The following is a 69,646-nucleotide window of genomic DNA, read 5'->3' on the forward strand; positions in this document are numbered from 1 at the left end:
TAGACAAGCACTCAAAGCTCTCTGGCAGGGAATGCATCTCTGCAGTCCATGTGCGAGGGTCCCTATTTGTGCCCCGCTCGAGAGCTACCAGAGGTTGGTTCGGCCTGACAAAGAGTTGTAAACCTTGCCTGGATAGGGTTGGGAACTTTGCGCATTCCTTATAGATGTGCTCAAGGAGTCCTGGGTCCAGGATAAAGAGACAACAAATTGCCGGCAGGGATCAGGACAGAGGCGAGAAAGAAAGGATATACAGTGGTTGAAGAACCCCAGATAAAATTGGGCCAGTCTTTTGTCAAGCCGGATCTGATAGTGGTCAATGAGGGAACTCATCGACCGCCGTCATGGTGGCCTGTGCCTGTACATTATGAATAACTGTGTAATCAAATCTACTTCTCCATTTGGCATTTTGGTGGAAGTACTCGTAGTACATGCATTAACTTTGGATTTAACGTTAGAGCTTGAAGGTGGCCTATAAACCATGATCAAAGATTCGTTCCAAAATGGGCTTTTATTCATTGGAGCATACACATTTTGGCAATTCCTTCTCAATCACCTGGTAATGCAAAAAGATGCAATTAAGGGCCCAGGATGCAAATAAATGTTACTTGCGTAAGTTTGAGAACACTAGTAACGACCCTTTTATGGCCCACTTCACGCCATATGATTGGCCAACTCAAGTGGCACATTTCAATCACAACAAACCAGTTGTAGTTTACGCTGTCGAGTTTTTACTGACAAAAAAGTGGTGTGAGGAAGCGTGGTCAGAAGTCCTACTTTCGGTCGTTTTTGGATCATTGGCTGACATCTCTGCCGTCCATGTGAGGGGTCTCTACTTTAGGCCCGCGACATGGAAAACGCGCATAGCAAAAAGTTCGCGAAGTGAAGCAGTCTGCTCAGAATCTTCTCCAATCGTTGTTTACTTTATCAACGGTTCCTGATGGGTGCTGGGGCGGTATTAAAATGGAGAGGGTGTTGGGCAAATAGCTCTCGCCACCTCTTGACTTCCATCCTCAAGATCTCTCCAGCTATCGCGTAGTATTCGACAGTCCCCGTCTTCCCCCTTTTGCGTGAAAGATATGGCTTATTGTTCAATGTCGCGCTGGTTAGGAGGAAATCCTCTTTTGGTGTGGTACTGCATGAAGACGAAGAAGACAACGAGCATTGTCTCATCCCATTCATGGCGCAGTCAGCCTCTGGCGGAATACAATGGGCTATGGGGACGTTTAGGCAAGCTCTGGCAGGTTTGTTTGTTTGCTGGTACCAGTGTCAGTGTGGAAGTTCATGGCTTCAACCACGTTTTTGAGAAGCTGACCCTTCCTTCTCATAGCTATCTGTGGAAATGTCACCTTCGTTAAAACCAGTTTGAAACGCCAATTCTGTATTACTGGCATTGGCAGGCAAGTATGTTTGCTGGTACCAAGGCTTGCCTAAATGTCCGAATGGGCCGCACGGAAAGATAGAGTCTCAAACAGAGTCGCCATACTGGATGGCTGACACCAGTTCCCGAAGGTATATCTCTTTTATAAAAAGGCACTTGTGCCAAAATATGAGCAAGGTATACAATGAAAGCTTCAAAATTTAAACCCGATTTTCCTCTCGTCAACCCAGTGGAAAAATTACGTCGTTACTTGTTTTCAACCCATCAGAAGAAAGACGAAAACTGCTTGTCAAAAACGTTTCATTTAAGTGAAAATAGATTGAAAATAAACCACATTCAATCCTCAAACTCTTGTATCCCTTAACTCTTGTATCCTCGTATATTTGTCGTTTGCTTCACGTCACGTTTACTTAAAATGGTTAGAAATCGCTTAAAACATTTTGTCATTTTGGGCCATCTTTTTTGCAAAAATAACGGTATAGGTTAACTTTTTTCGTAAAAAGTAACGATCACGCATTGTTTCCAAAAAGTAACTTCAAGAGAACTGGGATTCCACTCCTTCACAATTTAAACTCTCTTCAGAGTAGATGACCTTCTGAAAGATAACAATTGATTGATAGTTTTACTAACGGGAGGAATATAGCACGATTTTTTAATTCAATTTGGTGTTGAAATGAGTTGATTTTTGGTTAAAACTCGCGGAACGGCATAAATTTTAGTTATTGGTTAGTAATGATGAATTATGATTATTCATGAGGGAGTTAAAAATGTGATGAAACATGCCACTAAAAGGTGGAAAATGTTGCGGGTGATAAGAATGACACGTGATTTTTTGCGGACTTCCTTACCGCTCCTGGGAATGAATTTCCTACCACTTAAGTCAGAAAATGTATTCATCTTATTTAACTTCATATTTATAAAAAGTGAAAACCCAACCCAAAAAATAATAATAAATGATCCACCAACGTATTAGAGTTGGCAGATCTGGCTAGCCCTTGAATATAAGCTTGATCGGGAATTTTAATCAAAAACTTGTCAGTCTGGCTTAAATCCTGCTACAAGATCAACCCCTACATACGCCCTACGAATGTTTCAGGGAGGCAAATTGAACTATGACTGAGCCCGAGAAAGAATAGAAGTGTCTGCATTGTTCGAACTAGCCTGGATTCTCGAAGGCTTGAAGGTGTTCTCAAAACGCACGTTAAATTTCTGCGGTCATTATAATTGACCCTAAATCCAGGGTTGGGACAAAACTCATGAATGGTTTTGAAAAAGTACAGTATCAAGTAGTTTTAATCAATGCAATGGAAAGCGTAGAAAAAAAGCAAAAAACGAAATGTAGATGTTTCAGCCCCCCCTTTCCTTCTTGTTCTCATCTTTTGGGGATTGCACAATTGGAAAAAGAAAGCCAAGCATAAAATGCTTGTAAGCTCAGTTATTTAAAAAAAAAAACTCTTGAAAAGGGAAAGATATTGCAATTTTATCTGGTTTCAATTTCAACTGGTATGATAACCTAACCTGTTGTGATAGTTTTGCATTGGGCACGTGTCCAAACAAAAAATTAGGGACCCATGGAAACAGGCACTACGTAGTCAAGAAGGGTCTGCTTCATGTTTGAATACGAGATGATGATTAGAGGTCATAAACCCGCCGCACAGGAAATAATGGCACATGACCGGATCAAACTTGACACAATTGCGATAAACTAAATTATATGAATGTGTCTCTATCTCATGTTGGGACCCTTTTTGAGTTCAAGATGCCAAAAGGGGTAAGCTTTTACGGTGACATGCTTACATATAGTTCAAAAGAGTGCAAAATAAAATTCAAGCTACACTCTCAAGGAAGCAAGACAACACTTTTTCTGTTTATGCTCTTTCTTTAAGAGTTTGGGTATATAACACTTTTGCAGTTACCGCTAAAGATTATTTTTGGGCGGCAAATTTTATTATATTTAAGACTTGACTAGTCAATAGGCAACCTACTTGAACTAAAATGAGTGAACTGTTTTTTTTGCCTGAAGCAAGATATCTAGCAAACCAAAAACAAACATTCAAACATTTTCAATAATTAGACAACACGTACTAGATCTCGAGGGGTTCTCCAAAGCAAACTTGAAAGTAGAGAGGCATTAAAGGACCACTCAATTTCAACCCCAACCTCAGTCACGTTTCAGCAGCATTTTTTTTTATTATTTCTTGAATCATTCGTCTAATAATAGATGCAAACTCCCACTTAATTATATCGTGCTGGAATTTCAACACGGAATGTACTTTGTTCTAGCACCAAAGTGGGTTCAACTTTTTCCCCTTGCTCTGTTCAAAGCGCACGCTTTTAGCAGATACGAAATGTCGTCTAAGAGCTTCATTGTCCTGCCCAGTTGATATGATCAAGCTTTGTTTCTTTGGCCAATGACTGGCTTAAGGTGTTCCAGTTTTTCCTCTTGTCGCCTGGCTAGTCAGCAAGTTCTCCTACCTCTCACAGTCACACTATAGGAATGTTTATTGACCAAACAGTCTCTGAACCAGTCTCAAAAGGGAGCCTTTCATACCAAAGTCTGTTAGACCTTTCCCTCCTCCGTCCTTAATCCTAATTGTTCCCTCGACGACAGTAGCTGCCCGGTGATTTCTAAATCCCAGTTTGTTGTAGATCCACATGTTAGAAATGATGCCTCCACACTGCTTTATTGGGTCTAGATAATGATTTTAGCAGACAAAGAAAGACTCAGAGACATCCTGGTACCCGCATCCAAGTCAGACACTTTATTTGTCTCTCTAATGACATGGGGATCTTAGCAATCACGCCAAACTGCTGGTTCAAGGCATCTCGAGCACGACGTATTCAAATCGAGAAATGATTCTGAGAATTTCTTCCCTCTTCAATACCAAGGTCAGGAGGATTTGGAGGCGCATTGCCAAGCGAACAATCGGCCTTCCCCTCATCCTTGAGAGGAGTTCATACCTGGGATCTGACAGTGGTTGTCTTTCCCCCTCTCCCTGGTGACTCTCTCCTTTGCTCCAATTTCTCCATAGCTTCTCTACTCACCAAAGGCCGAAGAGAGAGAGAGAGAGAGAAGAATGAGAGATAGAGGAAGAGGCTTGGAATAATGTTTAAGTGGCACACATATCTGACCAACCATGTGAGAGCATGACATGAATTCGTGTTCTATCCCGGTGCTGTTAGCTTTGCTAATCCATGGTGGAGTTGGAACAACCAGTAAATAGGCGATAACTTTTTGAACAGCCTGTACTAGTGTATACTGCATGTACTTGAGCAGTGGCTCGGCGTTCGGTTCTCTTCAGTGTGCTTCCTTTTACTTCAGTTAAGGCAGGTAAGGAAGAAGGAACGGTTCCAAAAAAGCGAGCGGGGTTGAAGGACCACCTCATTGACAATTGCCTCGGAGCCTTGGAGTAAGAGTGCGAGAGCCAGTGTCAGGGAGCATACACCCGATGGGCCGGAGAGAAAAATGTGTTTGATCAATCGTTTGAAGGTTCTTTATCCTCATGTCTTCATGTCTCCTTGAGGTTTCCCCCCTGACTTGGCCGAGGACCGGTGGTCGGTGGTTCCTCCGCCCCGCGTTATTCCTGATCGCGGTCTTGGAGTTAGTGAAGCGCGGTTTTCGGGTGACTTGCCTCCTTCTCTTGACTAACTGGCTGACTGACTGACTTCCAACTTCCAAGGGGAACAAGGAACTAAAAACCTACAATTACCACACAGCGTACCCTGCTACAGTCAACCACTCTCTCCCTCCCTTTTCGTAGTGGCACACGGGTGGTGGTGGTAGTACACTATGTACTTGTCTGGCCAATTGATAAAGGGAAACTTGGCCACACAGTGCTTGTGTTCCAAGTGCCAAGACAATCAGGTGCTGGTTGGTTGTTGTTCCGTCCTTCCTTCCTTCTTTCCTTCCTTCTTTGAAGGGGCCCAGGATCCAAACGAACGCATTGCGAGCTAGGTGAAGAGGATTCCAAATGGAATGTGCATTGGGCTCCCAAGGGGGTTTGGCTTGGACCATTCGGTGATTGATCACACCTTAACACTTGGAAAACCAAGTCGAGAGAAAAGATCGTAACAACAGAAAGTGACACTGGTGTACTGTGGCAAATGGAACAACGAGCCATTTGAACTGCTGGTTTCTCTTAATGTCATGCATGCAGTCATGGATTTGAGGCCATAATTTCACTTCCACGGAATCACTTCTCCGGCTCCTGTCCGGCATCATGCCGTCATCCGGAGGAGCCAATGCCGACTGTCTGGAACTGTACAAGGAGTCAAAGAAGTTTCTCGTTCAAGTGCAGAAGACCGTCTCCAAACTCGAGTCCGGATTACTCGACCTCATCAATACAAAAAGCCGCCAGGAGGCACTTTTGTCGCCCACCAATGTAGGCAAGCTCAAGGCTCTCCATGACATTGAGCCTTTCATGGAGAGTGTCCAGGGCTCCTTGAGCAAGATCAATGATCTCGAATTGAGCTTCTTTGACATCGCGCGGGATGAGAAGTCCTGCCGGAAGACCTACTTCTTTCGTGTGAGATACATCGTGACTAGCCTGGAGCGACAAAAACTGACGCTTCTGTATCTCCTCCAGCAATACGTGCTCTCTATGCTGAATCTGGTGTCAGCTCGACAAGTCGACATGGCCCAAGCGGGTTCGGATTGGCTCTACGTCCTTCAAAGTGCCGACAACTTCAATAAGTTGTTAGTCGATAACGGAATGGACTTTGGTGAATCCCCCTTGAAGAACACCCTGATTCACTCCCATTTCAATAAAGATGCTCACATCCATGAGAACTTCTTCCCCTCGTATCCAATGCACTTGAAGCAGTTCACCACGAGCAAAATCCTGCAAACAGTGGCCTCCCAAAGGTCTTGGTTTGCGGCCACGGAAGTGACGCGAAGCATTGTGATGGGTTTGGACAAACGTCAACTGGAAATGGCCTCTAATGATGTGAGCTGGTTGAACGTGCCTCAGCAATCTTCGACGACGGAAAAGGCGGATCCGAGCTTAGATATCCCACCCGTTCTACAGATGGCCGTGCATGGGGCCAAGAATAAGGATGGAAATGGGAACAAGCGGAAAAATCGGAATAATAATCTCCTCAATGGGGACTCACCCACCTCAGATTATCATAGCCAAAACGGTGGTCATCAAAACCACTTTCAAATCATTGAAGACTTTGTGTCGCACGAGGAGAACTTCCTCGGCCACTTCTTTCAAACTTTAGCCCAGGTAAGAAATGGACCAGTTCCGTGTTTAGAAACATTTTAAGCTCTCAGTGGTCACGTTTTTTGTGCAAGTTCACTTTGAAGCGGTCAAAATTACTGCAAGCCATAAAGTGTTTTCCTTTGGCTTAAGGATAGAAGAAAATGTAGAAAATTAGCAAAGTTTTCCAATTTAAAAGGTCTGGGGAAGTACGGGCTTACTGATTGATGACTGATGAGTGATTTGCCCAAATTACCAGACATTCATATTGACGGAACTTGTTACTATGCTGTCGATCTTGGCTTTGATTCAGTAACTTCCATTTCAAAAATTTACCGGTCTACGTTCAGCTTTTATAAAAGATCACGACGAACTTCCTGATCCCCTGGCCCCTTTTTTGCTGACTGACGAAAACAAAGTTACTTTCGCCCAATGATTTTGAAGTATTATCTAACTACAACTGGTTAGATCTTAAATCTTAATCATAAATCATAATCAAAAAGTCATAAATCTTCCACAAGGTCATCTTGAAAAATGTTTTGAGACATTTTGTCTAGCCTTCACTTATTTTCCAAGACTGCGGAAGCCCTTATATCATATTTTAGCTCTTCTTTAAGACAGAAAAAGAGTGACAGCCAATTAGCAACAACCATAGCCAATTACAATGATTTACTGGCCAGATTCCGTCGCATTGTTTTTGAAACATGGGTGCCTAAAACAAAAAGGATTATTTCCGCCTTGGCAAAATGACCATATCGCTCATTAGTCCTTCAATAAGGCAAGTAGTACTTTTAACCACCTTTGATAGGTCAATCGTTATTTCTTTTCGTAAAAGCCAACACGGGGATGGCTTGCCATATCTGAACATTTGGGCAATAGGACCAATTAGAGTAAGATATCAGTTCCCAGGTTGAAGCATTGAAGGGTCCAATTGATGTTTGTGTGCATCCATTATTCAATCAACCATTGCCAAATTCAACTCTTTAGTTAGTCCAAGGAGATAGATCTGTTTTCCTCCTATCCCAAAGTATTGAGAATAACCTAAACATAATTCTGAAGCGTCAATTCATGAAGCCGATTTCGTATCAAAAGTAGATAAAATGTTTCACTTTGCTTATCAAAGGAGCCTTTTAAGAAACTACCTTGTTAGTGTCCTTCATTTTGAACCAGAGGCAGAGGCATAGAGTTTCGTCACAGGATCGTCCTATTATTTCGGGGTAAGGCATCCAGAAAATTTTGACCGAAAATTGGGGTAGGGATCAAAACTGTTTGCAGAAGATCGCTTAGGATTCAAACGGTAGAACACAGTTTTAGTCGCATTGCCCTTACATGAGCATGCAAACTCGAGTAATAATAAACCATGGGAAAGCTAGCAACTGAATTGCAACACATAATGAATTGGAACTTTGAGGTCTGAGGAGTCACTTCAGAGGCTACAACCCCCATCTGTTCAAAAAAATGACATAATTCGGAGTCAGGTTTAGAAAAAATAGGTGTACGTTTTATTGCAATTTTCGTTGTTCATTGTCTTGTTGGATATTTCCTTACTTTTTTGTACGTTATTATGAGTATCTACATAGAATACCGAAGTCCATGACCTTATTAAGACAAGAATGAAGAGGAAAAAGCAGGAAAATGGAACACTGTGGTCTAACTTGATCAGTAATCACGCACCGACGTTTATTCATTCACAAAACTTTTCGAGCTCCAAATTTCCTGGGCCTGACACTTTGTCAAAACCAAGGACTTAACCGTTAATTTTGGAAGCTTATTCAAAAAGGAACAATAAGGCTCAACTGATATAGTAGACGCCAGAGGGTTCATTTTTGTTCTTCATTGTGTTTTGGATTATTCTTGTGGATGAAAAAGATGATAGCAAGTATAGTACAAGATTTTTTCTAGTTGAAATTGCCATCCCAGCGATTCTTCCAAGAGAATGACTTAAAACCATTGAATCATGAAATGACCAAACTTGGGAGCAACATTGATATTCATATTTCCTCTTATTTTACATCGATATACAATAAATAACTTTTGTCTCGTGTACTTTTGATAATTGATGGATTGTCAAAATAGACACAATATCCGGATTTTGACACCAAAACTTAACCAGCAATAGTTATATATTGAGCACAGTTTTTTTTTTGATTGGCTGGTGGGAGAAATAGTTAGAGGTCACTTCGTCGTCCGATTTTTTCCTACAGTGAGTTTCATTTCCAGGAATCAGATTGGTTTTTCTGTCTCTAGGTGCGGATTTAGCCTCAAGTTTCCTCGAGAAGGGTCGGGGAGGAGAATCGAACCTGGGACCTCTTTCGTACTAGGAAACTGCGATAAACACAATCTAGCCATTGAGTTCAAACAAATGCATGAAATATAAGTTGTTTACCATTAGAGTCTTGGACTAAGCTTAGCAAATTTTGTTGCCGAGGACAAGCAGTTCGAACAAAAGAGTGAGAAGAAGAGCGAATAAATGGACAACGAGCTATGGAGGCAGAAAATGCAATCGAAAGCCAAAGAGAAACAAGGAAGACGTAGCGAACACAAATGCAATAACAAATGACTTTTCCCTTTTGTCCCCTTTAATAGCGCCGGTTTTCATTGCAACAACATTACTGCCTCTTTTTGACAAAAAGCGACATCATCTCAACTTTTCATATTAGTTGCTCTGGCCGTGTGTTCCACAGGGCCCTCGGGGCTTTTGTACGCTTTATTAATGAAGCTGTCCAGTACAAAATTCCCAATCGTAGCCTGACTGACACCGATTGGGCCAAGAACGTAAAGATAGATTAATTTATACTTGAATGAGCTGATGTTTAGTTTGAAAGAGATCCTGTTCGTTTCCTGCAACATTAAAATATGCCGGTCTCACTTGAAATGTTTCAAGGTTTTAAGTCAGGAATCATACTCATATGTAATTAAGTGAAACAAAGCTTTGGCAACAAATGCTAATCTTGCTTTTGGTTAGTAGGTCATTTCTAATTTAACCCAACTGAGTTGTGTTCTAGGTTCCTGGCCTGCTAGGGAAAAATGTGCTCAAATTTGCCAAAGCGGGTGAGGGAATCATGGGTGAGCGCATCCATCGGACTGCGCGAGTGAAAATGTCAGAATACTATCACGACCTTCTGTGGACCTCAGTTGGGTCCCTGGCTGAAAAGATTCTCCTGTGGTCGGACATTCAAGATATCATCTACGTTCCATTTGGTCTCCAGGATGTCAGAATCTGTCTTGGTCTTTCCAATCTTCTCCAGGATAACCTCTACGCCAAATTTGGAGGTAAAACAAATAAAGAGGCATTGATAGTTTACATTGCATACCAAAAAACAAATAAAGGAGATTAGGGGCTTTAAAAATTGGCTCTAACCTCTACTTTTGAATGTGTGCTATTCCTGCATTTCTAGATGGTTATCCACCCATTGTCTTCCCTTGCATTCACCTTCTGGTAGAGAGCCTTAACCTTCATTGTATATCCGCCTCTTGGGACATGCAATTTATGGGTTGTCTATCGGAGTCCTCCAGAAGCAAGACTGTGGCCTTGACCGTTCCTACGACAAGAAGTGGAACCCTGGTTTCCAAAACTGGGAAACTCTTCTACGATACACTGAAGGTAAGAACCACAAAAAGCTCCATCCAACTTGCTAAAATGCCAATGACTGAATTTACCATAGAAAATGCAAGACGGTTGACTTTCATTTGAAAATACCGTACTTTCATGATCATAGCTTGGTTAGTTACCAAGCAAGCCATTGACTGATGATGATAATGTTCTTTTTTTGTTGTTGTTGTTGATTGGGCTCGATGAAATAGATATTTTCGAGTAGCTCTTAAGCGATTTAACTAAGCTATTGAGACGTACGAAGACTCATTGACGAGGATTATTCTGGTAACTATTGGATGCGATTGAAGTGATTTCTGGAAAAACCTTCATCCCACGCATGGCTTGTATTTGATACAACAACCATTCAATCCATGCGGAAGGGACAGGTCTGTTTGAATGATTTTTTTTCGTGTGTTCTTCAAATGCTCAAAAACATACCTCATTATCTTATTTTGAATGTTATTCCTAAAGGATTATTCAATTTAACTCTGTAAATTTGATCGACAGATTGACAATATCTTACTTGAAAGGCCGTTGCCTAAAAAAATTCAAAGATGAAATACCTAAACATATTTTGGCGTTTGTCTACCTTGGCTCTTGTCAAAGATTTAAAAGAAGTGATTAAGTCACAAATTCTGCCAAAAAAGACGATGAAGACGTCATGAATTATAGCTGTTTTTACTCCAAGTCTGGCCTCCTTGAGCAAAACTAAGGCGAACCTAGTGTTAAACCTAGTGAGTTAAAACAAATCGACAATAACATTTGTTCGTTTCAACTATTTGGAAAAGGCTGAAATGCGTTGATATGTTAGTCTTTGGTTGAAAATTATACACAAAACATGTAATTAAGTCTTTTCATGTTCCTTTTTGTTGCACTTAAATACACTTACCTGTTGTTAATAACAAAGGTTTTTTTGCCATTAATAAATATACTTCATGGTTCAAAGTATCTTTTTTGTCATTGTTAAGGGCCCTAAAAAGTTTCTTCCAAGCCTTTGAATGGTGTTCGTTATTGCACAAAATTGCCAGATGCAAAATTTTAACGCACCCATCTTGAGGACATGCTCAGATATCATTTATCTTCAAATTCGAATGCTTCCAGAAAAAAAGTTTGCACGACAAAGAATTAGATTCATTTGATTTTGTAAACTTTTTTGAGGATTGGTCATAAAGAACAACTTTAACTCTACTTTTTTTCGAGCAATGAATAGAAAATTTCATGGCCTAGAGAATTTTAAAAGCCATGATATTCAAAAAGGTCATAGTTAGTTGGTACTTGAATACAAATTAGGATGTGTAGCGAGATGCTAATTCGAGCTACTGCGTTAGCTCCACTCGCGTATAAATACCGTTGTATGTGAAATACAAAACCAGTACGATGTGAACAACTCTACTCACTCCACCTTGAGTGGCCTTGCGGCTCTCATTGTGTTACAGATGTCATATGTTGACCCGCTAATTAGTTATCCGGAACTCTATATACGCTAGTACTTAACAAATCATACCAGATATTTCATACAGAGTTCCTCGTCATGGGGTTTCGCTTTTTAGGTCTGAAGATTTTTCATCTGAGTTGAGATTCCATAAATCATTCGAACCAAAGCTGTTCCTTATGATTTCGGGAGCCAGAAATATACCAAGATGAGTTTGGGTATTTCTTTCCAAAGAATTATGAATATGCCGAATGAGTTCCTGATAAAAAAAGCAAGAAATGTGAAAATTTTATTTGAAACCTCTGACCAGTATTATACAGAATACTTGTTTGCTAGATGGGGTCCCCGTAAGAGATTTGATAAATCATTGCTTAGCCAATTTAGTTTCGACATTTCAAATGCAAATTTTGCATACATTTTGATCCTCCATTCTTAGCAACCTTTATGTAAATTCATTAGTTGGATCTGGATTTATACTACTCTTCATGACTTGACCTTATTTTTTTCAATATGACTCATTTAAGTAACAGCTGTCTGATGATGCCACCACAAATTTTGGGAGGTCACCGGGGTACTTTTCAATACAATAGAGATTTTAAAAAACGAAAAACAGTGCGCAATATTAGACAAAACACTTTTCTGGGGTGTCAAAAAGTCTTCTGAAAAAGTAGAATATTCAAACGTAGGAAAATGAAGCCCAAACATAGCTTTTTTCGGCTAAAAAATATATTTTAGGCATGTTAATAAGTAAAACTGTGACAGGGTACTTGATTTTAATGCTACATGAGCCATTCCTTTAATGAATCAGAACTCAATTTAAGCCCTTGGCCAAGAACTATTAAGCCTCAAAGGTACGAGTGACGTCTCAAAATTTGATGGTGATGTGATCTTCCTTTTCGGCTTCCATGTCCCAATATTGTTCACATACTTGTCAAAGGGAAAAAAAAATTCCAAATTGGCTGGTAAGTGAATTCTGATTCTTAATCATATTTGAAAACCGAGTGGTTTTGATAAAATGCATTGAAAACCAATGTAATTCTAATCAGTCACGTTTAAAAGACTCTCTAATATAAGCTTGCGAACAATGGATGTCAAGCTAAATATAAAATATAATTGCAATCAACTACATTTCGAAGCTGATTTGCACAAGTCTACGAGCAATGGATCAAGAGCTTCCTAACTGTAATTATTATTTTAAGTTGCCGCGATAAGAATCTTTTTCTTTTCAGTCAATTGTTCGCTTGAACAACCGAACGCACCCTGACATGATTCGAGACTTTGTGGAACATGGTTCATTCGATCCCGAGGAATTCCCGTTCCAAGAAGAGATTAGCGTGTTGAGGAGGCTTTCGGCCACCCTATTTTGTTTGCGGAATTGGGCCAATTCTCGGGCACACTCCACTCTTCACACTTGGCAGGTCCAGGATTTCCTTTTGATCACCCAATGTGATTTACTGAACATGGAAGACTGCTTTGGGATTCTTCAGGTAATTATTCGAGTACATCGCTTGAACAGAAACCTAGGAACATAGCCTATTTTGTTACAGATGGAATCGCATGAGAGAAATGCCCACACGAGGTCGATCAACATCCAGCTCTTTACCCACGTTCAAAAACTTGTTTGCGATGAGATCCACGAGTGCCAAAGCTCTATTCGAGTAACGAGGACATGTAAGTTAGATGTTTGCGAACGGGTTTTATGTATTATTCTATCTCTTAGGCACTTCCAAAGGAGAATCAAGGAAGGTTGTCTGAAGTGTGCAGGACATACTCATTGGCCACCCTGCAAAATATTTTCCCTTCGGAGAGACATTGGCGACAAACTGGACCCTTGGCCAACAAGTCTTCCAACTATGTCAATAATTTCATTGGTATGAGCTTAATGTTAGCTTAGTGTTTTCTTTTTAAACACTCATACCATCAATTCCATTTCAGAACGCGTTCTATCACCAGTCTTTAAATCCTTAGAGTTTATGAAAATTGAGATCCAGCAAACGATTGCTCGACTCACGGTGAAATCCTTTTGCGAAGCTTGGCTAGAACACATCAAATCCAGTCGAATCAAGTTTAGGTGGATTTCAAAATTAGTGCCTGATTTATAGACATGATCACTAAACTTCACGTTGTTCGGTTTCAGTGATTGCGGAGCACATCAAATAAGTCTCGACTTTCAAGGCCTGAGAACTTGGATTGTGGCCAATCCTTACCTGAAAGAGGATTCTCGGCGATATGTGCTTCTCCTCGATTCCATCCGACAATGTGAAGGCGTGGCGAAACTCCTCCAATCGAAACCAGGAGAAGTTGTTGATGTTAAATCGACCAAGAATAGAGTGACTCCCATATCTGGTAAGAATTTATCAAGCTCTACAAAATTCAACTTTGATCTCCCCTCAATCTGAGCTTCTCTCAAAAGTGAGAAGGATGTTTGAAAAAGTATTCAAGTTCAAATGGAAGCCTCCGTTTACTGGTTGCTATAAAAGAATGCGGATAAAAAAGCGAATTGCTATTCCAAATCCTTTCTTTGACCTGATGTTTTTTTTTTGCATGGCAGAAAACGGAACGGTAAACAACAATCATCACGCCAACCACACTCAAAGGCAGTTATCTCCGGTGAACCAAATCCTCGATTCAATCCCAGCAGAGCTCTATGTTCCTAATCAGCAACAATGGGTGAAGCTCAAAACCGGAACGAAACTTTCTCTTCCATTCTGTTGTCGATAGATATCTTGCTTCATTTCTTTTATCATTCGACAATATAGCAAATTATTGCTATCCTGGTGAAAGCAAGCTTTCGCTTATCCAGTACCTGAGGAATATATGCTCAAGAATATATGTGCAATGGGTATAGAAAATATTTGCTTATTTGCTATTGTCAGTTCTTGAACAAATCATTCCTGAAATAAAATCAATCAATAGTATCCTTCACTTCGCCCCTAATACCATATGGATCGTGATGGAATCACAATTCGAAAATAATTGTAAGGAACTGCATTTCAAAATCGTATCATACAAATTGCAATTAATCACATCTGAAACCAATGCCAGTGTAATTATTAGCATTTAAAAGAAAGAGAGAGAATCAAATACGTTCGCTGACAGTGAACAGTCGTATCAAAAAATGCTCTTGAAAGAGTTGGAATTCTTATTTCGAGTTGATAGCTCATCCGCGGGAAGTTAACCTCGCGACAATGGTGATTAGTCTAATCTGAAACCAATGCCAGTGTAATTATTAGCATTTAAAAGAAAGAGAGAGAATCAAATACGTTCGCTGACAGTGAACAGTCGTATCAAAAAATGCTCTTGAAAGAGTTGGAATTCTTATTTCGAGTTGATAGCTCATCCGCGGGAAGTTAACCTCGCGACAATGGTGATTAGTCTATACCTCGGTAAAATAACTTGTCGAGTTGTCGAGCAGCAAAGCTAGACATTACAAGTTAACTTGAATAGTTACTACTGTAAGAGAAACTAGCTCTGAAAACCATCTGAAATTTACCCTCAACGGTGAAACTAGTCATTTTTCCGACCTTCAGTGCATTACAATGGCCCCTCATGATAGGGGTAAACTGCGGCAAGCCTGCTCATGCTCGCCCCACATCACTTCCTCCTACTCACCCGGCCAGCAAAGCTAGCCATCACATCATCCGTACCCGTATAAAGTTCCGATAGACATTCGCTGGATTCTTGGATGCGGTCGTCCCCTCTCCTCTCGTCTCACCCGTCTCATCATGTAAGTAAAATGGCCCTGAACGAAATGAAATTGCGCTCAATGGCCTTCGGGTCAACTCTTTACCTCCATTATCTTTTTTTTTATTTTTTTTGGTATGTTTTTTCACTGGCTTTTTTAAGCGCTACAGGGAATGTAATCTCCAGTATTTTTAAAATGAAAGGTTGTAATTCGTCTATTTATTACCTTTCAATTTGTATATAATATTTGATCCACCAACAAATTTGAGTTGGCAGACTTCTACGTATGATGATACTTGGAGCAGTTACCTATTCATAAACGAATTCAATGCCAAAACATGCTAATTGTGAGTCGAAAATGCTTGAGAAATTATACTGGTTTTAAGAAAGACAGTTGCCTCATTGTAGTAATTAGGAATTCTAGCTTCAAATCCAGTCTACATTTGGTATTGAGGTTTTGTCCAGGCAAGTATTTCAAGAATAAATATTTTGCACTTTATTAAAAGTATTTTAACTAGCAAAATTTAATCACTCAGTCACTGCATTACAGTAAGTGATGCATCAAAAACTGTGTAACAAACAATAAGGTTATTTCTTAGCTAATGATTTGTCCAGAAATCAACGTATGTAGAAGATAACATTACACGGGAAGCCCAGGCCATATCTTGCCAAAAAAGTAATGCCGAGACATATGAGGATACCTTTTGAAATCAGGACATTATGGGGCACAATTTCAATGTTGGTGACGAGTTCCGTGGCTGTTCATAAAAAAAAGTTAAAATTTGAATCGAAGTTTTTGAAAATTTTATTTAGCAAAGCCATGCCCGAATCTTAAACCTTAACAACTATTTCATTCTTGGTGGTCCAGGGCTTGTTTCCCGACCGGTCTAACATGGCCATCCAGCACTTACCCGCTCCAAATCATACTTTAATGTAAAATCAACAAAATCTACATTCAGAGTCGGTTTGTGTTGTAGGGGTCTCTAGGGGCTGGCACGGGGTGGAGTCACTTATATTAATCGGTGCTTGAATGTTTCAGGATACCAATGATGCCAATACAGAAATATCGGGATCCTTACGAAAAACCATTTTAAGACTCGTCTGCAAGTTTCCATTTAGTTCGATATAACCCCGTTTGCATTGGACTATATCAGAGTTCTCGAGTGCTGACTGATGTTTCAGTCATCAATAGACCTCTGTTTCGCCTCTGTGAGATTGAGCCGTGACGACCACACCATTGGGCCATTTGACTACTTCATGAGAATGAGGTCACTATTACGAACCTCTTCTACATGCTTGATCATTAGACCTCGATAAAAACAGCTACAAATTTCCATTTTTTTCTTCACTTTTTTAGCCATTTTTCCCTTTTTTCTTCTCAGTTTTCCTCATTTTAGGACATTGTTTGCTCTTTTTGTCATTTGGGTCCTTATCTGCTTCCTTTTTGACTTGTCTCTCATCCTTGTTTGGCACCTTTTTATTTACTTCTGTGCAGCATGGTCACATGAAGGAATAAATCCTCACCCTGAACCTTGTGGCAGTTTGTTTTGGTTTCGACTTTTACTGACCTTACTAACCGTTGCAAAAAATGTAATGCCCGACATAATCAAAATGAATTATTATGATTTGTCTAGCTGTTACCAATGAAACTTAAAACAATATTTGATCTAACAGCGGATTGAATACATCAAATTCATTTTGGGAAAGCCTACAAAAATCAGTTGAGCTACATTTACCGTCATGAGCTTGATCCGACCCAAAATTATTTGGTGAACAAAAGTACGCTCAGCACCATCAGCACCTCAGCACCAGAAGAAAGTCAATTGCTTACTATGACATTTGTATCAATTGAAAACTTGTCCTAATGTCAAACATTGCAGAAAAATATGTGAATTTCTAGTGATGACACCACGTGATAAGCCTTTCTATTTCAGTTCACTAGTTCTTTCCTAGTTCCCGTCAACCTGCTCGGTTCAGGGTGCCCATCTTCTGATCGTCGCCTTCATGTTTACGCCAAAATACACTTTTTCCCTGAAATGGCATTTTGATGAACTTTTTTTTCAATTACCCCCTAACACCCTTTATCGCCATCTACCATTCAGAATTCAACAAGAACTATGAGTTGTACACGATCGAATTGAAGGTAGCGCAAGTTCAAATTTCGACATTTATTCCTTGACATTCAAGATTCAGTGCAATCCTTGAAAGAAGTCCTCGAAGTAAGAAGCCCAAATTTGAGGGCCCTGGACAAGACATACAATTGAGGATACATTCAGTAACGTTTTCGCCCCCGGGGCTTGGAATAGCCGTCGCTTTTTCGGAATGATTTCTTCCCCAATCCTCGGCCTTGTTTTTTAAGGTGACTCAACTCAATCAGATCTGGATTCACTTTTTGGTCGGCTTCCTTGAGCACCTGGATGAGCTCGTCCACTTGGTTGATGTTGTCGGAGGTCACCAATGTGTATGACACACCACTTCGGTCTCTGCGGCCAGTCCGGCCAATTCTGTGCACATAATCCTCAATGGAGGTCGGAAGATCAAAGTTAAACACGCACTTGACATCATCCACATCCAAACCTCGAGCCGCCACATTGGTGGCGATCAAGGTGGAAATTCGCCCCGACCGAAAGTCTTGAATGGCTCGATCGCGATCCGACTGACTCTTATCGCCGTGAATGGCATGACTGCGAATCCTTTTGTTCTGAAGGATCCGTTGAAGCATATCGACGGCACGTTTGGTGTCTGCAAAGACCAGAATGCGGGCATGAGGATCGTGCTCACGAGCATTGGTCATGAAGTCTATAAAGCTGGGCATCTTGTCTTGACTCGTCACCACATCCACAATTTGGGTGATATTCTTATTCGCATGCAGTTGGGTCGACCCTATGTTGAGGTGAATGTGATCATCGCTCTGAAAGAAATCTGTGGCCAATTCCTGCACCCCTTGGGGCCACGTGGCGGACCACATGAGCATCTGACGTTCAGGTGGCACTTGATCTAGGATCTGGCGGATCTGCGGCTCAAAACCCATATCCAACATACGGTCAGCCTCATCCAATACCACATAAGAGGTGCGGGTTAGGTTGGTCTGATGGCTGGACAGGAAATCAAGAAGACGACCCGGCGTGGCCACGACCAAATGGCACCCGCGGTCTAAATCCCGCAACTGCCGGCTGCGCGAAGCACCGCCAAACAAACACGTGGTTTGCAATTGCAAGCCTTTGCAATAGGCGTGCGCCACTTGGCCTATTTGATTGACCAATTCCCGGGTAGGCGCCATAACTAAGGCAATGGGACCGTCTCGGGCGGCCAAGGGCGATTGATGCTGGATGTGCATGAGTGCGGGTAACAGGTAACCTAATGTTTTACCACTGCCCGTTTGGCCAATGGCTACCAGATCCTGGCCAGCCAAGGCAATTGGCCAACCCTGGGACTGAATGGGCATAGGTGTGCTAAAGTCTTGTCGCGATAAGACGTTCAAAATGCCGGGGGAAAAATTACCCTCATCAAATTGCAGGATGGGTTGAGGCACATGGCTTTGGCCTTGGACCACATGAATGTGATTCTCGCGCCGAAACGACTGGATTTCCTCCGCACTTCGATGGGTCACACTGGCAGCCGGTTGATAGAAATCGAAATTGGGCGGTGGGCGGGCCATATTCCGCCAATCGGGTTCAGTCATACTGTCGCTAAAGCCGCTATACTGGTCGTGCAGGGAGGAACGATCCGAAAATCGGTCGTGGTGCCGTCCATGTCTGTCTGGCTCAAAGTTCAAATCGTGGAATAATCGGTGCCTTCGCTGAGCCCGCTGAGCACCTTCTCCATGGCCCATGGACTCTGAACTGACCGACGGCGACTTCTTGACCGCTTGGGATAAGAAGCTCTGAACCCAATCTTTGTCGCTCAACTGACGTAACGGACTAGTTGAGATGCTGAAGAGGCGTGTGGGCGACCAGGAGGCGGGACAGGTGCAGGGTTGGAGTTCTCGGCCAATCAACTGTGACCACACTTGAGTCACACCCGGCCAGACCGGGCTCCGGGCTGTGAGTCGATGCATGGGGAGGGATGGGCGTGGCCTCTACCTCTCTAATGGATATTAAGGGGAGTGAGGTTTACTACTACTGGGGCGTGATCCTGGAGCTCACGTCTACTCCTCAATGAACAAATTGCCGTACCAAAACAATCGCTCTCCAAGTTCTCAGTGTTGTTGAATCGTGGAAGCCCCAATCAGGGTCATGGGCATAATTCAGAGCTCCCCCAAACTGTTTCATAGCAAGAAAAAAAAATCGTCGTCGAATTAAAGGCTAATCATGATTTAAGCTGATCATAAATGATAGCTATGGGTTTTGCAGGTAATGTTTTTTTGGGGGTTGGCACTAGAGTCGGAGGGTTATGCCTCGGCTGGGCGAGGAAACCGGCCATGAGCGTCAAAATCCGTCCCCGATTGGTTCTTCTATGGTTGGTGGATATGTTTGGCATCTAAAAGTTTGGGGGTTTTGAGCCCACGATACCTGAAGCGAAAATTGTTGCCTAGTTTGAGCTGCCCGAGGGACCGCTCGACTTTCATTAGATTACTTTGAGTTTGATGAAATTCGAGCTAAACCATCAGGCATAAACGGTTCTGAATTTGAATGGTGTTTAGTTTTTTTGGACACCATTTTTGCTTTTACGGACTTCGAAAGAGGCCATAAAATAAGGTGGTTCTTGGCCAGAAAGCGTTCAACTTGTGAAATATTTAACATTTGGTGACACTGCAACCCATGTGGTTTTATTTTGTTTTTCCATAGGGCTGCTGAAATTATTGCTACTTTTATAAACGGGAAGGTCAGAAACAAGAACCAAATAGTTACTCAAATCAAGCCATTAATATCTGGACTATGACTCCATGTGTTGTCGTTAAAAGTTGACTGTTGACCCTGGTTTTCTTCAGTTTGTAATACTCATGGCCAATGAGAAAAACAATGCAGATTCGCCAGGGTTTTCCAGCACGATATAGCTAATGCCTATTTTTTTAGTTTCTCATTCGGACGTTCAACATTATGATCTTTGTGAGAAGATGTTAGTTAACTAGGCCCTTGAAAGCATTAGCACATTTCTACTATAATGCAGTCCGATTTCGAGTCCTCAACTACGCATTACATAAGATATCCGCTTGGCTACACAAACATATCAAACACTACGAAGACTCAAGCATAAGTAATGATGAAGAGACTTTGCGTTTGGTTAGACTTCAGAACTTGAGCCAGTGGAAGGACTTACGAAACGTTTTGAGACGGCGTTGTCGCCGCCATTTGTTCTCAATATTAGAGATAACTTCAAGCACACAAACAGGCTGACATTTCGAGCCTTCTTTTTTTTCTTTTCTCAAGCCTTGTCTTTTCAAAATTACTTTTAATCATTGCAACGGTGCCACTCTCCTGTCAAACGATGAGAATCAGAGGCACATCATGTTGAAATTATCTTTAGTTTTTTTTTTTTTACTGCACTAGAAATTCATGTTTGCGTCAAACCTTTGATTCAAATGAATATTTCATGACACATTCACAAGTTGACGACTATGTGGGACCTAACCGTAAAGCTGTCATCTACAAAAATCCTTCATTTTGAGGTCATTTGCTACTTTTGAATTTTTGAGTAAATCATGATACATGGTGCAGATGGACAATGGTGATGGAATGGCTGGATTCCTCCCATTTGAAAGATGATGGGGACTGTAGAAGAGTAATTGACCTTTCATGACCTCAAGATTAGCTCAGTACAGGTGACTAAACATGTTGAATCTCATTCAAGGAAATAATGAGAAAAAAAATATCAATTTTCCACCTATGATTGAAAAAAGGACCGACAGAGCATAAAAAACAAGCGGCGGGACGTTATCATAGAGCTCTTTTTGAAGGTAAGATTTTAAGTGGTCAACACATTGGCCAGTCTATCTTGTTCTGCCGACTAAGGCCATTTGAAAACTAACTAATTGTTTTTCATTACTTATGCATCCCCATCCATTTCAGGTTCCCAACAATGTTGACTTGTATATTTGGGACTCAGTCATTGCATAGTTCACTAATCAAAGAATGATGATTATGTTAAACACATTTGGGAGAGAAAAAGAAGACCCAACAATTCCCTTCAGCCATAAGGCTGGTTTTCCAGTGTTACTATAGTCAAGGAGTACGGAAGTAGTGGAGAGGAAAGCTCTCTGAAACCTTGCTAGAAGACGTTTTAGTTTTACATTACCTCTTGATTGAGTACTTAAACATGAGGATGAAATTCATCAATGCATCAGATGCATCAGATCAGGAGGTAACGCATAGCTCTATCTACAAAGCCTTGCTAGAAGACGTTCGATCTTCGACCGAGCTTTCCACACCACTGCTGACGTACTCCATGATCTATTTTATCATTATCATAGAAGTCCATTAATCAATTAGCTTGAACGACTTGATCCGAGCTCACCCTATCCCTATTTATCCGCTCGATCTCTCTGAAAGGCCCAGGCTTCCTCGTCCTCGAGGGCCTGACACCAAGGTGACCAAGCCATCCCAACCCAAAACCCGCCTTTCACCCCTTATTCGTCTGTTCTCCCCTTACAATCCTAGCTCTTTTAGGATCAAAACCTCCACTTTCTAAATCATCTACCATTCTCCATCCCCTCAAGCCATATTCATGCCCACCCCAGCCTAGAAATAATGATCCACGGGCTCATGCCATGGTACACTTGACCCTGAGTCACGCGTATGTTCTCCCTGTTCTCAGTCCTGGTTCCCTACGACATTTCGAGCTTCTCACAAAGGCTTGGACTGAGTGAGTGTATTGTGTACGTCGTGTTCGGCGGCGTCGGCGGTGGCGTCGGCGTCTTAGTCGTGTACGTCTTTTTTTCTTTCCGTTCAGAGCGACTCAGGTGAACAATTAGAAGGCACCAATTGTGGAACTCCGAGATATCCGAGCATCTTGCTATTTCCAATCCGTAGCCATAACAACCCAATCTGAGAGAGATCTTCATTCAGAGCCAGAGAGCTTGTGAAATAGACCGTGAACCCGTGAGGCTAGCCAGTCCCCAGGAACGCGGCTAATCGACCCGTGAAGACGTGACTGAAAAATTAGGCTTGGGGCTCGTAGTAACGTACGGCTTGAGTTTGATCGCTGTTCCCATCGGAGTTTGGCGGCCAAGTTTCGAACCTACTGGTTTCGAGCATGAATCGGGGAATGGGTCCGCAGATCGATGTGCCCGTGGGCGTGGCGGGGGGCGGGAGCTTAGATGTACCGGGAATAACGGGGGCCATGCACCAACCCGGATGGAATGGATTGACGATCAAGGAGATTTTGGAGAAGGTGGACTTGTTCAATATCACCGTAGATGATGGCGTGGATACCAAAGGATCCGATAAAGTCCTGGTCACCAAAAATGGGGTCAAGCAAAAGGTGAGAAAAAAAAAAGTAGGAAATAAAGAGACATCGCAATGGTCCATTTTGGCTTGAGCGTAGCGTTCTAATTAATTTTTTATTATGTCTTTAAATAACATAAAAAAGGATAGGTTATATTGATTAATTCTGATTCTGATAAAGAAAATGTGACAATATCCTTGCGGGCCACATCAAGTGGCCAATTGAATTGAAGTTATTCCAATGTTCTCCCTTTGAAAACGTTTTCTTTCCCTCCCTGCGCCTACTGATATTAATTTAGCATATTAATGAATTATGACGAATTGATGAAAATGTCGAGCCAACCCGCTTGATACCTGGTCTCAAATCACACAAATCAAATACATGATAGGACGGACTAAAGCCCATGGTATAAGCCATCATGAAGTGGAACCTAACGTGGTATTGTTCCTTTAGGAGGGCAAGACCGTGGTCAATGTCAATGATCCGGAGGCCGCTTACTTGGGTCCCAAGCTTTGGGACAAGCCCGTGTCTCTACCCCCTTTGGATGACACCGAGTTCTCCATAATGAATATTGACGACTTCCTCAATGAGAACAACATTAGTCTGGACGCGGATCCCATCATGGGCTCGACCCAGTCCCGTGAGAACACGCCCGATAAGATGTCCAGCTCGCCGTTGCGGTCCAAAATGGAAGCCATGGAGATGAACGATTCCAACATGGACGATGAAGATGACGACGACGACGAGGACGACGACGAGGATGATGAAGATCGGAGCGAGGATCGTCACGATTCGCTCTCCGATGAGCCCAGTGAGCACGATCGCAAAAGTCTGAAACGACCCGCCCCCAAGAACCTCCTGCCCAAGGTACACACATCTAGCGACCCTAGACGCATTGGACCGTTCCCGCCTGGGGCTTGAGTTATAAATTCTTTATTATAGTCGGGCGAAAATGGCTTCCTCTATGCTGAAAGCAAGCGTGCCCGCGCCGAGCGAGAAAAGGAAGAGAAGAAGCGCAAATACCAGATGAGCATCGAGTTCGCCCCCGAGGACTTGGCCCTGGCCACCATCCCCGGTGCCGATTTCGACCCGCGAAGACGAGCATTCTCCACCGAAGAACTCCGCCCACAACCGATCATCCGGAAGAGGAGGAAGGTAACGAACGGGTTTAGCGGTTGTCATTTTTCATTGTTATCATTTTATCCTGATATTCCAGCAATACGTGCCCAATGACAGTAAGGATGGCAAGTACTGGGAGAAGCGGCTCAAGAACAATATTGCCGCCCGACGATCCCGTGAGGCTCGGCGACTCAAAGAGAACCAGATCGCACTTCGAGCCGCTTTCTTGGAGAAGGAGAACGCCACGCTGAAGGCGCAAATTGACGAGGTCAATGTCGAAAATGGCCGCCTCCAGAATGAAAAGAAGACCTTGCAAGAGAAGCTCAGACAGTATGAACAGGGACCCCAACACTTTTAGGCTGGTTCCGTTGACAAATGACAAACATGTATTTGATGAAAGTTGAGTGTTCACCCAGCTACAAACAAACACTGTGTGTATGAGACACCTGAAAATATGCCACCATGCCACCAACACCACGATCTCTCCGGTACCCCAACTCAAATGAATGCTCCGGCCTCGTGTGGGACTATGTCTCAGCTAGTAGAGAGGGACAGACACATTACAGGATTGTCAAGTTTCGTTGTGTGGAGAGGTTTCGTATCTGCGAGACCATCTACTCGTACATGTCCAATGCCTCGTATTTCATCCCGTATCGATTTTATGTAATTATCTTATTGAGACACGTTTCAAAACCCCGACCCCCTCCCTCTCCCAACGATCAATGTGCTGGAGAATTGGAGTACTGCCACAATCAAAGGACATTGAATCTCCACGGATTTGGTGAAGATCGGCTTGGTCACAAAGCAACCAAAGTTGCACATTTTTTGTAAGGGCTCTGCTACCTCACAATAACATTGTACATACCGCAATCATAGAATGAACGAAAAAAAAAGCAATGCCACCACCCCCACATAACTAATATGGCCGTCAAAGTTGGAAAATGTTTTGAAAAATGGATACATGCTTGTTGAAATACTGTGATGTAAATGTAACGCAAGAGCAGAAAAAAGAAAAAGCGGCCCCTATTCCAGACTTTGTGTTGTCCTGTAAAATTTTACATTTACTGGGAGCGTTGGCCACGTATATGAGAAGACAAATAAATATATTATATTGGTGTACCCTTGACGTCTGATATCTGATCTTCAAGGCAAGCCTTTGATCATAAAAAGTCGACATTCGAAAGCCCTCTAACACAAAATTCGGGAGTCGCTCCAATGAGGCTAGATCGGACAGTTCTTTCGGCGGTTACTCCTATCCTTGGTAATTAGTTTGCATTCCTCAATTATCCCCCAAATAGAAGGTAGCACAAAGTTAATTGTGGCTTTCCTTGGGCGTATAGCTTTCCTCGGCTGGGTGGAGACGGCGCATATCAACTTTTTCAATTGGTTCAGAGCGGATGGATCGCACGACATTATTGATGCCACGCACTCCGACATTCATCACTACATGAAATACAGCTTTTCTCTTAAATAGGGCGAGGAGGTCAAGCGAATCACCATCTTTCAAAACGGAGCGTAAGCAAGTCAGAAACTAATCCCCGACTATGGATGCACCTGAGCTTGTTCTTCTGTTAACTTGAATATCTTATGGATTTATTAATGGTGGAGAGCGGGAGTGCACAAGGTCGCACTATCTTAATGATAACGCAATCAAATCATCAATACTCGTAGCTGAAAGAAGGTCGATCATTTTTGCGGACATGTATAGTATATACTTACATTTACACTCAAAGGTCCGTTTCAAGCTCACAAAAACAATGATGTTGTTGCATGATCACAAAGACGGGCGTCAATTATTTGAATATTGTTTTGCTTTTTTTTTTGGTTTTGTTTCCGCGGGCTTTTCTATCCGCTAAAGGGAATGTAATCCCCGTACTATTGATATGAAAGGTTACAATTCGTTTATTCATTACCTTTCAATCTTTACTGATATTTTGGTCTACCAAGAATTTGAGTTGGCAGACCGAGCTAGTCCTTGAATGTAAGATTGATCTGGAATGCTACCAAAATTTGTCCAAGTCTGCTACGTATTCCCTACGATTATTAAAGGGAAGCCCGAGAAAGAAGAGAGTTGGACTTCATTGTTTTAACTAGCCTGGATTCTCGAGGGCTTGAAGGTGCTCTCAAAACGCACACGTAAGCTTCTACGGTCACTACAATTGACCCTAAATCCTGGGTTGGGACAAAGCTCATGAATGCTTTTGAAAACATACAATATCAGATACCTTTCGTACCTTCTCTGAGTACTGTACAATCCCAACCGTTCTAACCTCTCCCAATACGAGAGCTCTCTCATATCTTCAATGTTCCTAGTGAAACATCTTTGGACTTGCTCTACCTTTTGCAAACCTGCTGAACTCATTGGAGCCCAAATGGGTGAAGCGGGACAAGCCAAATTGACGATTAATCCAAATTTTCTCTATTAGGTGCATAGCGACGTCAAATACGAAAATAAATCTTAAAATCTAGTGTTTAAACGATACATAACTCAAAAGAGCTGCAATTCTTGAAACTTTTTTTGATTTCCAAATGAAACTGTCAGGGATACTTTGCTTCAATGTCTCAAACAGTTTTTTTACTTCCGTTTGAGGAGGTTTCTGAGCTCTCTAAAATGGCATCTTTGGAAGATCATCTTAGGCTTTTAAATAGCGTCCTTGCTTTGACTGAAAAAAATATTCCCTTGTTTTGGAGGCATATTGAAACTCCGGACAAAGTTGAATTTGGCTTGATTGGAAGCCAAATGAGCAGCAGGGTCATCAGTTTTTCATCCGTGTTCTATTTTTGTTTTCAAGATCGAATTGACACGATCAGTTCATCTTTTTCAATAGTTCAAGTAACAAGCAAATTCACCCGTGGTGTGTAATCATAAATAAAAGTTTTTTTGCATCAAAAAAGTGCATAAAAGTTTGCCTCAAAATGACGATACATCCGGAGGGAGACGACGCTATAAGTAGAGTTAATAACACATAAAGACTTCATGCAAGAATGAACCGGGACTTTGAGCAAACACGATATAACCGAATTGACGTTATAAGCGGAGGACGATATGAGCGGGTTCCACTGTACAAAATGTATAAAATTTAAAAAAAATGAGTGTTGATACTTCAAGGTTTCAGGCATCTTTATGAGAACTAAAAGTGAAACCATCTGAGTTATTTCACAATCTTCCAATAGTTTTTTTAGTTTAGTTTTTTTTTTAACGTAAAAATGAAGACATGAAATGCCCACCTATCCTCAACTTTTCATCAGTCACACTTTCAAACTTTTCAAACTAGCGTTAGAATTATTGCCAACAGCTCAGCATTTTGATGAGAAGCAATAAAATATTTCCTATAACTTTGATGCATTACTTTTTGCAGCCATAACTATCAAAGGTTAATTGTTGCATCCTAAAACAGCGAGCTTCCTGAACGTTTTTCTTAACATTTTTGCCTAAATCTTAGCTTTTAACCATCGGAACCATGGTAGCTGAGTGGTCTCATGTACCCATAGGGCAAGACATGGTTCCCCATAGGGCATAGGTTCGAATCACGCTCTCGGGAAAAAACATCAGAATGACATTTTATGACATTAAATATCATTTTCAAATCCACCCTCTAATGATGATCGTAGGAAAGTTTCAACTCAAATACCTTGACACGGCATATAGCGGTCTTGAAGCAACACATAAACAAATTCGTTTCATGACATGGTTTAGATACAAGTTAGTATCATTTAAGGGTACATTCCCTTAAATTACGGTATATTTATTGTTGCAAATGCTTCAAGAGTCTATACATGAATATCAACGAGTTTTCAAAGTGTGGCTGTTTGCAGGCAGGGCCTCCATCCTGGCCTTAATGCACGCTCTTCCTCCTCGACTGTTGTCTTGAGGAAAACCTTTTTTTAGCGAGAAGTCAAACATTTCTTGCTCTTAATGCCCCTAACAAGGCAAATGAAATCAAGTTGGTTTCTGTATGGAATAATGAGGGCCAGATTGTTGAAGATCGAAACTGGGCCTGGTACGTTTAGGACCAGCTTCCGGTGGGAAAAATATATGTCCAATTCAAATTGTGGCATAATGTTAGCTCCCAAAGTCAATTAATCGATACTTACGAACATTAATTTCCTTAATATATATTCCAGTCCTATTTATGAAACCAATATGCAAACCCTGCAACCCTCAGGTTAGTTCGAATGACATCGCCAATCTGCCCCCTGCTTCCTTTAACCCTCTCACGCCATTATGAATTCAGTTCGAGGAACCCTGCAAAACCGGTTCTTGCGAACGGACACGATTCCGGAAAAGGAAGAGACTATCACGTGTTGGCACCCTGGAGTCGATATGACAGGCACATACGCCCTGAAGTTGGTCACCATGGACTCAATCTCTCGAGAAATCCTCAACACCACCGCCAAAATTGATGGCGGCAATAAGTATGAAAATGTAAATGACAATTGAAGTCCATTCAAAAAAAAAAACTTTCTTCAAACAGGCAACTGCACCTCATCGGAGGGCATTATCTCATGGACCAGAGTGCTTGTGGCTACCAGTTCCAATACAAATGCACAAATCCGGTGTTTCCACCATCGTCAATGGACGTATCTGCCTTCATTACAACTGCGGGGGACCACAAGGCTCTTCTTCGATTCCCGCCCAAGTCATTCGTTGCCAATCCCCTCGAAGATGGACGCTTTGAGTTCAGCTTTGACGAGTTCCTAAACATGAGCCCGGATATTCCGGAGGAGTTTGTGTTCCACTATCACGTCTATCAAAACGGAAGACTCGTGTCTAATATTACAGAAGTGCTAAAGAGGGGAGGTATTTCATCTATTCATGGTCAATGAACGTGATTTTCCCTACATTAATCCGAGTGAGTTTTCAGATGATTGTCAAGGCATGTCAACAGGATCGGAGATGGAACTCATCACCGCCGAACCAAGTCCAGTCACGGTTTTCCAAGCCGCTCCATCGGGACAAGTGCCCAACATGAGTGCAGGAATAACAATTAGAGGCGGACCCCTTGGGATAGATTTTATCACCTTCCCCCCGGAAGAGAAGTACATTCCTCACAATGACGAATTTTATAACGATATCGAGGATTTGCCACAAACTAACCCGCCGGAAGAAACTCAAAATACAAGGGATCGAGCTGATCAATCATCTAGCCATGAGCCTCAAGTTGAGATAAGAACAAGTACTAGAATCGACGTGGAAGCACAAACAAAGGGCCCGGAAAATTCGGTAACTGTTGAGACGTTTGACAAGCAACCAATTAACGAAAACGAAATACCTGAGACACCTATGCCCAAAAATTCCCCAGAGTTACCAGGGTTGACGGATATAACTGAAATTTTTGCTGTGACTTATGGCCCTGCTGATACAATTGCAACCCTTCACACTAATGGCGAAACAGATGAGCCTCATAAGGACGAATTTCAGGTGCCATCGACTACACCCAAAAGTTACATTACAACAACACCTTCGGGCACTCTTTATAGCTCAAACCTAATGCCAATCTCAGAAGCCATCGGACTATCATCACAACCAATCGAGTTCCCCACTCAAAGTCCCGTCTCTGAAATTCAGTCTTCAGACCATGAATCCACAACACCTATGGGGACGTCAACCTTGGCTTCCGAAAATTCAGACACATCAAGGTCTTCCAGCCTAACGAACTCTCAAGCATCTTTGGAATCGACCATTAAACCCAAAATTTTGGAGCTACAGACTGTCATGTCCAATGTTCCGTCCATGGTTCCTAATTTCACGGATGGTCCTTCAGAACAACAAGAAAACTCCACTGACCATCAAATCTTGGATTCCCATAACTCTTCTGTGCCATCAAACCAACTCAATTCCGTTGCTCCTAAATATGCTAGTTCGTCTTCTCCAGCTCTTTCAGTACAACAATCCACGATAGTCGCCGCAACAGAAGTGTCTGGGTCTCCCGAGGATCAGTCCTCGACAGGTCCATTGCCCTCTGGTAAAAATACGTTCTTTTACAGATGAGTACCACAACAAATAATATTTTAATCCCTTTTCAGCCCCATTATCATCTAAAGTACCCACCACCCAACCGCTCCCTGGGTCTCCACCATCCAATCCTGGTCCAGGTTCCAATCCCGGCGGCGGTGGCAATTGGCAGATGGCACAAGTTTGGAGAAGCGGAAAAGCTACCCTTCAACCCCGATGATTCCTCCTTGAGAGGCTATTTGTAGTACATCTGGTCTTTCAGTTTTACAAGAGACATGGGCTCAGGGTCTTGTCGATGTATGTTCAGTACCTTGGAAGAAGCCTTGACAAAGCCTTGCGCCCCTAATTTACAAAGTATTCATGAATAGTTGTTCGTCGACCTCTGCCGCGTCTGATAGGATGTAATAAAAAAGACTGGCTAGCAACGCCATTTACGATTTCGAAAGCGACACATCAATGAGCCAAGGTGAAAATGAGCTTGACTTGTCCTATTCATCAGACTCAATAGCCATTAACAAGTGCATTTCAGGGATTTCTTAGACCATAAAAATTGATCTACCGCACCTTAAACTAAGTGTGTCCATCGTCACAATGCATCTTTTTCGTAGGAGCCTGACTAAAATTGCCACCCAATCTTGCACCATCGAAATGTGAAAGAGAGAAGTAAAAAATCCATAGATCGTCCTGATAATGAATTACCGATTGACCACAACTATTTGGCCTCTGTTTCGTGGATTTTTCCCGGAATTTTTCAGCCATCAAAGGTTCTTTCAAATCAGATTGCTTCCATTCTTGCACAACGAGTACTCTTTATTTGTTTACCATACTTGGAATTAATTTGGATCTTTACTTGGTGAAGCCCCAAAAAGGACTGGACACATTAATTTTAACATACAACATAATTGGTTGACTTTTTCTTTTTTCAAGCCTTTCTACTGACATTAGTAGAATAATAGGTCTGTTTGGAGACGTATGCTTTTAACCCTATTTGCGATCTATTTTCATTCGTTCACTGCACACAAGTGCATCTTGGCTAGTTTTGATTTCATCTTTGTCTAATTCATTTTTATCTTTGTCCATATTGATTGCAATTTTTGAGCAGCCTTTCTCGTGGTTTTCGCACAATGGCTCATGGATACCACGAGAAAGAAGCAATAAGATGCAGAGTACTCCGGTGATCCAGCCCACGTATGAAAATTCACGCAATAGCCAATCAAACTATGGTCCCATAGAAACAGGCCCATAACTGATATGCAGAAACCCCCTAATGGCCAAGAAGTAGCAGGGGGTTATGGACTCGTATGTGCCAAAAATTTGATTTGCGAAATTGCTTGGTGCTTACGGTGCTCACTTAAGGAGAGGTCAAGTACTTGATCGTAACAACTAGACAATTCCACCCCCTGGTACGCAGGCCCATTTCAAAGACAGTGAAAGCATTGAGGCCGATAGTGAAGCAAATTTCTTCGCCTACACCTTTGGTTATCAATAGCATGAACGCCTTTTGCCTCTTTTATTAATTGATTCTCTATTTCCTGAATTCCATGATTTAAAAACCAAGGACAAATACTTTTTCCAAAAATCCCACTTGTCAAGTTCTTGTCCGTTAGTTTCATCGTGCGTTAAAAAAGATGACTGAATTCAAGGGCAAACTTTTGGTCATTCCAATTTCGGGGATGCCTACATTCGTCAGAAAAGAGTGCCTGCCCAAATGCTTACCTGCTTGAAATCCGGGTCTTGACGATCCGAGAAGGAATTCTGTCCTATCGATCTCTTTTTAAATACTGTACACAGATTATCCTTCGAAAGGGTTCAATGTCATTTCGGTTTGTGGAATTTGATGCCTCCTGGGGAGAACCGTGATCAGAATCGATACCCAAGACATTCGCAATGATTTTCATATCCATTTTGGGTTTACCAAACAATAGCCCAGATCGACTTTGGACTATAAACTGGGCACTTCAATGATACCAAAATTCAAATTTGCACAATTGAAGGACGACCAAATGAGGTGTGGCCAAGGTTGAATACACTATTTAATATTTAAATGGACCAATGCCAATTTTCTTTTACCCTCATGTCCGTCGATCCTCCGGCGAGATTGATGCCTTAGTTGACCACGTGGTGCTATAACTGGCATCTAACTTAACGGACACAAGGGCTATAAAGATACCCAACCAGTTCAATTACTTGACACATACATCAAATAGGGAAATCCTGGCAACCATATATTTGCCCTTCCACCTTGTTTGAACACCTCCACGCTGCATCAATCCGCGAAAAAACTGTGGGCAAAATGATACATTCCTCGCCAATTGCATTCAAGTACGCCAGAGTCTGACCGCACTTTGTGAATGGCGGCGGGTCCGTATTTAAATAGGGTCTTTGCTAGTGACAGAACTCACGAGAAATCTTCAGTCAAATCTTGGGCCTCGACCCGCTAACATCTCTCGTCTTTTCTCCCTCTTTTGATCTCGCTGCAGTCTCTCCCTGCCTTAAAAGGTAAGCTATACACCGAAGAGCTTCGCCATAGTATATCTGAGGTTCCTTTTATCAGTTTAATTTTGGTCAATTCTCTTTATGGTGCAGTGTCATAAAGAACGGGAGACAATGATCATTTTGAGCTGGACACTCTATTGGCCTTTCTTAGGAAAAAAATATCAACTTTTAGGTCAGGCTTTGAATCTACCAAAATTAGCTTTGTTCAATCAAAGTTGAAAACTCTGCTGATTGTTCAACAGTAGTGTACAAATTATTGGCAATGAACCTAGTGAATGAGTATTCTAGGAATGTTGACGTTGTTTCATTCAGCAACTTTCAGGACGGTTATGCTTCCTTTCAAACATAAATAAGCGCTGTAACACAATGAGGGCCGCAAGATCACTCAAGGTGTATTTAGTCGGGTGGTTAGGATCATTTGGGTTTGTATTTCACATGCACGCAAAAGTGGATATTTTTAATTCACTAATCCATTATTTTAGACTGTAGCTCTTCAAATCCAAAAAGCAATACTGTTCCTAGTGTTGAATTTCTTGCTTCAGATTTGGCCTACGAAAGCGTTAAATATGAACTATGTTATGGCTGCAGCAATTTTCATGGATAATTGGGCCACAGAAGCTATCTAATGATGTCATACCATTCTTTACGGAGATGGCGTCTACGTACTTCCGAGAAAAATATTCCTTTTATGACAAATTACAATTCAAGCAGATATACTTCGTCAAGAAATCGTTTCCCCTATCAATGTCAAAAGAAAAACGTATCCTTATCACTTTTCATCCTACTTACAAAATACTTCTCAGACGAAAAAACTCTTTCTGGGCAACAGGTTCTAAAGAGATGACGTTCGATCAAGAACTCAGTTTGCCTTCTTTTGGCCCAAATTTCTCTCTAAACGACTGGTTTTGGTTGAATAAAGTCCTGCCTTTATGACGTTTTTTGTTCATCGCAGGTAAGAAATAAACGATTGGAGTATTTACTTTCATGTTATGTTATTGATTGAAAATGATCAAATGTGCCAAAAAACCAAAACCATTGTAATATGGACCAACCTTGCCAGGAACATTTTGGGTAAATTTACGCTCTCGTTGTTGGACAATTTAAAAAGACGCATATATTAATCAAGTTCGCGTATTTGAATGTTTGATAGCGGCCAAAGCATTCAAATCAGCCAATACAACAACCTGATGAGTCAAGGGGGACCTTTCATTGCCAAGAGGACACAAAGCTTAGTAAATCAGAAACATGCACATCAAACTTCATTATGAAGCCAACTTGGTAACATGAAGAAGAAAGCTTGCAAACCATGGCAAATTTCATGACATGGTATCATTCGCTGAAGGACCAAGTGAAGAGCTCTCAAACATTTCCGAAGGTCTTTTTAAGGCGGCTTAAACTGTTCAAAAGATGTTTACTTTGTGGTCTAGAATTCCAGCAGCCACTTGTGTCTTGTTCTTTCGTTCACCATTCTTCGGCTCAAAAAGCCGGTTTGAAAAAAAGGCGAGTCTGTTGAATTGCTCAAAATAGTTCAAGTGCGTGTGGGAGTTTTGCCGCATTCGGACAATGTGTCATTGTTCGATGTTGTTATTTGTGTCCGAACCAATGTGATTTGTCTCAAGATGATTGGGATGCTACACTTTCTATGAAATCAGGTCAAGCGTCGGCAAAAAGGGTATTTGAGAGGAGAACAACAGCAAGAACTTGCAACCATCTTCGTACGTATTAGTCCGAGTCCTTTCATACCCACAGTACAAAAAGTCGGCGACCAAAAAAGTTGATCAGAAACAACAACCCACCACAGGGCAAAAGACGTTCAGACAACCAACGACCAACGCCTGTACTACGTTGGTGAAACCATGTTAGCCATGTCTAGCTGCTTGACTGGGACGATTGTGCTTACCTCGATTCTCTTTTCCTTCGGTAAGTTGAGCTATTTGTAGTCGATTTATCACTGGTTCTGCATCAAACGGGACCCCACTGACGGGTGTTTCAAATTTCTCATTACTCACAAGACCACCTCTGGCTATGTAGATCTGTTTCATATCAAGCACTTGACATGATTCAACTGTTTTGGTTGGACATTTTGTTTGTGAATGAAGCATTTGAGGGAGGGGAGGAAGCTTGCAAAAGCTAAAAGGTGGTCCTTGTGTGATTCATACACTTAGTCAAACATATGCAACAATTTTTAAGGTGCTGCTCAAAACTATGGCGAGCCTGAGGCCACGTGTGATGCCCTGACAGGATTCCAGGCTTTCAGTGACAGGCCGGCCAGGATTGTGGGTAAGCATCTTAATGAACGACACATCAAATAATCAATTAGCTAGCATGTTAGTAAGGATATAGGTGTAACAAAACTAGTCACAAAAAGCTGAATAGCCACATTGTTGGACAAAAAAGTTTGGATATCATACGCACTTCCTTTTAACCGGTTTTCTCACAGTAATTTCCACTATTGATTATGCTACTATGTCAAAAAGTTATCTTTTTCGAACAATTATAGTACCGTAACGATAAAGAAATTTATCTTATTCTGAAATTACTTAAACACAATTCAAACTTATGTATCGGAATCAGGCTTCCACTTTGAAACTAAAAAGGGATTTATTTGGAGCTAAAATACTTTCGAATCTTTGTATCTGAAACAAAGAGAGGCAATCTAAAATGCGTTTCTCGAAATGTTTTCGGACAAAAAAAAATTCCAAGAACAAGAACACATTAAGTATGGCAATGACTTGGTTTACATCCAGCACCTTAAAACAAAAGTCCAATCCATTTTGCAGCTGATTGCGTTTGGGACTTTTTCGCCTGCCGGAAGTCTGCCCCGTCCTCGTCTTTGCGGCAAGCCGAATGCTGCGACCTCCGCTTTGACAACTGTTGCCAATACATAATGGATCCAGAGGCTTACATGGACTCTTTGCCCCAACCAAGCAATGACCCTGTATACCCTGGCCCACCACCGCGACCTCCAACGCCCGAGCCCGAAACCACCACAACCACCGAAAAACCATACATTTACGCCGATACTATGAGTAAGACCTGGGGAAATTAAAGCTAGATGGGTAGCTTGGCAATTCCATTTTTGTTCATCTTTTCAGTCGGGTGTATTTGGCAATTCAACGGTTGCATTGCGAGTCAAGTGAGGGAAGGGCAACCCGAAAACATTTGCTACCAGAGGTTTGACGAATGCAAAATGTTAATGATGGGTATTCCTTTGTCCACGACAACCCCCAGCACAGCTTATCCAACAACGACTCCCTCAACCACACGAGCTCCGTATCCAACAACTACAACTTCAACCACAACAACGGCGTACTATCCAACTACCACAACAACTCCGCCTCCCGTCGCCTATCCTAGAAACGTGAACGCCGATCCCCAAATAGTCCGAAGTAAGTCGAGTCTATGTCCACTTGAGTTTCCATTATCCGGACCCCTGAAAATTGACATAACTTATAATTGTGATAATTTCAGTTCTCCAACGACAACCGGTGGCCGTTCATCCATTCCAACCTCAATTCGTATTTCGTCATCAACCTAGAGCTGGACACAAGTATCAACTCTACAATGGATTTCAACCCGGAGTCATCCGAACACATTAAAACAGAAACAATGCACCGCACGGTCTTTACAAGACGGCACATATTGTAGATTATTTCAAAGAAATACAGCAAGGTTTAGGACTATAAGTCCGTAGATTTCGACGTTTCTAGTATATTTATGAGGTTCAAGTTACCGCCCTCATTCTCACGGAACAAGAAAACGCTTGAAAAGAAAGATTCATCGTATCCTAATTTATAACGATGACAGTCTTCTGACATGAAAATAGAGCTTCTGTTGTGTTTGGTCATTCTGGCCGTGGCTCAAACTAAGACCGAAGGATTTAAAAGTGGTTTTCCCGGTGGAAGCAAAGGTAGGAGACAATGGGTAGTTTCATCTTGATACGTGGGTTTGTAAAATATTAAAACTTTTTGTTTGCTGTTAGGCAGGTCAAAGAGGCTCTTTTTGCCATTTGGTAGAAACAGAGGCGACTCGTCCGATGAAATTGAAGATTCCGATTCGGAGCATATTGTGAGAATTTCAAGGCAGACGAACTATGGTGGAACCCAGGGGCCCAGGGGATCCGTGCTTCAATATCCCAAATCAGATTTTTTGGGCCAATCCTTAGAATTGGCCAAATCTGGAGAGTTAGACACTATGCTTCAAAATGAAGACTGGCAAAAGTTTGCTCATGAGATTTTGGGCCTTTTGGATTCAACCAATAGCCCTGAGCCTCAGTGGAATGGTGGGGATGACTTTGACTTTGTGGATTTATCAACATCTGACCGAAAAGAGCCCTCTTTAAAGCGAGAGATTCACCCTGATCGCTACCCAAAGCCCCCCCAAACTCCTCCAAATGTTCATATTCATATCCCTGTATTTCTGAATAATGACAATAAGTCCAACCAGGATTTTTTTGCGAAGGGTTTCCATCTCTATTTCGCATGGGAGGAAAAGCCCAAAAGAAATCCGACCGGCCAACAAGAGCCCATCGTCAATGATTTTGCAAGTGGAAAAGCATTAACTCCAGGACATCAGCAAAACCTCAGCGCGAACGAACAAGTCCGTCTCCAAGGATTGTCCGATTTTTCAAGTTTGCAAGCTGATCAAGTTCAGGGCCAGAACAAATATGTTAATCAAAACGGTTTTGAGTTGTTCCATCAGACTGAAAGTGTCATTGACACGACTTCTAAGTCCACGGGCATCCTAAATCATACGAACCCGCTCAACGACGGAGAAAGAAACTCAACCATTGCCCAATCAACTTCGACTTTGGCCCCTCTGCAAATAACCTCTCCAATTCCTACCATGAAGCCAAAAGTGATTGAGGTAACAACTACAACCAAGAGCGAAGATGATCAGAGTCTTGAGAATCTGTTGGAAGAACGAAAAGAACATTCTGGTACGTAGAGTTTGGTAACACATAATAAAATATGACTCCACTTACTTATTTACTAAGCTTGTAATTTCTTAGATCGCTTTGGATTGGTTTTGGGAGGCGGAACCGATAATGCAGAGGATAACAGGATAATGAAGATTTTTTGGTCCAATATCACTTTAGACATGTGCCCGACAAATTTGACCTTTACATTTCAAAATCCGATTCTTCTCTCCCATCTAAACGACCAGATCATGGTTTGTGGAAACTCCAGCTCCGCAAATTCTAGCAAAGAGACTGGGATTACCTCCCATTCTTGCTCGGGTTTTTCTCTGGTGAGCCATGAACGGGTTTCAATGCCGGACCCAATTGAGCTCATTAGCCCTGGATCGACCCATTTGGGGTGGCAGCAAAAACTGTATGTCATGGGTGGAGGCACCTTGGAAAATCCATCTCCTATGGTCCAAGTTTATGACCAAGTGGAAATGAAATGGTTTGAAGGCCAGGCCTTGAGCTATCCCAGATTTGGCGCCTGCAGCGTTCTCGTTGATGGAATTCTACTCATTTTGGGGGGCTCTGGAGCCAATGGAACGAGCGAAATGTATGACACTCTTACAGGGAGGGGTTGGGCCATCCTGCCAAAAATGAAGCAGCCTCGCACAAACCCTGGATGTCGCTTGGTTTCCAAAGGAGTGCTGCACCCTGATTTAGAGGGGGTGATCGTTGTCGGAGGCAATGGGGGAAATGTATCTTCAGTAGAATTTCTTCCCACCTCCAGACAACTATTGACCCGAGGAAGCCTGCAGTGGCAACTTTTGCCAAGTTTGTCAGCTGGGGAAGATTCGAGGCATGAAGTACTTCTGACAAACAGAACATTACAAATCTTGACTTGGAACGTCTCTACGGGTGCCTCACTTCGTACTTGGGACGATGGCACCTGGATCCAAGATTCGATATCCCAAGATGCAACCTTTCCCGATGAAGCCGAGATTGAACTAATTGACGAGCGTTTTGCGACATTTGAAATTCCGTGCTTATAATCACCGGCGGAACATTAGAACAATATTTTGAAGAACCTCTTATATCATTCTCGCTTCATGCTTGGTCGACATGTTATCCCAGTAGCCTCACTTTCAATTCTTGTCAAATTTGCCATAAATTCATCGATATATTTCCTCTGTCTGTTGTTAAGACACTAAGTAGAGCTTGCAAGTGCCCAGCTAACAAACGTGCATGTTTTATGCGTTTTTCAGCACATGTTCGGTTAATCAGATTAAAAAACATCCCATGTACAAGTTTACGAATCGCCCTTTTTCATAAGTGGCCCTGGTTTTGTACTTTGAGGAGAGCGCCTTGAATTTCCCCCNCCCTGAACAACTACTCTAGGAACTCCCCCTCTACATCTTCATCCGAATTCTAGACAGGTTGTTGGTGGGCTCTTTTAAAGCTCATGCTGAGCGAAGCCGAGGAGGTTCTAACTTGCCCTCTAGGCGCCTTTATCAGATGATTAGACTTTAACTTATTGCCTAAAGCGCTAAAGGGGTTGGTAGCCTTTACTTCCAACTTTTTCAACTTCTACTCATCGTGAAGCATCGGTATTCATCGATCAGGGAACTCAAGTGCGTTCTCTTTGGCAGAATTTTCAAATAGTAAAATCGCTCAAAACAAATGCTTTTACTTTGGCCTTTCCAAGGTTGGACAAATCATTGAGAAGCTCAGGTTTTAGTGTTCAAGAACCACTTTAAGAGGGGCTGCCAACATTGCAACAAAACGACTTACTAAGGTGGATGATATTGAACTGCCAATAAAACAGGATCTGTGAGCACCATCATCAGACATTGACGGACGAAATGGCCGTAAACCAGACTATGGGAACAACACTGACAACTTTTGGCAGACGGGTTTAAGGAGAAGAGGTACAGTCGTCATTCTCCAGGGATTGATGGAGTGTAAACACTATTCTTTGGCCTCGATTTGTCTCCTCATTGAGAGCGTGGCCTTTGTCAAAGAAAGAGGGACATTACTTTCATTTCTTGGTGGTGTGTGTACCATAATGGAAGTCATAAGCTCTGGTTCGTTGTATGCACCATTCCTCCCCTCCGCTCAATAAGTGGATAACCTCGAAAGCAAGCATTGCACTTCCAACTCCCCAACCACTAGATCCATTCAATTTTCTCCTCTCTCACACAATAACCATATATATTGGAACCCTCTTTGGACCTTGCAACATGGAACACAACCGATAAAAAGATTAGTCCTAACGAGAAAGCCCTAGGAAAAGAAGAAGAAGAAAAAGAGAAGAGCGTTCTGGCCTACCAACCATGACCAAAGGTGGTTTTGGTCCTTTTATGACACGGCAAGAATATATTGGTCTTGATCCTTGAATGCTCATTCAATCGTATGATGAGTTCTCATTGATCATCTTGTTGTAGAAACTGCACCAGACTCTCCTTTCCCACTCCCTTTCAAAACAGTAGTTTCCCGCCTTATTCGAGCAACCAGGATAAAAGGAGCCAGAACAACAGGGATGCCAATTTTTTTTGAAAAATATGGAAATGATGTCATCAATTGATAGAGATCAAGAGTAAAATTTTTAGGTTATAAATTTTCAAATACTGCGTCATTTTCAGAGCAAAAAAATGGACCAAATTGGTTAAAACTCATTTTCTGGGAGATGTTTGACTGATTTTAGAGTGGAAATATCGTCTTGACAAAATGGCTGAACATTAGTCCCTTGGAATACAGCTAACAATATGTATTTTGGCACAGATAATCACAGATCAGCAATTGACAACCAAGCTATTGCCAAACCTAAAAATCAAGTAGTCGAAGAATTTCAATGACGGGGACGAGTGCCTTTTCAAGACCACGACCCTAACTCTCTGCAGGCTTAGTTTCAAAGATCCCCACCCCTATGCCCTCCCTTCCCAATGTTACTAACATAACTTTGCACACTCTATTATTGTTTTATCCATCCGTTTTCATGTTTTTATACTTGCCTCCATTTTTTTGGAACAAACTTAAAATCTTATCCGATCCTTCGCACCCTTTTTCATCTTTTTTTTTGTTTTTCATTTACTACAAAGATGTGGCCACAATCCATCATTTCAGAACCGGTCTTTATTTGTTATATCAAGTGTAACGTGCAATTCGCAGAAATCTTTCACTAAGCTATGCCAGATTGACCTTTTGCTAGTTTTGATGGCAAGCCTTGACACTAGGAAATGAACAATCTAACAGACGAAATGAGTGACTCAAAAGCGACTAATCAACGGGAAAATGTGGAGAACTTCGTCTTACTCTACAATCTTTGCGCGTTTTTCATCGTTCTTCCAATGGCCCTGTTTTCACGAATTGATTTTGGTGCTTTGATAATCGTGAGAAGCTTCTGTGCTCGAATTGTGTGGACTGCTCAAACTGCAGGGTGGTATGGGTTGACCTCATACATGATCTGGCATCGAAATCTTGTTCTTAAGTCTCAAATTGTTGGGCTCGTGTTCATTGATGAGTTAAATTGGCTAAATGTCGGTTCAACGTTGTTTCACCCGGTCGAGATCATTCTCATTAGAGTGTTCAGTACCTTGCAATATGTTTGTCTGTTGTTACATTCAAATCCCATTCACAGACATATGCATTTCTCCATTTTGCAAGTGTTCAAGTTCCTATCCCTCTTCAATTTTGGGCATCCTCAACAACGGCCGCACGATCAACGAAACCACGCTCAAGTGAGGGAACACCAAGAACTTGATCACTTGCCGCTGCTTGATTTTCAATTTGGAGCCATCGAAATTGGAGCCTATGGTGATGGAGGATGGTTCTAATACGGTAACCATTATTCTTGGTTTAGCCTTGGATCCCCAATCTATAAATTCCAAAGTTTACTTCATCCAAGACGGATGGCAGTATCTCACGAAGGTTTTCAGTTTACTCACTCATCCACAGAGAACATCAAAAGAACGAGTCTGGGTCCCTTTTTGGATTTTTGATTAAAATATATCTTTCTTTTCTTCCCTCCCTTGAGATATCTGTGTGCTTAGGGTTTCCCTCTACTTTTTTCTTTTGATTATCATGGTCAGAATTCGTTAAATACTGTTCGAGTAAGAATATTTTTGGGAGACGATCGGATTGGTGATTTGCTGGGCGACTAAAAATCTGATCGAAGGCCCAATTATTCCAGGAATTGCTCTTGCACGACAGACATTAAAGAATTGGGTATGATCAATTTTCCATTGTCAAAAGATGGCTGAGAGTCGTTTTTTTGAACAAAAATGAATATCGCACTTACGCCATTAAGTAAGAATTGATTCCTGCATACACGGCTCCTAAATTGGACACTCCGTTAACTGAGACCTCTTATTTTGTGATAAATTCATCTCTCGGAATGTCTCTATTGCCAAGCTCGGTCCATCTAAAGGCGCACGGGTTAAGAACAATAAAGAGGAGGAATTCCGCCCATTTGCCAGGAATCTTGCGTGGCCAAGTCTTGCCGAGCATCATACCTTCTTATCAAGAATCCTTGGGGAAGTAAAAGAGCCTTCTGTGCTCTTTATCCCATTCTAAGGGAGTCGAGGACCGGGGACATTGGAATGTTCCTCATAACGGCTCTATAAAGGTGGTCTTTTGTGTCGAGAAAATACTTGTCCACATTACTCTGTTCCTTAAACGTATTCAGCACCAGTCCTCGAGAGAGTGGAGCACATTTTATTAACTTCTAAGCAATTCTCTTCAATGTAATGACAGGCAGTGTCGAGAAAGCTCGCGATATGTACTGTACTCTATGTAGAGGTATTACTCTGAGAAGGAAAGTGGTCTCTGTTCCAAATTGCCCCCAATACTTTCAAGAGTGGCTTGTGGCACAACGATTTCCATTTCTGGCACAGTCGTGGCAAAACAACCATTTTTCTCTTTTAGAACCATCCCAACCATCTTTGTTGTATCTTAAACACCCATTCAATGCACTCGCACAAAGTGAAATTGACTCGACTGCTCGGGGGAACCACCAACATTATACCCATTTATATCTATCTAGGTTGCCGGGCGTAAGCGCTGTTTTGTTCTCACTCACAGAATCCAGTTGGACCAATGCTCCTTTAGAGAGGGCCTTTTGAAGGCATATCTGGGCTAGAGTATCGACCCCAGACATTGTCATGGTGCCCTTACTGGTAAGGCAGCATTTACATAGCGAGTGAAAACAACTCTTAAAGATCTTTCTCCAGCATTTGAATACGATCCTAATACTTTCATTTGATGGTGCATCCATTTGTCTAGTTCTAGCTCCAATTTGATCTGTAGATCCCTACGTTTAGACATTGCAGGCTATTGTGCAGTGCGTGTATATTAATAGCAGGGAGTTGGACGTGAACCAATCGGTTGCCCACTAAGTAAGGCTTAATAGATTACTCTCGTGGATGGAGGAGCCCTGAACTATCGAGGACCGAGGTATTTCCCACTAGTTCCAAGGAAGTTGGCTGTAGGCCCAACCTTCCACAAAGTGAGTTGTACCCTTCCAGACCAATGAAACTGGCTCACACTCCACACCCACAGACACACACCATTCTTTAAGTGGATATTCCGCGTATTAGCCGGGCTAATCTGTCATCATCGCTTTATATCTGTATTTCGAAGGATGATACCCGCTAAAAACCTTGTAAGGCCGGCTTAGCCCCTACTTATGCCTTTTAAAGAACTTGAGAAGCCCTCATCGTTGGTGGAGCGGATCTTGCTTGGTTGGTGGTGTGGTGGAACAAGCTTGGAGTGGTCCTACAAACAGATGCTTTGCCCTCAATAAGCCTTTAGCTGTCAATGTGCCTTGATAAACGCCAATCGGAGATTTCGCCAAAAACTGACGACAGTCACAAAGCCAAATGTATGTACGGCGGATGCTTACTAGCTAGAAGCGGATTTTACCCAATTTTGGATCTCATTCGGGAACTTTCCTCAGACGAGTTTACTTTTACTCTCAAGTTGGAGCAGGCAAAGCAGGATGGAAAACCAGGATGAAAGGAAGGAAGGAAGGGAGGCATTTTAATCAAGTCCCATCAAATCTGACTGAGCATACACTATGCTCTAGCTGCGCACCCTCGACTTTTTTCCGAACAAAAAAAAAACTTCTGTCATATGATGCGATGAAAAAATTGAATCAATCTCAAAAGAAAAACGAAGCTGCCGAGCGCATTCTGGGTAAGAGCTTTATTCCCGTCGATTTCACTCCCACAATCCAAATTGTCTTGGGAATCTCACGTTGATATTCCAGCTAATATGTAAAGAAAATTATCTTTCTGCTTCAACCATCTTCCAGCAACGGACGATCGCTCGCTCTTTCAGCTTAGTTCCTCCAACAATGTCATTAAGTTGTCCTTCAATGTGCATGACGATTAACTCCGCCAAGTTCACCAAGTGTGGCACTGACGCTCTGGAGCTCTTTGCTCTTAGCCTCGATTGGACCAATTCAGAGGGAAAATTATACCGGATCGGCTTTACATGTTACCCTACCTGCCATTATGATAGCATGTACGTCTGTACGATCTATAGAGCCGGGGTGGATGACTAAGACCCTGGTTCAGACGGCCAACCTAGATAGGAAAAGTCACCATGAGTGATTTCCCTTTACATTATCCTTGGTGTGAGGAGAATGCCCCGATTTGTGCTAGACAAGGCTTGAAAATTCCCTATATTCGCCTCTGAGGCAAAACGTGTTCCCACCGGGTTGCCTTGGATAGTCACTTCTGTATGTACTTATCTAAGGTGGTGTGCATTCGTGTCGCCGTCATGATGATGATGATGATCATCATCATCATCAGTGGTTCCGATCTAACAATTTTGAAGGTAGTCAGTCCGCGTTGAGTTGAATGCTCATGGATTTCCGCCTTTGTCAGTTGTGTTTGATACCTGCCAGTGGCAAGTGGGGGAAATCAGCTGTTGATCTTTAGAGGCGTTTATTTTTGTGCATGTGGATGGTTGAGCAAAGAGGGCTGAATCCTATCTTTTACTCCCAAGCCTTTGATATCTCTGTAAAAGGGTTTTCAAGTTTCTTTGCCGTACTTCGATCCATTTGTGGACTTTGCCATTTCTCTCAATCTCCTCCTGCATTGCTACTACTGGGGGGTGGGTGCGTGTGTATGTCTCTAGTTCTCTCTTGATGGGGATTTTCTTTCTCCAGCCCACCCATCCAAGATAGCAAGCGACAGAGAACCCGAATTGCAGAAGAAAAGATTTCCATTTTGAGTGAGCGAGTGCGACACATCTCATTTCAAAAACTCGGTGACGAAGGATGGAAGGAAGCCGAGCAGGAGACGATGGGATTGCAACGTTTCATCCAGTCGAGGAGCCTTCTTTCTTCACTCTATGAGACCCCCGTTGTAATTCAGTCCATCTTTTGAAATGTTCCATTGAGGGCTTATCACGGAAAACTGCCACACTCACGAGGGAGACCGACTCGCATGAACCCAGAAAAGAGGGGGGTTCCGGGATCCAGTGAATAATTTACGGAGTATTCAATTCCAATTGAAATCCATGTCTTCGACGAGCTTTCTTGTAGGGGGCGAGACCTCCAGTCGGGAAGGATCTCTAACCCCGCAGGCATTCGGATCCAAGATGTTTGAAGACATCAGCGATAATGGCTTCGCTGAGGATGATGCCATGGGGACAACCACTCAGCCCAAAACCATGATGGCCTCGCCTTCGGTGTTCAAAAGAGCTCACACCTGGGACAACGGCTTGGGCGAATATCAGCCTTCATCCTTGCCCTCCAATTATGAGCTTCACAATTTGACTAACGTTCGCTCCAGATTGGTTCAGCCTCAAGTGAGGCGTCATTATAAGAAGGACAGCCGGTTCGTCCTCGACCTTTATACTTTAACCTTCGACGAGAATGAGACAGTGGACGAAATTGAAATGTGTAAAACTTTACCCGTGTCCGATGTTGGGGAGCAGTTCCTCTCGCTTGCACCTTCGTCAATATCCATTACAGATTCTCCCTCAAGTGGTCCCATGTCCTTGGGATCCAACTGTGCCAGCCTCCAGTGTTCAGGAGGAAGCGCTCAAGGTCCACGACCCAATGCATTGCCCTCGTTGGAAACAAACTTGCATAAGATTCTGGCGAGGAAAATCCAGGACTCGGAGGATGTGTCTTTCAGAAAAGCCAAACTTTTGACCAAGGCCTACTACAAGCTACTTCGGGATTCGTCGTTCCCCATCATGGATCCACAACTTCAGGTCGAACAGCAACAGCAATTGGAAAAAGCCAGCTCAAAACGCATTGGGGCGGATCGGCTATCCTGGCAGACTTTGTTAAGTACGGACCCCGTTGAATTGAAACGCATTGTCATGGGTTTGACAAATACTGTGAAGGCTCTCAACGAGTTTCTCATGGACCTGCTTGAAGAGCGCGATGACCTCTTGAGCAAACAAGATTCCATGCTAGAGGACATAAGTGAACTAACGGACAACCTCTTGTGATTTGAAAATTCGATCCCAAAGAAAAGAAAGTATTAAGTCTATTTTCGTCGTGTTTGAAAATACACCTTTTGTCAATACATAATTTACGGCCTCTCTTGTTGGCTCATGAAACGACTTTGGAACCACTCACTAAGGTTCACAACAAATGGGGTGGAAATTAAGGGGAATGGGGCAGCTGGAATTCTTAACCTCCCTTGCCATAAAACCATCTCAAGATCCAAGAGCTCTCTTTAAGACCTTGTTCCTCGCTGACCTCGTTGGTGTTCCAAATTTGGTCTTTTTGTGCTTCTCTTTGGGGTCTGGCAAATCGGAGTGATTCAGCCACGGTAGGAAAGAATATATTCTATATATTGTCCCATTTAGGAGTGGTGTTGGTTATTTGAATGCGGAAAACGAGCAAAAATTTGCATTTCTCTGATTACTTCTTGAATGGTTCTGTCTGAGGCAACGCTACCATACTTGAGCATACGTAGGAAATCCAATTCCAAAAGAGGTTCACCCGTTGTCATGAAAGTGTTCAGTCCAAAGTGATCCACCAAATATGCTTGCTAAAAGGAAGAGGCAACCAAATTGGATGGTTCAATGGCAATTGCAAAGACTATAGGCATGGAAAGCGATTTTGAGGTACTTGATACGGACAATTCAAATTCAAATTTGGCTTTAATCATGGAAAAGACCGGAAAGATAGAAAAGCAACCCAAAAAACATGAAGAAGACCTTTTTGAACTTTTTCCTACGTTGGAGGAGTAAGATCTTTTTTATCGTGAATTCCAATCCTTTTTTACATATGATAAACTTGAATGCGAATTTTGAACTCGAATTCAAAATCATTCAAAGATGACTTTGTAGCATGAACCTCTATTCAAAAAGAATTAAAAGATGTGCCTCGATCAATAAGATTGTCGCTTATGCATGCATTCTAATTTAACTTGTTCATTGAATTCGTTCACATTGTTTTGTGACATTTTCCATCATACCCAATGTTTTCCCTACTTAACTGACTACTCATATTTTGCATGATAACAATTCAGTCATTATTCAATTGTCTGAGGTGGCATTTCAAAGAGCTATGTGAACGCCATGTACTGGTTATAGATTAAACCAAAGATAACTTTATTTAATAGGTATAGTTATAGGTATCCTTGATTAAACCAACAACCGAAATGTGACATTTTTTAACACCTACCCAGCTCGTAACTAGCGCAGACGACAAAAACTTCATGAATTGAATGCCCTCTTCTTCATTTACTCGCACTTGGATGGATGGAACTCAGTCCTAGACTTTGGATCGTGATTCTCAATGCAAGTGGTCATCCTACTGGACCCCCCTCCCTGAAATCAGGTCCCATTCCATCGTCGAAGAAGGGCGCCACTGCATTAAGGGCCCAAAGCAACGCCAACAGCCGACTAGTGTGTGAGATTTTTGGTAAACTGAGGCAAATTAGATCAAGAGCCGAGTAAGGGGAAACCTCGAGAGGAACCGAGACAAATCTAATCTAAGAAGGTTTCAGGCTTTGTTAACTGTGGACCCGCTACCTGATTCCATGGGGAAAAGACAAAATGGGCCGTCAATAACACGTACTGTATGCACTACATATGTAGTAAGAGAGAGATGGTTGGGTATATTGTTCATAGATATATTGGGTGAAAGCGAGATCGTAAACAACATCAAAGTGATAAGTGGATGATGATGGTGACTGAATCCCCTCATTTTTTCGGGAGAAGGGAACACGAGTCTTTGAATTACATGGTACAATTTGGCATTTAGTGTTTTACGTTATATCACAGATATATCTTCTTAACCCGTGGAACATTGCCGTCTGTGGTTGTATGAATAAAATTGCTTCCACCGAAGGATCGAGGTAAAAACCAGGGCATTTTCGACTTGTTCCAAATGATCCTACCCAGAAGGCTGGATCGGATCTGCAGCCAGAAAGAGGGGACGAGTTGCGCGTTCTATTTAGTTCTCATTCCTGTCATCATCAACAAGGCGAAGAAAACGTAGCCAAAGATGTTGAGCACGACTTTTCCTTCCCCTCAACCATCTCCATCTCCTTCATCATCTTCTTCTTTTTGGTCTTCTCTCTGCCATTCCTGAGCGGTCCCACCAAATTCTTGGTCCAAGAAGACCTGCTTGGAAGCTTGGAAGTTCGTGCTTGTGTGAGCGTGTGTGAGCGTGTGTGAGCGTGTGTGAGCTTGTCTGTGTGTGTGTATGTGTGAGTGAGTGAGGGAGAACGAGAAAGAGAGCCCAAGAGAGAGGTCTACAACTGTAGAAGAAGAGTGTATGTAAGTGTGGCCACAAGAAGAGGGACGGGAGGGGTGGATCGTTCTATGGATGGTACAACAAGCCACTGAAACGTCTGAACAAGTAAGTCCGGAGGGAATACCCGTCCCTTTTTAGGCACTCAACTCCTCTCGGTTGGTTCGTTCCTTCGTTCGCTCCTTCTTTCGACTTGTTCGTCCCTTACTTTGGTGTCTGTCTTTCTTTCGTTCGTTCGTTCTTTCTTTCTTTCTTTCTTTCTTTTCTGTGTTCGAAAAAGCAAAGTAGAAGAGCGAGGAGAAGGAGGACGACGATGAAGAAGGCCAGGCGAAGAAGGGAACTCCCCACTCTTCAATTCACTTTGGCTTTTGCCTCCTCTTTTCGTCTATCTTCTTGTATTCCCCCCGGTATTGAGAAAGTCTGCTTCGTTCCCATTTTTGGGACTCGACTACACATTGTAGCAACTTTTCTCCTTCGAAGAGAAGATGTTTGGGATAGAGCGATGATGGAAGGAAGCAGTTTTGGGGATTTGTTCCAGTGGGGATCCCTTCCACTCAAGGGAATCTAGAGAAGAAACTTGGGAAAGAACGAGACGACGACGAAGACACGGGGAAACGAGGCAAGAGAGAGAGAGAGAGAGAGAGGTTGCATTGGGGTTTCTGGCCTGATGACAATGCTCCTTCTGGCCACTCGGTCCACCTTTCCACACTCTTGAGCGGGAATACCACTGCCATACATACTAGTATGAACCCAATGGACAGATAGATCCATAGATAGATACATGGATGGATGCTATCATAATGACCCTAAGCCGAGCACCGCTTCTGATGGACCTTCAGGAACTCGAGGTACTTGTAGATTCGGCTACACTTCTCACATTTATACTCTTGCTTCTTGGGGGGCGACGGATCGACGAGGTCTTTGTTCTCGCGGGTCGCCAATGAAGATTTTGATTGAGCTGAGCCGTGGCCTTTCTCTTCCTCGACCCTTCTTCCACTTGAGAAAGAGTACGAGGGCGCCGCGAATGAGGATGGCGAGGATGATGATGATGATGAGGGGTAGGGCGATGATGCACCGAAGCCGTTTCGGAGCTCTTTCAATTTGGAAGAGAAACTTTCCAACTGATGTTGGACGGAATTGCCTTCGATGGTCAATTTGGGTGGCTCCAAGCCCGATTTCTCCTTTATTGGTTCTTTTCTCGCGTTCTCTTGGAAGGAATTCATTTGGGAGGCTGGATGCTCACTTCCCCTAGTTTTAGAGCTCATCACCTCTTTGTCTTGGTCGTCTTTCTCGGGGAAAGTAATGGGCTCAGATTTGATGGATCTTGTTATTGGTTCTTGACGAGCCGTGTGTGAGGACGGCATTTCAAGAATCATGACCTCATCATCATCGTCGTCGTCGTCGTTGTCGTCGTCGACGATGTTTTCATGAGTGCTCAATGTGTGCACAGATGGTAGTGGCTCTTTGGCAATCTCTTGGATCTCGTTGTCCTCAATGCTCACCACATGAATATCCATGATCTCTTTCATGGCAATGTCGACAGGGTTCTCCTTGAGCGCGGGCCTTGTCATCGTTGACTCCAAAGTAGGAGTATCAATGATCTCAAATTTGATCTGATTATCTTGAACGGGGATGGTAAACCCCTCGTGGGGAATCTCGAGGATTCCTTGAGGGCCATTACTCAAGCTGTCTTGTGGAAATGGGACTGAAGTGCTGTAAATTTGATTACCAAAGGAGAAATACGACTGAGGTTGAGAAGCAAACTGCAACCCGCCCTGAGAAACGGCGCCATTGATGCTCTGGAAGTATTGAACAGGTGGCTGTTGTTGTTGGTGTTGTGGTTGGTGATGAGTCTGTTGATGGGATGGAGCCGTTTGGAACTGGTTTTGGCCGTCCCAAGTGAGGTTTTGGAGCACAAAACCGTTGCAATCCACCAAAATTGGTGTGGCTGTGGTCCCCGGGAACGCGAGAGCGTACTGTCCAGCTCCTGAATTGGACATGGCTGAGATCTGAGGGCTCTGGGCTACGATGGAGGTCTGGAAGCCATTCAAGGCATTGGTGGTTCTCATCTGGGTAGCTTTTCTGGACATGGTCACTTTTGGCGAGTTTCGACGAGTGTTGGGCATGCGGCTGATTGGGATCTTTGGCAGAGGGGCTTTGGGAACCGAGATTTCCATTACTACAGGGGGGGACTTGGTTCTGTGTTGCTCCATTGGAGTAGGAGGATCGTCCGAATCTTCACTCTCACTCATTGCTGCGGCTATGATCTGGTTCTCCTGAGCTTCATCAGAATGAGGGTGTTCCCGCCTGATATGTTGGTTCAGCTCCTCGAGGCTTACATAGACGGCCTCGCAACGCCCACAACGAAACTGTTCGCCAGTATGTTGGCACATGTGGCGGACGAGAGAGTTCCGATGCTTGAACTTGAGGGCGCAAATCTTACACGGATGGGAGTTGGGCTCATAATGGACCTGAAAATGGAATAGAACAATGAAATTTTGGCCATGTTTAAGCGAGCCGGGAAAACTTAGAAGGAGACTCCTACCCTCATGTGCACTCCAATATCAGAGACTTCGGCGCCACACAATCGACATTCGTAGTCTTTGATGCCGGTGTGCTTCTTCCGATCATGTTTCAACATCTTGGGTAGGGAGTAGAATCTGAGGCCGCAATCTGGACACTCGAAGTTCTTGTGATGTCCAGAGGTGTGGCACAGTTTGTGTCGCTTCATGCGCTCGGGTTTCCGGGTCCAGAAATTGCAGGATTCGATATCACAGTACATCCATTGACTTTGAGGTTCCTTGGCAAAGGTGAATTGAGGTCTGGTCTTCTTCTTAGGAGCTCTGGTTTCTTTAGCAATTGTCGGAGTGACAGTTGGCCGAGATGCGTTTTTGATTGTGTCTGCCGTGGCGTCTTGGTCCGTGGGACTGGAAATATCCTCCTCTACGGCTTGCGTGGCCATATCTGATTTGGACACTGTCCTTGCTTCCCGTCGTCTTTTCAGCAGAGCTTGGCTACTAAAAACATTGACTTTATCCGCCCCATCTGGCGTGGGGGTGATCATTTGAGAAGGGGCCGAAGAGCCTCGCGTGTCGGAAAGAATCTTATGGGGAGACACTGCTTTTAAATAGCCATCATTTCGGGACTGAGTTCCCTCTGTTTGGTGGTTGTCTGGTGAGGATGAAGGTGAACCATTCTGACGTTGTGGGTTGGAGACAAAGTCATGCCAATCACTCATGTGCGATTGTCCAAGCTCATCCAGAAGGGGCATGTCCAAGAGGTTGGAGGAACCTTCGCTGGACTTCCCACTATCGTTCAGACTCATCGCGGACGAAGTCAAGTCCTCGTGATGGCCTTGCAACGACTCAATTGGGCTGAATAACGTCTCATAGTCTTGGTTAAGACTGACATGTTTCCCAATGGTGGTGGAGTTGGGAACATACTTCGTAGTTCCGCTCTCGCAGGGAGTAGCGACAGTTGCGGGAAAATGGCCTGAACTCATATCTTGGGCCTCTGGTACGTGAACGTGCTGTTCTGGCATTTTTTCCTCAACATGAACTTTTTCTTGTTTGTCTTGTTCAGTGGGTCCTCGTTGTGCTCCCCTCTCATTCCTTTTTGTGCTTAATGAGCTCCCTTGTGTTCTCTTTTTTCTACCGGGAAGTGCTGGCCATGTTTTTCTTGGACTACTCACATTCGTGTCCGTTGAGCAGGAAGAATCTGCGACATTCGTTAAGCTCACGTGGCTGGCCTCGACTCTTTGAGAGGAGCTAACTTTCGGTGCCCTTTTAGTGAAGACCACGTTCTCTAAGGAGAGTTGGCAGAAGGTTGGGGGTATCTTAATGGCTTTCGTGGGTTTATCTGGCGATGTCTCGATGTTGTTGGCCTCGTCGACCTTCTGAGATGGCAAGTGGGTGGCATAGTAATTCGGATTGTTTCGAGCATTCTCCTTGTCCTCCCAAACTCGTCGGGTCTCGGTGGACTTTTTCCCTGTGTCACTTCCAGAAATGGTTATTGCACTCCTATCTCTTTCCGATGATTTACTTCTTCCTCTCCGGACCGGAGGACCACTCTGCTGGAGGCTGCTGGAGGCTGGTCTCTCCGCTACACAAGAAGACATTGGAGCCGTTCCATCGTGGCCACACTCAGATTCCCGCCCCTCTTTTTCACTCCTCTTTGCAATTGTTAATGCCGATATATTGCCGGTCGTTCCGTTGGAGACCCTTTTTCTTCTGGATTCTTTTTGATTACACTCCTGGAAAGCGGCTGCCAAGTCGCTAAATGTGGGAAGACTCTGACTGTGTTGGATAAAGGCGCTTTTCTCGGAATCATCCGAGTCCTCATCACCCGAGCTAGTTTGGTTCGAAGACCTCGATGAGGGGCGTTGTTGTTGTGGTGGTGGTGGTGGTGTTTGATGCTGAAGATGACGATCAGACTCATTTTCGTCATCGTATTGACACACATCTAGTTTTTGCAGGCGAACCTGACAATTACGTGTAGCGTTGGGAGTCTTGGAGAGAGATGGCTTCTCATTGGGTTCAAGTATGGAACTTTCTCGCCGACGCTCAAGGGCTCTCTTGAAGTGCTCGGGTAATGTTTTGGTTATGCTCAATCGATTCAACACCAATTGATGGTGGTTATCCTCTAAATGGGTCGAGGGGGCAATCCTCGGCTTTTTGGCTTTTCTGATTTGATTAGGCCCCAATTCGAGTTCGAGTCTTGATGACGCGATGGAAGCCTTCTGTTCTTGTGTAGCATCATTGTTGTCGTCGTCATCCTCCCCTTCCTCATTATGACCCCGTTTTCGATGTATATCGTCCTCGAGAGGTCGTCTTTCCCGTTTCCTCGATTTGCCAGAGGTCAAACCCGATGAATGGTGCTCGTGTTCCACGTCCACGCTTCCATCACTCATTGACGAGTGATTTGGCCTCTGTCCCGACACAATGGACTTGTTCTTGGCCGCCGACTTCTTTGCGGTCATCGTGGTCATCGTTGTTGTTGTTGTTCTGGGGCCAACCGAATGCCCCGCTTTCTTGAGGTCTTTGTCTTGCTCATCTTTATTGGGAACCCGAAGCTTCACCACCACCCGGGGTTCCACAACCCCTATGGAGCGCTTGGGCTTACGTTGGGTCAAGTACGAGGAGGATGGCGAGGTTGTGGAAGAAAGGCTATGGCCAGCAATAGTGCTCGCACTTGGATTAACTTGATGGACCAAAGGCGGAACATGATGGGTGTGCTGCTGGTGCTGCTGTTGTTGGTGCTGAAGAAGCAATTCTCCTTTGTTGATTACCAGGGCTTCTTGATTGGCATCCATGTTGTCTTCTGGCTCCTCGGGCATTTGACTCGTCCTTCTGAAGGAGGAAAGGAAAAGAAAGATGCTCATTAAATCCTAGAAACGCTAACAATGGACAAAATTAATCCATTTAAGCGTGTCAAGCAAAGGGGTCCCTTGGGAACATCCAAAACGAGTCTTCCAGAGGGATCTTTTCATTATGTTTGGTTTTTTGTTCACAAAATGTAGGAGAAAGAGGAGTAGAAGAAGTAGTAGTAGTAGTAGTAGTAGTAGTAGTAGTAGTAGTAGNGAGGAGGAGGAGAAGGAGGAGGAGGAGGAGTAATAGTTATGGTAGTTATATCTATGAAAACTGGCTAGCAGTCCATCTTTTCTGTCATCCCATTAATATGCATGGTACTTTGCTACGACAGGGACATGTTATGATCCAACAGGGTGGAACGACTTGAAGGGATTTTGGAAACGAGATGAAAAAGAGACAGAGAGGGAGATCGAGTGTAATAGTGAGCTCGTAAACGAGTTTAGCTTGCCAGGCTAGACTCGGGTCAAGTTTAGTAAAAATATCCACATGATATAGATGAAAGGACCTAAAGCAGCCATCATCGAAAACGCGCTTGTTCCATATTGGAGAAACGGCAAACTCCTTTCAGTGGTTCCCTTCCCAACTTCAAATAATGCATAGGCAAGCAATTTCCAACTTGATTGTGATGAAAAGGCAGTTGTTGGTGGTACTGTTGGTGGCGGTGGTGGCGGTGGCTGTGATCGATGGGATGGCAAGGAAGACACGAGCTAGATGGCAATGTGCCCCTTCAGTCTACAATGTACTACTCTTGCCCTGCTTTCCCCCTTTTCCATCCACCACAAACTATGCTTTGACGTCTTTCCCCTTTCTCTTGCGCTCATTGCACCCTCTCTTTAACGGATTTTCTCCCCTGAATTGAGTGAATTCCGACTCCCAATGCTTCTTCAACCCGTTCCAAGCACAGGCGCACTCTATACAATTGTACGCATTGCATATGGAAGTAGGAAGAGAAAGTGCGCTATTTCGCGGAAATTTAACAAGACGTACATACACATATCCGTCCGCAGTGCAATAGCTGGATGCTAGCACACCATAAAAGCTCAGTCAAGCGGGGGATACTTTTCTCTTTCCAACATCATCACGGATTCAGCCTGAAGCTTGAAATTCGGTGGGAAGTGAATCCATCATGGAGTCTGATTGCCTTTCATGAAGTGAAGGGATTTAATGTACCGAGGGTGAGCAGTTATCGACGACACGTGCTCCATGCTCCATTCTCTCGTTCCAATGCTCGAGCAGGCTCTCGCTCTCTCATTCCTTCTCTCCTCTCGCCGTCTAAATGATCCCTTGATACCAAGAGTATTTACTTTGGAAACCCCACCTCCCACTTATTACATTGTTTAAAAGTCAGTTAACCTCATCCCCTAGCACATTTACAAACAGAGAGAGAGAGAGAGAAAAGCTGATTACACTCGCCCAATGTTTGATGCGTGGAGGTTCCCTTGTGGTCCAAAGGACAAGGAAATTGGCAGAGAAATTGAGAAAAAAATTGAATATTGGGCCATTCGTCTGTGGTTGATTCCGTCTAGATTAGCGAGGTCCTTTTAAAAAGAGATTTCTGAACTGGTTCTGATAATCCCAAGGTTGTGTAATCATAAAATCTTAACCCAATTCCGAACCTCAAACTTTGCCCCAACTCCCAAAAGCGATTGAGGTGTAAATCTAATTCTCCGCCTGTTGGCCCCATTTTGCGGCTCTCGAGGACGAAAAACTTTTCTTCATAATGAATTAACTCGGTTCATTGCCTATGTCCCTTTGAATGTTTGAACATGACACTTTACACGAGAAATTTGTGGGGCCATGGACTTGAAGGCTCGACGAGAACTTCCCCAGTCTCAATGTGCATGTACTCTAGTTCTACGTACAGTAATAGTGGGTCTTCTCTACCATTTCATGGAGAACGAGAGTGCCACTGAAGAACAAATGGGATATTTTAACACATGACATCTCGAAAAAGCCTCCCTCGAACTTGTTGGAACTAAAACAAGTTGGAGAGAGTTCAGGAATCCCCTGGAAGTTTTTTTTCGTTCTCAAAACTCATTTCCAGCCAACAAAGGGAGTGAAAACCCAAACAAAAGCAGAGTTTGGGAGCAAGAATTCAACAAAAGGAACTTTAACCAAAAATGCTCTCCCTGGGTTAAAGGACATTGGGATGAGGCTGCTATGTAATGCTGCGAGTGCTCTTGCTCTGTTCTCGTAGAAAAGAGACCAAATGGAATACACAAAAGTTGAAATGAGACTGACATTTTCATTCTCCAGCAAGACGAAGAAGGAGAAGAAGAAGAAGAAGAAGAAGAAGAAGAAGAAGAAGCATCTTGGAAAACTTTGCTTGTTGTGCTCTCAGCGTAGCTTAAAAGATAAGATGTCTCGTCCCCTCGAGCTACTTTGGCTTGGCCAATGTCTCTTTGAACCCAAAAGCATTCTCTCTTTTTCTTGGCTTCGCTCTCATCTTGTCGCTTTTTGGGAGTGAAGAAATCTCTCAGTTTACCACATTGGCTCTACTTGACATATGAACAATAGGGACCTCTTTGAAGAAGGAGAAAGAGGGGGGGGGGGGAAGGGCGCTTTCTTGGGGGAAGTATTCATTTTGGACACAGATTTGCTTTTGAGGAACAATGGAACACTTACCCTTGGTCACCATTCCCGGTGTTAAAACCACCGCTCGAACATAAAGGACAACTCCCGGAGGTCAACAGAATTGAGGCCAATGGAAGCACGATGTGGCCGAACTGGAACTCGATCCGGGAGCCAAGGATGGAGATTGGGAACTGAGGGAGGATGACTCCTCTTCGATGGAATCAAACTTGGTCCACCAGCTGCGACAGGTCATCATCGGGTGACGAACCCAAGACCGAGGAACCCGGCGAGGAAGGGACGTGGTCCTCGCAGTGGGTGGTCCCAGTTCCTCTCGTCCCGTTGTGACAGGATGATTCATCGAAACGGTTACCACCAGTGGCCGTGGCCGTCCTGGAGTTGGGGGGAAGGAAGTCACACGACTGAGATGAGGCGTACAGGCGACTCTCACGATTGGGATCATTATTACAATCCATGGGGGGCGTCCAGGATGAATCGGCGTAGTGATGAAGCTCTCCATTGGGCAATGAGGAACTGGCTTGACTTCCAGTCTCGTCCAAACACGGCTCCTCGGGTAAAGACGTGGTCGGGCTATTGGTCTGAGAACTCATTGACACGCTAGTCAGATTGGCATTGTTCAGAATGATATCCGTGCTATAGAACTGCTGCTGTGGGGTGACCGCCCCGCCGTAGTATCCCGAGTCCGTGGAACATTGACCCGGACTCACTCCGGATTGAATGACGCACAAATTGGGCTGAAACATGATTGGCACATGGGGTGCCTGAGTTTGCGGCGGGTACTGAAGGTCAATTTGATTGGTGGACCCTGATGGTCCATGATGGGCAAATAATGGCGTATGCTGTGGTTGGTGCTGAAAGAGCGCTGTTGTGGTTGAGGAAGAATGAGCTGGATCCGAGAGACTCGCTTGAATGGGACCAAAGTTAACGTAATCACAGGAATTGCTCGCAGAAGCGGCGTGAACAGTGCTGATGATGGGCGAGGTTTGTGGGTGGTGGAACACGGTGAATTCCATCGTCTTGTCGTTGGTGGTGGTTGAAGTGTGTCGTCCACGTTCTCTGAGTGATGGACAGTGGTCGTTCACATCGGGTACGCTTGGGTGGGACGTTAAATCACTGGTACCCAGATTCACTTGGGAGAAGTCCTGAGAACTCACCTGGCTCTTGACTTGAGACCAGTAACGGCTTGACTCGAATGTTTTCTCTGACAGATAGTGATCTGAAGCACGCTCAGCTGTATCTCTCACATGTAACTGTGAGAAAAAGGAAGCAGAGCTCCGATTCGGGGTGATATTTTCCTTCCTTCCGCCACCGTTATCCCCGTTACCCTCAGCCGTTCTTGTTGTTGAGGTCGGTTGAGTCGCTGAGGGAACATTGGTGGTAGAGGAAATCGTGGTCGTCGTCAATGTTGCTGCTGTTGTTGCAGTCAACGTCGTCGTCGATGTCGTCGTCATACCTTGTTCCCCGTGGATAGCTTTGGAGTTGCCGGTGAGGCCAAAGCATTCGTGCTCGCAGGTTTCCGTGCTCTTCTGGCCTCTTGCACTCGTATTGCAACAACATGGGAATTTCGATCCCTCTTTTTCCTCGTCTCGATGGAGGAGGCTTGTGGCCTCGACTTGAGCAAGGGAAAGATGGAGAAAAGCCTCAGTTGGCCTTCTCCTCTCACTCGCTCCTTCATTTCCCATCGTCTTGTTATCATCAACATCATCCTCATCATGGTGCTCGTTGCTCGTTCTCGATTCTCGTCCGCCACTTTTCACGTTGCAATACGCAGCCTCGTGCCTCGCGCCACGCTCAGCATCTTCCCAATTGAGTTGAAGAAGCAGATCCGAGGCAATTCTTTCCATTCGCTCAATCTTTCTTCTCTTCTTGCTTCTCCCACGCTTACATTCTTCTGTCTTGCGGATTGCCTTCGGAATCGAAGACGAGTTGCTGGGTAGGACTCGGTCTCGGCCCTTCGGGGTTAGGACAGGATCGACTTCATCATCAACATGTTCTTCTTGGATGCTGTTGCCAGCCTTTCCCACCCTGAATGGCCGAGGGTGGTTGTCAGCAGCCATAAAGGTGGAGGACGAGGATCTTTTACTTGGCTCGGCCGCCTTCTTGGTCTTCTTCTTCCTCTTCTTCATGTTTTTGCCCCATCGTTTACGCGCTCTCAGCAGTTCCAAAGCCAGCTCCTTGAGTCGACGTTGGTGGTAGTGTGGGGCCATCTTAGCATCCATTCTCCCCCAGCCATCCTCATCTCCTGCTTCGTATTCGTCATCTTCTTTTTCTTCTCCTTCCTCGTCCTCGTTCTCGTCTTCAGCCTCGGAAAAAGAAGTAGAAGAAGAGCTCTCCTCACTAGAAAAGGAACAGGAACTTGTAACAGAATCAGCCTTTTCTGTTACCATTCCCGGTGATCCGCGTCTCCTCTTCCATCTACGATTCCGAGCTGAGAGTTGGTCCAAAGCCAATGTAGGCCTCATAGAGGGCGTGTGGAGAGAGGAAGAGTGGGCGGACATCTCTTTCTTTTTCATCCCCGACTCATTTTCCTCATGCCTTCCTTTCGTGATCCCAAAACCGGATGCCAAGGCTTGGGCCAGTTCCCCTCTGTTGTCTCGGTCTTCCCTTTCTCCTTTAGCTCCTTCCTGCGCTCCGGCCCGTCCAGGCTCATGGGGCGGAAGGAAGGGCGGAAGCGGCCTTCCTTCCTGAATGAGCATGCCTCCTTCCTCGCTTCCTTCCTCCCTTTCCTCTTTCTCCTCTTCTTGCCTCGGCCTTCTTGGGCCAGGCCAAGAGAAACCACCGAGGACAGAGGACGAGGACCACCCGAGTGGGTTGAGGTTGCTCGGCGTCAGGGAGCCTCCTGAATTGGCCGAGGCGTCCGATGAAACCATGTCCTTCCCCCCTGAATACAAGGAATGAAACGAATCTCGGAAGGAAAAGCCACTACCATGGCTATCACCGGCCTGTTTGGCCAAGTTGCTGTCGTCAGATTCAAGAAGTGGTTTATTGCCCACTGCTCCGCTCAAGGTCTGGGTGGCGTTAGGGTAGCAGCTCTGATCCTGATTATAGTGGTTCCAATGGGCATTTTGTAGCGCTCTCTCGTAACCACCGGTTAGTGTGTAACCCGATGGGCGATGGTGTTGTTGTTGTTGGTGGTGGTGAGGGTGGTGGTGATGATGATGGCTGTTGTACGCCAGATGGCTAACACGATGATGAGGTTGCTGCATTGATTTCGACGGGGCCTGAGGGAGATCTTGGGTGCTCGCATTATTTGGGCGATAATGAGGCTGAGAAAACGAGGCGTTAGTGGACGAGGCCAATACTGAATGAATGCTTGAATGAGTCGCGGACGCCTCTCCCTCCTTGTCCTTCTCCGATCCACCAGCTCCTTGACCTCCTTCAAACCTGGTGCGGTCAGTGTGGCTCAAATGGTGGCTCGAGGAATTGGCACCATTATCACCGGGGCGCTCATTGGCACCACTAAAGTAGGAGAGGCTTGCATCATTGTACGACATGGATGATCCGCTGCCACACTCTTTGGGATACATTAACGTCGAAGGCCATCTGCCACACCCCTCGCCAACTTCTTCTCGCCTTGAGAATGTCTCATTTTCATATGATTGAAATCCAGACCCGACTGATGTGGGATTAAATCTTCCTCCTTCTCCTTCTCCCTCTTCTTCTTCTTCTTCTTCTCGTCCTCCAGTTCCTGATTCTTGTCGGTGGCGTGGCGGGGCAGATGTTTCAATGCCATGATGTTGGTGATTGTCTGTTGGTATCGTGGTGGTCGCGGATGGTCTGGCACCAAAGCCGTCGTAAAACACATCGTATTGATTTGGCGTTGGCGGGACACGCTGAAACGAGTCCCAATTCATGGTGTTGGTGATGAACAAGACTTGAAGAGATTAAGATGCGAGAGTAACAAAGTGCTGAAGTGTCGCCATGCGTCATTCTGAAAAGGAAATAAAAGAGAAAACGGCATGTTAGAACAAAGAGACTCTTTTAAGTAATGTTTAAATTCAAAGAGAAACGGTTTGTTCAATTTCATCTCTCAATATTTACATCGTAGAACCTGCCCGAGCTCAGCAATGATTCAAGCTGGCATGAATCAAGAGGGTCCATTGTCAGTAAGGTATTACTCGATAATTAGCTATCTATCACGAACTTTTCAGTTATCGTCAATCCGATCTACCAATTAGAAGGAACTGTTCCATAAGCAACCAAGGCAATGACTTGGGAAGCGGGACTGGGGATGGATATCACTTGCTGAGGATTAAAAACTCAGGTTACACCGTCGGAGAGTCTAGAGCAGGGCTACTTTCATTCGGTCCCTTCCGGATTATTGAGGATTACTAGTTCTGACTTCCGCTCCTCCAGACGAAACAAATGTGGCAGATCAGCAGTTCGGTTATTAATCATGGCAAGCCTGCCACATCAGCGATATGCGATTGCACCATGACATCCGCTTGATTCGATTCCATGTCAATTTTCATTCAAGACGTCCGGATCCATCAGAAGTGTGGGAATGGAACAGGTTTGAAAACCTTGTCTGTTTTGACAGACGACAAGACGGCCACATCCTTTTGCCGTCTGCGCGTTGCTCTTTCGGGAGGAGTTGAAAGTGAATCCCTCTTTATTTTTCTTCCATTCGCTAATCAATTATTCATGAGCTGCCAAAGAACTTTCGAACACAGATTTGCCATTAGATTTTGAAATGGGGAACTTCACTCATCAAACACACACCACGGACCCCATCATCTTTCCTTTCACAACCGAGTCGCTCGTTCCCTTCATTCAAACAGTCACTCTCCCACTCTTGGTGACACATTCAATTCATAGATGTATTGGACAAACTGTTTTACTCGGACCTCAAGAGCGCAGGTATGGCATCCATTAGGAATGGTACTTATTACCGTTCCAAAATAAAGAGAAATTTCGTTTCGGGGATATTGGGGATATGCAAACGTTTCAATCTTCTTTTTAAACGTTTGATTCTTTCTACGTTCTGACCTTGAAGCTAAGCAAGATTGTTGCTTAAAAAATGAAAATACTCCCTTTATCATGAACCGTAAACCATTATAACTTTTCTTCTTCGTTTTTACAATTTTTCTTAACTCAATGATTTTTTGAGGTTTGGGGACGTTCTAAATTCAAACGAGCCTTTAGATTGATTACAATTTCATCCTTTGGCAATAAAGATAAATGTCTTAAAAAGTTTTTTTAAATTAACTCATAAATGGCCAAAAGCAAATTAGCCCAGTATTTTTGAAAATCTACGGAAACACATGCGCAGAACAATGAAATAATTAATGTCAAAGGGTGCTTCAACAAGTGATATATTTTCAAAATGGCTTAGCTGTATCGTGGAACAAGTGTGTCAATTCGCACAAATCTGTGCGAGGCAATTGTAAAACGTGAAAATCTTCCAAAAAGTAGCACTTTGTTTGCACTACTTTTATCCGGCGTTCAACAAGTTTTTCCCATCTAGTCATGTTCTACATCGATGCGGGTAGTTCAATTTCTAAAGATAACTTTGGAACCTAAAAGGAACAACACCCGTCAGTTCCCAAAGACCACCAAACCTAAACCCTGGAACAACGGCGAAAAGGGAGTGCCAATGACCCAAGGAATCTCAATCGACCAAAGACCAAGAGAGAAATGTGAATTGTTTTTCAAATGGTTCGGCCAATTCTCCAATGGTATTTGGTCTCGTTCGGCTGATGCTCATTGACGTGACACAACCAACCATAAGAGAGACATTTCAGATTCAAGTCGGTCCTAGATGGAGGGCGTTAATGTTGTTGTTTGCACAAGATGGAAAGATAAGAAACTCAATTGGCCTCAGGTGTCCAAGTATTTCTGGCATGTTATGCTCTCACCATCGCCGTCACAATCATTCCATCCACAGACCACGAGGTCAGCCGAGTACCCTACCCAACCAACTTTGGTCGTGAGAAACTTGTTGTCACGAACTCTCACTCAATACTATAAATAATCGAGCAGCCGCAGAAAAGCTCACACAAAATTCTGAAGACGCCCATTCAAAAACGGGCTTGACTAAGTGCCCGTTTGACACATACAAAGGACATTGAGGGGAACAGGGTGGGTTCGAAGAATCCAGGCTGGCCAAGCAAGCCATTCAATTCATTGATGACAACGTTGCTTCGAAGCGAGTGAAAACCTCAGGTGTGTTGTAATAATACTCGTTTTGGGGTTTTTGCCCCATTACACCCCGCTGATAGGCCACAAGAATAATAGCATGTCTTCATCTGCTTGAATTCCTGTCAGTTCACTCGCTTCCCTTCCAAGTTCCAAGTTCGGTGTTATTTCTAAACGAGTGGAAATGCTTGTCTCGAACAGAGAGCAAAAGAGACACGTTGTTGTTGTTGTTTTTGTCCCGGGTATTTAATCCCAATCTTGGATCTCTTATCGGACCAATCTTGACTCAATGAGGTGAAGTCGAGGAGCGTGAAGAATATCAGCCAACCTAAGACGCCAGGTTTGATTTGCCTCACAGCCAAGCAACTTCACACAAAAAAATGGAAATCTCCAGTCTGATGAGACCAAGAATGTTGTAATCTGCTTTGGTGGGATGGATGGTGAAAACAGAATTAGCCATGGCCCAAGGTTTCTTTGATACCGTTCGATCAGGGTGTGTGTTATTATTGGCAGTTTCGAATAACATGACATTTATACGAGACCTCCCCCTCTGCCTGATTTTCTGGGGGGGGATCGGGGGTTGTAGCCCTCAAAGGTCCCAAACACACACATCCATTCCCAACTTATAGGAAAGACGGGTCTTTGGACAGCCAAGTTTGGCTCGTCTTTTGTGGAGCTGTCCATCAAAACAGCTCCTCCCGCGGTGAATGAGCAGCCATCTCCGGGGAAGTTTGTCCCTTCTGTACTAGTCTACGTAGTGTATTGTATTGTACGAGCGTCTATGTGCATTAGGCGAGTGGACGAGAAATTATTCTGAGAGTTTCTTCTTTCCATGTCATCATCAAACTGGGTACAAATATCATCATGAATGTGAGTTGGACGTGTATGGAAATTTGGGTGTGAAAGGCAGGCTTTTTGAATCAAAATTATGCTGTGGAGAGACGTGGGGCTTGCTTGGTCTGGAAAAAGACCAAGTCTGGATGAGGTAGAAGAGAAGAAGCCATTGAAGCAAATTGTGCCCATTGAAATGGAAAAGGATTAGTTTTTTTGAAGTTTCTACTATTCTTGATATATGATGATGGCTTTGAAAGGGAATCGAAAAAGGGGGAACTGAAATAAGATTTGTCAAACGTTTCAATAGTGAATTCATAGAAATCAATCCAACCATTGAAATGGAGAAGGAGAAGGAGAGCTGGGGGTACGTGTGATTCTCAGTTTCGAAATCCTCTAAGTCTTACTCTTTTCTAGAGGGCAAGTCTTGTTTTCAGAGATGACGGATGAACCTACTAGACTGCACTCGTACATACGTACGTATAGCAGTGTACTGTACTACTGTGGGTAGGGATATAGCGTGTATCGGGAGCGATTGTGCAATCATGCCGAAAATTGCGATTACCCCAAAGTTCATCAACATTTCATCACCATACCTCGTACCACAACGGGGTTGAATAGATAGAGGGATGGTTGGATGGAGCGCGACAGAGAGAGGAACCCACCAACTGATTCTCTAGCGTCCAAGAGAAAATGTAGTGGTCGAGTGAGGGGTGAGCTTATCATTCCACCTGGAGGATGCCCATCTAGTTAGGAACAAGCTCATGGGCCAAAAAAACGGATTGGCTCCCTTCGGCCAAAGATTTCTTACAGGGTGTTTTGAGAACGTCAGGGCCACTCCTGATTCTTGAACGTGATGATATCGCTGAAGTTATTTCAATTTGGTTGGTTTTGGATCGTGGTTATCACATTATGAGGTCTAGTTGAATACAGCCCTACGGAGGGAGCCCAGATGAACAATTACAGAAGACACCCTGTAGCGGTGGGCTTGCTGCAACAAAAGGTAGTCTCTCCGAAAAAGGCACGGAGGAATTTGCACAAAGACTTTTGATTTCGCAGATGAATGAATCTCCCTAATCCGGACTCAACCTCACCTGCCTCAATTTCATCGCCGTTTCTTCTCATCCTCTTTCTCCTCAGTCCATCTTTTTGGATTGATTAGGATCGAAAGTTATCTCTCAAAACGGAAAGAACAATATTATGTATCCTCGTTCAGTATTGCAAAAAAACTGAATACAACTGAAAGTAAATCAGTTCCGAATGCAGCAGATGGAGTCCTCAACAATATGTCATCGCAATGGTTCGAATCTGTCAACCCTGCGATAGTGCCGCGACCCCCAAACTCATCGCTGCCGTTCAGTTCAATGAGCAATTTCTCCCTCTTTATCTGAAACCAGTCTGGAAAATGAGTTTCAACTGAGAGTAGCCAGCGTCCACGGGAGCTCACGTACCCGGTGATGTACTCCTCGCGAGCCAACAAACGACTGAGAGGCACCAACGCCGATTCAGTCACAGAGATGAACGGATCTGAGCAAGGGAGAGGGGGGGGAAGGGTGAGAGAGGAAAAAAGCTCATTTGAAAGACGAAAAACGACGATGAGTTTTTGGCTGGATGCTCAAAAGGGGCGGAGTCTAGGCTCATCATAAGTGTCAGAATGGGGCGGTGAGGAGGCGTGGTCGCTATCTGATTATGTTCTGATCAAGCGTGTCCAACAGCTTTAAGAAATTGATCTTCCGGAAGACCTTGTCAAAACTTGGCAAACTTATCAATCGTGTTTCAAAGCTTTGGATGGACGAAAAAGATCGTTTGAACGATTTATTATGGAAAAGAAAGTAGAATACTTTACATCTCAGGGAACTCAATAAATAATACATAAATGAAAGAAATGCATTCATGTATTTCGTGTATTATTGCACTCCCTTCTGAGTTTCAAACCGTCAGCTGTTGTCCGCAGGTAGAGCACAATGCAGAACCAGTGGCTCAATCCGAGCATTGTTGACCGATGACAGCTATTGTTGGAATAATTTGTTCACTCATAAAAGAGGCCAATTTTCAATGGAGATTCCCCTCGTTAAATTGTAGTTCATCAAAAAGAACAGATTACCAGCATTGCGTACTCCGTATCGACTATTAAAGATGCCAAACCGAAAGTTGAGCAGAGTCCCCTCCATTCTGGAAGTCTACTGGTTCTTCTAATCAAGCCCTCCAATCATTTGAGAAGATCTTCTCGAGTCATTCTATTTTTCGGTTTGATCTCCATGTGTCTCTCAAACCTCTATTGCGGAGATGATATCTCCATTGGATGCCAAAAAACACCGCAGGCGATGGTGGTCCTCGTTCCTCAATCACTTCTCAATTCACCAGAGTGCAAACCATTGATAACCATCAGAATGGTTGAAGTAGTTGAACCAACATGACTCGATCTATCTGATGAACTCAACTAGTGTGTCGAACATGCTAAATATTGACCAATGTCAATCCAACAAGCTTACAACATTGGGGCCTCTCCACTGGGAACTGGACCCAATTAAAGCTTAATCGACTTGCGTGCCCTTCGCTCAGTAAGTACCGACGTAAAAAAAATGAGGTATGTGCATACTCATTTCTCGTTTTCTGAGATGCAATTAAAGACAGATAATAGAAACAATTGCCAAAGGGAGTTGAGCACGGAGAGCTATCATCATCCTCGTCCTCTCTCATCATCGAGCATCTCGGAACAGACGGTCGGAGGCTGGAGATACTTATCTAGTTCCTACTAATTGAGTCATTCATATCATGCAATCTCAGGAGAGCTTCGGAAAGCTTGTCAGGTGGCCTCTTTAGCTTCAAGAGGAGGATAAGGGGACTCTTCAAAAATAAAACACACATACAGAAAGAACTTTCATTTCCCCTCTTCTCTTCTTCTTCTCTTCCTCCTCCTTTGGTGCTCCAAAAGTTTATCCTCATATGAAGAGGACTTAGCATAATGACGATGTCCTCCGAGGTTAACCTAAGAGCCCCCTTCGCAAAAAATGGGAGAAAACCCCGACCATATTGCTTTTTCATCAATGCCGATGTAAACGTTTCCTTTCATGTTATTGATTATTGACGATCTAGTAGAGGACAGAACTCCAGTTTTGAAACTTTTTGAAGAGGGGTTAGTTAGGACGAGAGGAAAACCCGACGAACAGCTCAACAGGGATGTACACTGCTGATAGAGAATGTACTCGTGCCGTAGAAATGAGTGATGCTCTTAAAAGCCGAGTAATCATCAAGACGGTCTGTATCAAGTGTGAAAGCTTAACTTGTATTCAGGAAACATTCGTTCGCTCCCAAAATGGACCCAACATTTCGCCCTGCAAACCGCCTTCGCCCTCCCCTTCCTCTCTTCCGTTCTGGTGGAAGGGTTCATTCTAAGCTGTGCGAGTGTCCAGTAAGCACTTGGAGCTCATTGAAAGGAGCCGGCCGCTCTCTGCCGCTCTCTACTAGCTTAGCGTCGATCGTGGATGAGGAGCCGAAACCATGGTTTCGGTCTCTTTCGCTCCTTCAACCGTGCGAGTCTTAGTATCACTTCATTTAAGCCGATTATTTGCGATTAATTCACATTTTAGTCCACTCGAAATAATAAATCTCTGTTTGCTCGACTTCGTATCTAAACACTCGGCTCAGCTGATCAAGTGCATAAATCCACCGCAAAAATCTGGTTTTTTTGAAGGATTCTTCATTGGAGAAACGACCTCTTGAAGAGGTTTTACTATATACAAGACCAGTGAAGCTTTGGGTGATATGTAAATCCGCATGATTTGTCGGCCATTTACTAGTCGACGTAATCGCATACCTAATGAAACCGAGGTTATAAAATATTTTTTCATGGATAATTTCATAAACAAATTAAAGGCCACTTGGGTGCCTTCTAAAAATGGTTTCCCTAGGCAAAGGTAAAGATTTACTTAATGGTATTGAGCCCTTTATTTTCATTACGCGAGAAAATTGTCCCACCAAGGAAGACCTAACTTTGGCTAAAAAAAATGATGTTAATCCACCAATTACTCGGCCGTATAGCAAGAGGAAAACGCATGTCGAAAGATCCAATGAGCTTTGTCTTGCGGTCAGAGCCAAAGCTTTGGGCATGTTGAATCTTAAGATCTGCAAGAAGGCAAGGCTTTCAGCATACATTTTTCAACCATTGAAGATGAAAAATTTAATGCAAAAGTGGCAAACCACTCAAGAACAGAACTGGCCGAGAAGGACGGAAATCTGGGATCCCTGAAGCTTGGGTAGCCAAAACATTGAAGCATTACCACTTACGACGCACCAATCACCTTGACACTAAAATTGGCCTATTTCTTTCTATGGCAATCACTAATTTTTAATCGTCCCTCGCAATGAAAACATAGCGTTCAATCTCATCAATCGAATCTTTTAGCGGGGAGAATAATTTTCAGAGGGTATCAAAAGTGGCCTACAATTACTTTGTACATGTACTACTCTCTGGAAAGCCTTCTAAGTTTTGATACAGTATTTTCACTTCTTTAGTTTGATCTGAGGAAAACGATGAAAACTTGGTGCACAAAACAAACCTCAGCTTTAGGGATGATGCTGGAACAATAGCAGATTTCTTTATCGAACGCACAGAACTAAGCATTGCTTTTATTGTTCGAAATTAAAGTTTCATTGGTTATGAGCAATATCTGCTCCTGTTTCTTTTCAAATGTTAACGGTAAAAGATTGTCAATCGCTTGGGATTAGGAAGAAGTATTTCAAACAAGCAATTGTACTTGAAGATTTTTTATGATTCAACCAATGTTACAATGTAATGTACCTTGAAAGCTATATTTGTGGGTCAAAGGAATAAGCGAAATGATTTCGGATCAAAGCCGTGATTACTTATTTGAAAACAATTACATCAGCCCCAGTCGCCTTTTTCATTTTTTCAAACCTTGTCAATGCTCAACATGAAACGGGGTCTGTCAACTCGGGAATACTTTCATCTCTGAAGCCTTTACACGTCCAACTATTATTTATGATACGTTGTGCAAATAAAACATTTGATTTTTTGTCTGTGTTCCTTTCGGCTTAGCGCTTACTCCGTCGGATTACTCCAGCTAATATATTGACTGTAACAAATGAATTCTTTCACTGAGGATATATGACGAGGTTTTTCCCTTCTCCGCTATGTTCAACGTGTTGGACCATCTCTGCAAATGGAACACGCCTGCTCCATCAGTGGACCTTAGCCCTAAATAAGCAATACATCTCTCATCCAGTAATTGATACACGACCACTACATTTACCAGTGTTGTTTTAGCAGAGTGCAAACGACAGAAAGCTAGCCAAAGTTTTCTTGGGACCCGGATTCAAATACTGGGAGATTCGAAGTGTAAATCAAGTGATTGGTGGGCAAGTCGTAAGGTAAGTAACAAGAACTATCAAAATAAATGGTGGTGACAAGTCCATCAAAATACTGCCAATCACGTTTGGTTCTTGGAACTGTTAGTCTCTTCAATTTGCCACTCTTCGGTTGAAAATCACCGATTCTCTTGCTTAGAGTTAGATCTCAACAGTATGAGGGCTCAGAGGACTGTCGAAGGTCCATTTATGGACCAATCTAACCCTCGAATATCCAGTTTTTGGAGATCTCTGACCAACATCGGTCACTAGATCGGTCTGGTGCTATTGTTGTTGGGGTACTTTGGGTGATAGTGTGATAGTGGTGCTCGACTGTTTAAAGCAAGTTTTCCAAGGAGCAAAGATCTCAATTGTCAATCAGTTTTGAAACTTGTACTGACAGCTCGAAAACTCTAATCCCCAATTAGAAACACAGATTCTCTTCAAACTGACCATGCTATTGTTCAATTGCTTGGCCCCAAACGTCCTCATTAAGGTTTCTCGACCGAGGGAAGGTTTGGTCCAGAACTTTACATGAGACGTTACAATTAAGAAAGTTAAACAAACGTTTTACTCCAATATGGATGCAAGCCTGAAAGTGTTGGTAAGGAGGCGGAGTGACGGAAAACCGTTTTTCCACAGTGAAAATTGGATCACCTGGGTCAACAATGAGACAGGCGAGGGTGTTCGTTTAGATTCCTCGATTCAAGTACGACTTGGCTCAAAATCTTTCCGGTATTGAGGCTTCCCATAATTAGGAACAAGTTTGGAGTTTCCTTTTCCACTCAATGCTTACAAGGCCTGAATCAGTGATGCCAATCAAAAAATAATCAGAGGATAAGGCATGTGCATCTTCAAGACAAATTGTTGAAAAGCTGGACGAGCAGGCTGGAGCAATTGATATTAAATATTCCATCATATTTGCCAAAGAGCAGCACGAGAAAAAAATGCCAAACTCTTGGTATTTTTGCCATTCAATATGGCCTTGTTGTCCCTTATTTGGGTTCCTGAAGGCTTGTGAGAACGGGAAGGAAGGAAGGAAGGAAGGAAAGAGGAAGGAAGGAAGGAAGGAAAGAGGAAGGAAGGAAGGAAGGAAGGAAGGAACAATCTTGGATCTCTTCATGCACCATGCTATTCCAACCGTGTTAGTGGTACTGGTGGTTGTGAACCGAAACATTTTGACGACCCACAACCACGACATGCAAGCCAAGGAGCCAAACCAACCAGAAACGAGTAAAAAGAGACCCAGTGACGAAATGAACCTGATCGTTTGTTTTGTTAGACGAGATATCATGACCACAACTTGAAAGGTCTCCTGGGTCTGTTCTCAATTGGCACCCCTTTCAGTGGTAGATCAAGATAAGGCTAAGGCTAGCATGGGGTTGGGGGGAGTTGGTTGATCTAGATCTCATATTTTGATATATGACTCTGTAGGACTGTCATCACGTGGCTCAAAGATCTAGGTCTCGTGCC

General features: G+C 43.4%; 7 protein-coding genes across 10 annotated transcripts; 5 read left to right on the plus strand and 2 right to left on the minus strand.

The window, feature by feature from the left end:
* Positions 1-5,266: 5,266 nt before the first annotated feature.
* On the plus strand, positions 5,267-14,532 carry LOC131881429 (uncharacterized; the record flags this gene model as incomplete). Its single annotated transcript, XM_059228283.1, is given in 9 exon segments — positions 5,267-6,606; positions 9,585-9,852; positions 9,978-10,183; positions 12,836-13,093; positions 13,154-13,264; positions 13,327-13,477; positions 13,542-13,677; positions 13,744-13,952; positions 14,158-14,532. Coding segments are annotated over 9 exon segments (2,517 nt in total). The 3' UTR covers positions 14,328-14,532.
* Positions 14,533-17,443: 2,911 nt separating this feature from the next.
* Positions 17,444-19,671, minus strand: LOC131880735 (uncharacterized). Its single transcript, XM_059227427.1, has one exon. The coding sequence runs from the start codon at positions 19,345-19,347 to the stop codon at positions 17,563-17,565; it is 1,785 nt and encodes a 594-aa protein (XP_059083410.1). The 5' UTR covers positions 19,348-19,671; the 3' UTR covers positions 17,444-17,562.
* A 2,418-nt stretch (positions 19,672-22,089) lies between these two features.
* LOC131880203 (hepatic leukemia factor-like) lies at positions 22,090-30,193 on the plus strand. 3 transcript variants are annotated; one of them, XM_059226756.1, is made up of 9 exons: positions 22,090-22,709; positions 23,127-23,540; positions 23,616-23,828; positions 23,890-25,053; positions 25,133-25,307; positions 27,918-27,958; positions 28,028-28,593; positions 28,658-29,758; positions 29,820-30,193. In XM_059226756.1, exons 1-4 carry the CDS (start codon positions 22,482-22,484, stop codon positions 24,148-24,150), a joined length of 1,116 nt encoding a protein of 371 aa, XP_059082739.1. In that variant the 5' UTR covers positions 22,090-22,481; the 3' UTR covers positions 24,151-25,053; positions 25,133-25,307; positions 27,918-27,958; positions 28,028-28,593; positions 28,658-29,758; positions 29,820-30,193. The 3 variants fall into 3 exon arrangements, with proteins under 3 accessions (XP_059082739.1, XP_059082737.1, XP_059082738.1); XM_059226754.1 differs by lacking the exons at positions 22,090-22,709; positions 23,127-23,540; positions 23,616-23,828 and having other exon boundaries at positions 24,952-25,053; XM_059226755.1 differs by lacking the exons at positions 22,090-22,709; positions 23,127-23,540; positions 23,616-23,828 and having other exon boundaries at positions 24,952-25,053; positions 28,658-29,743.
* Positions 30,194-32,014: 1,821 nt separating this feature from the next.
* On the plus strand, positions 32,015-35,931 carry LOC131881026 (mucin-2-like). 2 transcript variants are annotated; one of them, XM_059227772.1, is made up of 6 exons: positions 32,015-32,247; positions 33,994-34,164; positions 34,435-34,524; positions 35,025-35,273; positions 35,340-35,633; positions 35,716-35,931. In XM_059227772.1, exons 2-6 carry the CDS (start codon positions 34,101-34,103, stop codon positions 35,841-35,843), a joined length of 825 nt encoding a protein of 274 aa, XP_059083755.1. In that variant the 5' UTR covers positions 32,015-32,247; positions 33,994-34,100; the 3' UTR covers positions 35,844-35,931. The 2 variants fall into 2 exon arrangements, with proteins under 2 accessions (XP_059083755.1, XP_059083756.1); XM_059227773.1 differs by lacking the exons at positions 32,015-32,247; positions 33,994-34,164; positions 34,435-34,524 and adding an exon at positions 34,877-34,963.
* A 1-nt stretch (position 35,932) lies between these two features.
* Positions 35,933-38,330, plus strand: LOC131881025 (uncharacterized). Its single transcript, XM_059227771.1, has 3 exons — positions 35,933-36,154; positions 36,227-37,183; positions 37,256-38,330. Exons 1-3 carry the CDS (start codon positions 36,061-36,063, stop codon positions 38,197-38,199), a joined length of 1,995 nt encoding a protein of 664 aa, XP_059083754.1. The 5' UTR covers positions 35,933-36,060; the 3' UTR covers positions 38,200-38,330.
* A 1,392-nt stretch (positions 38,331-39,722) lies between these two features.
* Positions 39,723-45,709, plus strand: LOC131881036 (uncharacterized). Its single transcript, XM_059227790.1, has 2 exons — positions 39,723-40,984; positions 44,319-45,709. Exon 2 carries the CDS (start codon positions 44,672-44,674, stop codon positions 45,614-45,616), a length of 945 nt encoding a protein of 314 aa, XP_059083773.1. The 5' UTR covers positions 39,723-40,984; positions 44,319-44,671; the 3' UTR covers positions 45,617-45,709.
* A 1,303-nt stretch (positions 45,710-47,012) lies between these two features.
* LOC131881010 (uncharacterized) lies at positions 47,013-56,039 on the minus strand. Its single transcript, XM_059227755.1, has 3 exons — positions 55,871-56,039; positions 50,422-53,224; positions 47,013-50,347 (listed from the first exon to the last, which is right to left on the minus strand). The coding sequence occupies exons 2-3, from the start codon at positions 53,209-53,211 to the stop codon at positions 48,683-48,685; spliced, it is 4,455 nt and encodes a 1,484-aa protein (XP_059083738.1). The 5' UTR covers positions 53,212-53,224; positions 55,871-56,039; the 3' UTR covers positions 47,013-48,682.
* Between the last annotated feature and the right edge of the window lie 13,607 nt (positions 56,040-69,646).

The sequence above is a fragment of the Tigriopus californicus genome, chromosome 5 (genome assembly GCF_007210705.1).
Source record: "Tigriopus californicus strain San Diego chromosome 5, Tcal_SD_v2.1, whole genome shotgun sequence".
In the NCBI taxonomy this organism is placed as follows: domain Eukaryota; kingdom Metazoa; phylum Arthropoda; class Copepoda; order Harpacticoida; family Harpacticidae; genus Tigriopus; species Tigriopus californicus.

What these genes read in the sequence shown, in the direction of transcription:
- LOC131881010 (XM_059227755.1), bottom strand. Translation starts at nt 53,211, where the DNA reads ATGCCCGAGGAGCCAGAAGACAACATGGATGCCAATCAAGAAGCCCTG. An exon ending in ATATTGGAGTGCACATGAGG is followed by an intron (nt 50,348 to 50,421) that starts GTAGGAGTCTCC and finishes TTCCATTTTCAG; the next exon opens with GTCCATTATGAGCCCAACTC.
- LOC131881026 (XM_059227772.1), top strand. Translation starts at nt 34,101, where the DNA reads ATGTTAGCCATGTCTAGCTGCTTGACTGGGACGATTGTGCTTACCTCG. An exon ending in CAGGCCGGCCAGGATTGTGG is followed by an intron (nt 34,525 to 35,024) that starts GTAAGCATCTTA and finishes TCCATTTTGCAG; the next exon opens with CTGATTGCGTTTGGGACTTT. An exon ending in CGATCCCCAAATAGTCCGAA is followed by an intron (nt 35,634 to 35,715) that starts GTAAGTCGAGTC and finishes TGATAATTTCAG; the next exon opens with TTCTCCAACGACAACCGGTG.
- LOC131880203 (XM_059226754.1), top strand. Translation starts at nt 28,299, where the DNA reads ATGGACCAGAGTGCTTGTGGCTACCAGTTCCAATACAAATGCACAAAT. An exon ending in AGAAGTGCTAAAGAGGGGAG is followed by an intron (nt 28,594 to 28,657) that starts GTATTTCATCTA and finishes GTGAGTTTTCAG; the next exon opens with ATGATTGTCAAGGCATGTCA. An exon ending in GACAGGTCCATTGCCCTCTG is followed by an intron (nt 29,759 to 29,819) that starts GTAAAAATACGT and finishes ATCCCTTTTCAG; the next exon opens with CCCCATTATCATCTAAAGTA.
- LOC131880735 (XM_059227427.1), bottom strand. Translation starts at nt 19,347, where the DNA reads ATGCATCGACTCACAGCCCGGAGCCCGGTCTGGCCGGGTGTGACTCAA.
- LOC131881036 (XM_059227790.1), top strand. Translation starts at nt 44,672, where the DNA reads ATGTCTTCGACGAGCTTTCTTGTAGGGGGCGAGACCTCCAGTCGGGAA.
- LOC131881025 (XM_059227771.1), top strand. Translation starts at nt 36,061, where the DNA reads ATGAAAATAGAGCTTCTGTTGTGTTTGGTCATTCTGGCCGTGGCTCAA. An exon ending in TTTTCCCGGTGGAAGCAAAG is followed by an intron (nt 36,155 to 36,226) that starts GTAGGAGACAAT and finishes GTTTGCTGTTAG; the next exon opens with GCAGGTCAAAGAGGCTCTTT. An exon ending in AGAACGAAAAGAACATTCTG is followed by an intron (nt 37,184 to 37,255) that starts GTACGTAGAGTT and finishes GTAATTTCTTAG; the next exon opens with ATCGCTTTGGATTGGTTTTG.